Source organism: Oncorhynchus tshawytscha, linkage group LG08, assembly GCF_018296145.1.
Source record: "Oncorhynchus tshawytscha isolate Ot180627B linkage group LG08, Otsh_v2.0, whole genome shotgun sequence".
Taxonomy (NCBI): Eukaryota; Metazoa; Chordata; class Actinopteri; order Salmoniformes; family Salmonidae; genus Oncorhynchus; species Oncorhynchus tshawytscha.
Window position 1 is genome coordinate 52,939,681 of NC_056436.1, and position 56,739 is coordinate 52,996,419.

At 42.4% G+C, this 56,739-nt stretch overlaps 2 protein-coding genes across 2 annotated transcripts in view; one reads left to right on the forward strand and one right to left on the reverse strand.

The window, feature by feature from the left end:
• The window catches only part of egf (epidermal growth factor), a 23,721-nt gene extending 20,776 nt beyond the window's left edge, over positions 1–2,945 (forward strand). The window contains exons 22-24 of the mRNA XM_042325645.1: positions 1,546–1,648; positions 1,821–1,917; positions 2,113–2,945. Of these exons, the coding sequence (XP_042181579.1) occupies positions 1,546–1,648; positions 1,821–1,917; positions 2,113–2,294 (382 nt within the window). The 3' untranslated portion in view covers positions 2,295–2,945. The remainder of the gene's footprint in view (positions 1–1,545; positions 1,649–1,820; positions 1,918–2,112) is intronic.
• Positions 2,946–15,458: 12,513 nt separating this feature from the next.
• Positions 15,459–32,873, reverse strand: LOC112256329 (elongation of very long chain fatty acids protein 6). The gene is made up of 4 exons (XM_024429499.2): positions 32,636–32,873; positions 19,609–19,740; positions 18,592–18,743; positions 15,459–17,114 (listed from the first exon to the last, which is right to left on the reverse strand). The coding sequence occupies exons 1-4, from the start codon at positions 32,716–32,718 to the stop codon at positions 16,654–16,656; spliced, it is 828 nt and encodes a 275-aa protein (XP_024285267.1). The 5' UTR covers positions 32,719–32,873; the 3' UTR covers positions 15,459–16,653.
• Positions 32,874–56,739: the final 23,866 nt, after the last annotated feature.

Here is a 56,739-nt window from a genome sequence, read left to right on the forward strand (position 1 = left end):
TAGGCAGAGGCATCGGGAGCATAGGCCCAAAAGATTAAAGACGTGGGCCCTCCTTGGGGCTAACACCATGACAAGTATGCAATCCCCTTTGCAGAAACATAAAGAGGTGTCTATCAAACGCAGAGTGGCGTGGTCCGTGTAATATAGGTGACAGCACAACAGCAGGGGAGAAAATACAAAGTGAGCTAATCACATAGAACAAATGGCGGCGTGCGGACCCGCATTTTGCTGAGGTGCCATGAGCATACATAAACTCTATATTCCCGTCCTTTTGATTCCACACGCACACACACCCTCCCTTAACTGAGTTAAGTGGCTGATTCTCTTGACGGATGTTTTGGTGGCTTAGAGAGACACACGACGGTGTCTCTGTGGCTCTTTTGACTCACAAAGCAGGGCCTTTTACTCTTCCAGGGTCTCTTCCTTTGGCTTCCTGCTGAAAGAGGCATGCTTTCAATTACATGCTTGGTTTAGCTTGTTCTACAGCAATTGCACATCAAAATAGGTCATTTCTCTGCCCCAAGATGGACCCACTGAGCTATATCCCGGTTCAAACGCTACACTGGTGACAATAGGCAATAGCTCTTTCCCAAAATTGTCTTTCGCACTTGGCTGCAGGTGCAGATGTACCTTTGTGCAGTTTAGTTTTTGTAGCTGATGCACCCAACACACTTGAGCGTGCGGGGACACACGATGCACACTCACACTCTCTCGCCCTCTCTTGCTCGCTCTCTCTCTCTCTCTTCCTGCTGAAAATATAGTTACACACACACACACTTCTCCAGGTGAAAAGACAGGACACAGAGATCAAACATACACCACTGTAATAAAGTAATAGAGCCACTTACTCTATACGACTACAGTGGACTGTAAAATTGATGTTTCGCCTTCCTTTCCTTCATGACTCATGGCTCTTTGCATGTGATATTATCTAGAGGCATGCTGTAGGCCGTGGGGACATGCTTTACTGTGGAACTGATACGGCCTGTCAAAATGATACCACCAGGTCACCATTTACATAGATATGAGCATCCATATTTACTTGTCGGTATTGACACAGCTTACTCTCTATCAGTGTATTCTATATCCGGGGGTGACACTGGCATTGTAGTTGTCATGTGTAATGCACTGAAGACAACATAACCCCTATTCCCTCTAGATCTGTGAATGAGATACCCTATGGTTTCCATTATATTATATGAAGGGATGTGTCTTTTGTCATGCAATGCTTGCTAACAACGGCTCACGGTTGCTAACAACAGCCTGTATAAATGCATGTACACTTTAATAATGCATTATGGACAGATGCTTTGCATGTTACTGTATTGTCCACCGGAATGATTTGACATATATAAGTGACATTTTTACAGGTTAGCAGACACTCTTATCCAGAGCGACTTAAGTAGTGAGTGCATCCATTTTCATACTCGTCCCCAGTGGGAATCAAACCCACATCTCTGGCATTGCAAGTGCCATGCTCTATCAAGTGAGCCACACAAGACTATATGTTGACATATGACACAATGATACGCCATGTGATTGCAGGTCCAGGAGATTTGTTCGGAAACACCCCTCGGTGGATGACATGAGCGAGACAAGCACCAGTGATGACACCATGTCAGAGACCACCGTCCCCAAGACGCCACGGGTAAGTCTGAACCCAGTTAATGGTGACTTCCGTACAGAAAAACAATGACCACTCACAAAAGGCCTTGTGGGTCACATGCAGAGAATATTGTTTGAGCGGTGTCCCAAAACTACAAGTAGGCTACTGTATGTTACCTTACTGTGTTCCCCAACTGTTATCCCTTCTGTTTAAGTTCTATGTTGTTTTGGAACACGGTGGCGATGGAAAGGTCATTCACGTCATGGGCTGTCCAAGAAGAGCTGTTTGTCCCTCTTGCTCCTCCGAAACAGGTGCCATCACACATGCTTGTTTTAATGAATCCCAATCAAATAAAACATGTAATTTATAGGTTATTAGTATGTAGTTATGGCTTTACTATGTAATTCCATTGTAAGTACCTTCCAATAGCTGTATGGTGAAATAAAGCACAACCACATTGTATTGTTGGACCCTGGATTGAAGTGAGCTTTGCTTTGATTGGACAGGTGAAAGCTTTGTGTCAGAGGAGGCAGTGGCTATTCCCAAACTCAATAAAGGGTATGAGTGCTCTTTTGGATTGGCTACCATGGAGACCAACAAGACGGTCGCCAACCACCTCAAGTCCATCGACAACCTCATCTTCCTGGATGACCCTCAGCCTGCCTCTGCCATCCCTCAGTTCACCTGAGGCCATGCCCACTCATATACCCTTATGAAATGAACCCACCCCGAAATGAGAAACCAAAAACACACACTGGGACCTGGAGTTTGCTAGCCTGGAATCCACACTGAATATCGTCCTAGTAGACGGTCCAACTGCCCATCTATTGGAGCTTCTCCAGACTGAGTTCAGGAAACAATAGTGAAACAAAGTGATATTCAGTGTCGATTCCAGGCTAGGAGAACCCTTAGGTTGCTTAAGACGCTGTCTTTCCTTGATGTTTATAGCCCTGTTTTCTCTAGGGAGTGGGTGTATTGCCGGCTTCTCTGGATGCCTCTTCCCGATAGCTAAACAACAGCACCTTCTGTGCATGTGACACACTCGCAGAACACCTACACGCGCAGAAAGTTTGGCTGCCCAGTGGTGGAAGGCTGTGTATTGCATGATCACTGAGAAGCGAAATAACAGCTGTATCTTATTTATGGTTAAAATGCCGTTGCTTTGCCCCAATGCACTGTGGAGACAGGTCTAAGCTACATGGTACATGTTATGTTGTCATGCAGGCTAAATGCATTTGGTTTCACCCCACATTTAGGATAAGAATATTGTCTGTGTCCTCCTTATGTTTATGGAACTGCAAAATGCTTAGTTAGAACAGACAGAGAATTTTGTAGGCACACATGGATCACGTGTGTGTGTGGAGGGGGGATGTTCAAATCACCACAGGGTTTTTATTTCAGCTGTTCAGAACTAAAGTAAAGTAACACATGCACAAAAGGTAATACGGTTGTTTAGCTCTGGGGAAGAGGCGTCCCGGGGGGGCGAGACTGGGGCTGAACAGGCGGTCCAGTCTGGTCACACAGCCTCTGCCTAGTCTATATTTAGGTAGACCTATGTGGGGGGGGGGATTAATCTCTATCCGCAACATTTGCATATCCTTCATTTTTCTGGTGTTCCAACTAGGATATTTGTTTATAGTCACCTTTCCTTGCTAGCTGCTGTATAAGAGATGTGTTAATGTTTTATCAGACAAAACGTGCCATGCTATATCACATTTCAAGTGCACGTATTGAATCAAGGCTTGCTTTATTTAAAAAAAAGAAGAAAAAGATCATTGATTAAAAAGTTGCTTCTCCGAGTGTAAGGTTGCTCAGTGTAGATTTGTGCCTTCCAAAGATTGCGTTGCCATGATACATGTTCAAAAGTTTTCAAGAGGTGTTTCTTTCTATCAGCTTCAGTGTGATGATGTCAATGTGACCTATTCAAAGATTGCTTGCTTTGGTAATGATCAATGATCAACAACCGATTCGATTTGGACAGTAACCTGTGATGCACAGTGAATCATTGTATTGCGATCACACCTCTCAGAGGTATAGGCATACTCATTAATGGCAGCATAGTGAAATAGAGGGAAATGGAACAGAGTGAAGAAAGAACATACCAAAAATGGAGAGTTCAGGCAGAGCACCTGTGTATAAGCTTGGAGGAGGAGAGTGGAGGATAGTATCAACGTCAATGAACAAATGTATAGCTCTGTCAATTTTATGAATAACTCCAGTAAATATTTTACTTGTATTTGAGTACATTGTTTAGCCATCCTGTCATCTGCCAGCAAGTAGTTTGTGTGACCTTGATGGTATATTTATTTTTATACAGGCAAATATCGTTTTCATTCCTAGTCCTCCAATTTTCTGATATACACTACTGGTCAAATATTTTAGAATACCTACTCATTCAAGGGTTTTTCTAGATTTTCTACATAGTAGAATAACAGTGAAGACATCAAGACTATGGAATAACACATATGGAATCATGTAGTAACCAAAAAAAGTGTTAAACTAATCTAAATATTTTATATTTGCGATTGTTTAAATAACTACCCTTTGCATTGATGACAGCTTTGCACATTCTTGGCATTCTCTCAACCAGCATCACCGGGAATACTTTTTCAACAGTCTTGAAGGAGTTCCCACATACACGGAGCAATCATTGGCTGCTTCTCCTTCACTCTGCGGTCCGACTCATCCCAAACCATCTCAATTTGGTTGAAGTCGGGGGATTGTGGAGGTCAGGTCATCTGATGCAGCACTCCATCACTCCCCTTCTTGGACAAATAGCCCTTACACAACCTGGAGGTGTGTTGGGTCATTTTCCTGTTGAAAAAGAAATGATTGTCCCTCTAAGCCCAAACCAGATGGGATGGCATATCGCTGCTGAAGGTTGTGGTAGCCATGCTGGTTAAGTGTGCCTTGAATTCTAAACAAATCACAGACAGTGTCACCAGCAAAGCACCCCCACACCATAACACCTCCTCCTCCGTGCTTCACGGTGGGAACCACACATGCGGAGATCATCCGTTCACCCACACCGCATCTCACAAAGATACGGCAGTTGGAACCAAAAATCTCAAATTTGGACTCCAGACCAAAGGACACATTTCCACCAGTCTAATGTCAATTGCTCGTGTTTCTTGACCCAAGCAAGTCTCTTCTTATTATGGGTGTCCTTTAATAACGGTTTCTTTGCAGCAATTCAACCATGAAGGCCTGATTCACGCAGTCTCCTGTGTCTGTTACTTGAACTCTGCGAAGCATTTACTTGGGCTGTAATTTCTGAGGCTGGTAACTCTAATGAACTTATCCTCTGCAGCAGAGGTAACTCTGGGTCTTCCTTTCCTGTGGAGGTCCTCATGAGAGCCAGTTTCATCATAGCGCTTAATGTTTTTTGCAACTGCACAGTTCATGAAATGTTCCGTATTGAGTGATCTTCATGTCTTAAAGTAATGATGGACTGTCATTACTCTTTGCTTATTTGAGCTGTTCTTTCCATAATATGGACTTGGTGTCTTTTACCAAATAGGGCTATCTTCCGTATACCTTCCCTACCTTGCCCCCTACCTTGTCACAACACAACTGATTGGCTCAAATGCATTAAGAAGGAAATAAATTCCATAAATTAACTTAAGAAGGCACACCTGTCAATTAACATGCATTCCAGGTGACTACCTCACGAAACGGGTTGAGAAAATGCCAAGAGTTTGCAAAGCTGTCATCAAGGCAAAAGGTGGCTATTTGAAATAAACATTTAAAATACATTTATTTTGATTTGGTTACTTTTTTGGTTACTACATGATTCCATATGTGTTATTTCATAGTTTTGATGTCTTCACTATTATTCCACAATGTAGAAAATAGTAAAAATAAAGAAAAACCCTTGAATGAGTAGGTGTTCTAAAACTTTTGACCGACAGTGTAGACTAACTTTTCTTATTGATCGTGGAACAGATAAGATTGATGCTGGTTTTTAACTACATTGTTTTGTCTGGAAAAGGGAGTTTCCATTGGAGATGCTGGGGGTGTCTGAATAAAAGAAAAACAGAGAGAGACATGGGATGCATAGTGCACCGCTAAAAATGCATCCCAAATGGCACCCTATTCCCTACATAGTGTTCTACTTTTGAACGGAGCCCCTATGGGCCCTGTTCAAAAGGAGTGGACTACATATTGAATAGGGTGCCATTTGGGATGCATCCATACCTATACGCTATCTGTGAATACTTGTGCAAACCACATAAAGACTACTAATAGTAGAGAAGGAAAGTGGAGGCTTGTTATGGTACTGACTTCTGCTTTTTCTTTGTTTGCATGTGACCTTAACTATACTGTACCTGCTCAAGTTATTGACAGCGACTGTGATCTTCTTCAGGAACTTCATAACAACTGGTTTCCTTTTCTATTTGGTTTTGCTGTATTCTGTCGTTCAGCACACACATGCTCCATTTGACTGGATTGACCTGTTAAAACGTACATTTGTGTCAATGCTTGTATATCTTTGCTGGTAATAAAATCCTTATATTCACAACAACAAAAAACTGTCTGGTGGAAATAAGTATATTTTTTCAACAGTACTGTAAAACACCAAGTGGGATATGGGTTTGTCTCAGTGCAAAAAAAAAAAGTGGAAATTGATTACAAATCAATATTCAATAATCAATGGCGACAACAATACCACCTGGCCTTAATTATCTAAAAGGGAAAGCATGTACCACCATTATCTCAAGATCACGGCAAAAAAGCACGATGATTAAGTGTAAGAAAACTGGGAGAGAACTATAGGTCAAAAGCCCCGGGGCAAGATTAAATCAAATCAAATCAAATCAAATCGAATTTTATTTGTCACATACACATGGTTAGCAGATGTTAATGCGAGTGTAGCGAAATGCTTGTGCTTCTAGTTCCGACAATGCAGTAATAACCAACAAGTAATCTAACTAACAATTCCAAAACTGTCTTATACACAGTGTAAGGGGATAAAGAATATGTACATAAGGATATATGAATGAGTGATGGTACAGAGCAGCATAGGCAAGATACAGTAGATGGTATCGAGTACAGTATATACATATGAGATGAGTACGTAAACAAAGTGGCATAGTTAAAGTGGCTAGTGATACATGTATTACATAAGGATGCAGTCGATGATATAGAGTACAGTATATACGTATGCATATGAGATGAATAATGTAGGGTAAGTAACATTATATAAGGTAGCATTGTTTAAAGTGGCTAGTGATATATTTACATCATTTCCCATCAATTCCCATTATTAAAGTGGCTGGAGTTGAGTCAGTGTCAGTGTGTTGGCAGCAGCCACTCAATGTTAGTGGTGGCTGTTTAACAGTCTGATGGCATTGAGATAGAAGCTGTTTTTCAGACTCTCGGTCCCAGCTTTGATGCACCTGTACTGACCTCGCCTTCTGGATGATAGCGGGGTGAACAGGCAGTGGCTCAGGTGGTTGTTGTCCTTGATGATCTTTATGGCCTTCCTGTAACATCGGGTGGTGTAGGTGTCCTGGAGGGCAGGTAGTTTGCCCCCGGTGATGCGTTGTGCAGACCTCACTACCCTCTGGAGAGCCTTACGGTTGAGGGCGGAGCAGTTGCCGTACCAGGCGGTGATACAGCCCGCCAGGATGCTCTCGATTGTGCATCTGTAGAAGTTTGTGAGTGCTTTTGGTGACAAGCCGAATTTCTTCAGCCTCCTGAGGTTGAAGAGGCGCTGCTGCGTCTTCTTCACGATGCTGTCTGTGTGAGTGGACCAATTCAGTTTGTCTGTGATGTGTATGCCGAGGAACTTAAAACTTGCTACCATCTCCACTACTGTTCCATCGATGAGGATAGGGGGGTGTTCCCTCTGCTGTTTCCTGAAGTCCACAATCATCTCCTTAGTTTTGTTGACGTTGAGTGTGAGGTTATTTTCCTGACACCACACTCCGAGGGCCCTCACCTCCTCCCTGTAGGCCATCTCGTCGTTGTTGGTAATCAAGCCTACCACTGTTGTGTCGTCTGCAAACTTGATGATTGAGTTGGAGGCGTGCGTGGCCACGCAGTCGTGGGTGAACAGGGAGTACAGGAGAGGGCTCAGAATGGACCCTTGTGGGGCCCCAGTGTTGAGGATCAGCGGGGAGGAGATGTTGTTGCCTACCCTCACCACCTGGGGGCGGCCCGTCAGGAAGTCCAGTACCCAGTTGCACAGGGCGGGGTCGAGACCCAGGGTCTCGAGCTTGATGACGAGCTTGGAGGGTACTATGGTGTTGAATGCCGAGCTGTAGTCGATGAACAGCATTCTCACATAGGTATTCCTCTTGTCCAGATGGGTTAGGGCAGTGTGCAGTGTGGTTGAGATTGCATCGTCTGTGGACCTATTTGGGCGGTAAGCAAATTGGAGTGGGTCTAGGGTGTCAGGTAGGGTGGAGGTGATATGGTCCTTGACTAGTCTCTCAAAGCACTTCATGATGACGGAAGTGAGTGCTACGGGGCGGTAGTCGTTTAGCTCAGTTACCTTAGCTTTCTTGGGAACAGGAACAATGGTGGCCCTCTTGAAGCATGTGGGAACAGCAGACTGGTATAGGGATTGATTGAATATGTCCGTAAACACACCGGCCAGCTGGTCTGCGCATGCTCTGAGGGTGCGGCTGGGGATGCCATCTGGGCCTGCAGCCTTGCGAGGGTTAACACGTTTAAATGTCTTACTCACCTCGGCTGCAGTGAAGGAGAGACTGCATGTTTTCATTGCAGGCCGTGTCAGTGGCACTGTATTGTCCTCAAAGCGGGCAAAAAAGTTATTTAGTCTGCCTGGGAGCAAGACATCCTGGTCCGTGACTGGGCTGGATTTCTTCCTGGAGTCCGTGATTGACTGTAGACCCTGCCACATGCCTCTTGTGTCTGAGCCGTTTAATTGAGATTCTACTTTGTCTCTGTACTGACGCTTAGCTTGTTTGATAGCCTTGCGGAGGGAATAGCTGCACTGTTTGTATTCGGTCATGTTACCAGACACCTTGCCCTGATTAAAAGCAGTGGTTCGCGCTTTCAGTTTCACGCGAATGCTGCCATCAATCCACGGTTTCTGGTTAGGGAATGTTTTAATCGTTGCTATGGGAACGACATCTTCAACGCACGTTCTAATGAACTCGCACACCGAATCAGCGTATTCGTCAATGTTGTTGTCTGACGCAATACGAAACATATCCCAGTCCACGTGATGGAAGCAGTCTTGGAGTGTGGAGTCAGCTTGGTCGGACCAGCGTTGGACAGACCTCAGCGTGGGAGCCTCTTGTTTTAGTTTCTGTCTGTAGGCAGGGATCAACAAAATGGAGTCGTGGTCAGCTTTTCCGAAAGGGGGGCGGGGCAGGGCCTTATATGCATCGGGGAAGTTAGAGTAACAATGATCCAAGGTCTTTCCACCCCTGGTTGCGCAATCGATATGCTGATAAAATTTAGGGAGTCTTGTTTTCAGATTAGCCTTGTTAAAATCCCCAGCTACAATGAATGCAGCCTCCGGATAAATGGTTTCCAGTTTGCAAAGAGTTAAATAAAGTTCGTTCAGAGCCATCGATGTGTCTGCTTGGGGGGGGGGATATATACGGCTGTGATTATAATCAAAGAGAATTCTCTTGGTAGATAATGCGGCCTACATTTGATTGTGAGGAATTCTAAATCAGGTGAACAGAAGGATTTGAGTTCCTGTATGTTTCTTTCATCACACCATGTCTCGTTGGCCATAAGGCATACGCCCCCGCCCCTCTTCTTACCAGAAAGATGTTTGTTTCTGTCGGCGCGATGCGTGCAGATTACTCTCATTGTATGGATCCTCTCAATACAGCCTACTACCTAAACCCATAAGAAGAGCTAACAATGAGGAGAGTCAATCAACGGCAGTGAATTATTTGAGTATTCATTATGAAACTTCTACATATTCGAAGGAGGCTATTATTTCATTGAATCCTTCATGGATTGAGCCTCACTTCCTCTGGATGGAATTCAATAATTCTGTCCGTCCGTCTGTCCGCCTGCCTGCCCCCCCCCCCTCTCTCCCTCTCCATCCTTCTTTCTCTCTCTCTCTCTCCATCCTTCTTTCTCTCTTTGATCCTTCTTTTCTCTCTCTCCCATCATTCTTTCTCTCTCTCTCCATCATTCTGATCCTTCTTTCTCTCTCTCTCTCCATCCTTCTTTCTCTCTCTCTCTCTCCATCCTTCTTTCTCTCTCTCTCCATCCTTCTTTCTCTCTCTCTCCATCATTCTTTCTCTCTCTCTCCATCCTTCTTTCTCTCTCTCTCTCCATCATTCTTTCTCTCTCTCTCCATCCGTCTTTCTCTCTCTCTCTCTCTCCATCCTTCTTTCTCTCACTCTCTCTCTCTCTCTCCATCCTTCTTTCTCTCACTCTCTCTCTCTCTCTCTCTCCCCATCCTTCTCTCTCTCTCATCCTTCTTTCTTTCTCTCTTACTCACATGCTCACATACTACTGTTTAGTTCGAGCTGCGATGCATTCCCATTCAGGGACCAAATGGTTTTATTTGTAACGCTCTGGCAACGTTGGTGCCCAATGCGCCCGCCGCTCTCTCAAGCCTCACTGACGACAGTTAATGGAGGGCCGCTGTCACTCCTTTGTTTCATGCTGATAGGAGGAAAACAAAGCACTTTCCTTCAAAAACCATCATTGGCCACATCGATATTGATTTCCTGGCAAGGGAACACTTATCTATATATTGCCCTCAGTTATATAGCCATTGCCCTCTACTCTAAACAGTGGTAGATAGGCCCTGAAAAAAAGATGCAATTGGACCTGTGTCCATTTTTTTGTATTACTCCTCAATGGGGGCAATAGAGTCAATCGTAAGTAAAAAGCTTTTTCTTTCAAAATATTAACATTTGACCCATAGTCAGCCTCTAAACTTTTAGGAATTGTATTTGTTTGACCATGTGGTGACAGTTTTTATTTGGATAAAGAGATGTTGAGTTCACAGTTCCATAGCGATACATATTCTGTCATATGAATAAATGACCCGTGTTGAGGTACTACTGCTACCACAGAAACAACTGCATTCACTGTGTATGATACAGTATGCACAGTAGGACTGCGTTTTCAATAGCTAACTGTATTGCGTTGCCATTCACACTAAAACCACACTCATTTGCAAGACGCCTCAAAGCCAGAGTGAGTGGAGGCAAATGAAGATGTCTTACACTTCCATCTGCGCTCCTCAAGATGTACAGGACATATAAGCTGCACAACCCCTCCTCTTTCCTCTGATGGACAGCAAAAACTGGAGCATTTGGGTTTTGAGCTGTGTGTGCGTGTGTGTGTGTGTGTGTGTGTGTGTGTGTGTGCGTGCGTGCGTGCGTGCGTGCTTCTGTGTGTGCCACAGTCAAGTCCCATTTTCGCCTCAGCTGTTGGGAATTAAAAAGGAGGGATCAAGGGATGAGGGAGGTAATCCACCTGAAAGGGATAGAGCGAGAGAATGAGAGAGGGAGAGCAGGAAAAGAGAGAGAGAGCTAAAGAGAGAGGAAGAAAATAGAGAGGGCAGAAAAAGGAGAGAAAGTGGCGAGCGAAAGGGAGAGAGGGGGAAAAAGCGAAAGACAGGCAAAGACAGGCAATGATAGGCAATGACAGGCAGACAGACAGACAGACAGACAGACAGACAGACAGACAGACAGACAGACAGACAGACAGACAGACAGACAGACAGACAGACAGACAGACAGACACAGACAGACAGACAGACACCAAGTGACTTTAGAACTCCTTCATAGTAAGGTTCTCACTTGTAAGGGGGAGGGGGAGAGAGAGAGATGGAAAGAGACAACACCAATGCACACACCTTGCCTTCCCAGACAAAATTGTATCTTATTATTTTCCCCTTAATTTCCCAGTCAGATGATATATGGGAGCCGTTGGCCCAAGATGGCCGTTGTTTCTTCACTCTGCTAGGTCCACAGACGAGGGTGGCTAAACAGAGTATTAGCTTCCCACCCAAAGGCTTTACCCTTATCCTTCAGGTTACTAATTCGACCCCCTGGCATCTGACCTGGGCCCTTCAGGCCTGCTTTTCAAGGCTTTGGGGCAGATTTAGAAAGAATTGGGGATAATAATGTGTCTTTAGTGTATTTAGGCTTGAACACATGTGCCCAAAAGCTGGTGGTCTATCAAACAGTGAGTGAGTGAGAGCCCTTATGTCTTGGAGCTCCCTTGATGGAGTTGTCGAGGTGATAGAGGGGGTCAGAGGGATTGACGAGAGAAGGAGGTGTAGTGTGTTTACCCGTTTCGAGGGCTAAGCCATGGAAAGCTGGCACGCTGGTCATCTAGATCAGTGTGCCTGCAACGGTGTGTCTTCGAGTGGCAATTACGTAATGCAACGAAGCACACATAAAATATGTACATAAACACAAATAAATTAAATTCACACTAAACAGATGCAGAATCCGAGTAGGATATCGATCATTGAATTTGATAGGGATGGTGTAATAGAGACTGAAATGTCAGTGAAGTATGCACTTCTCAAGGCCAATGAAGCTGATTGTCACCTGAATCTGGGTTACAAGTGTATGTTGTCCAGAAGATGGCGATAGTGGACTACATAAACCTTTACAATAGTTCACTGTAGCACTGTAAAACTGTAGCATATACTATAGTAATTCATGTATTGTTTTTGCAGTTTGTAATATACTGTAGTATTTACTATAGTGTTTTTACAGACTGTAGTATTTACTGTAGTGTTTTTGGCAGACAACTGTAGTATTTACTATAGTGTTTTTGCTTTATTGCCTTTGACATAGAAGTGTAGGCTTTGTTCTTGAGGAAACTTACTGGAGAAGTACTAAAACAGCATGTGTTCCATATACTGTAGGTAGGTAGGTAGGTAGGACTGGGGTCTGAACAAATAGATCAGAGATTCTGCTCTCTTCAATAACCTGTAGGGAACACAAAATGGTCTATAATTGGCATGTAGGTTTCTTACTTATGGGTGGCACAAATTGTCATATGGGCGAGGGGAATATGCAGAGTATATGCTAATTAAATACTATAGTATTTACTATAGCTCAAAATGTGTAGTGCTTTTGCGGACTGAAGTGTTTTTGTAGACATTACTACAACAACCTACACAGTGTTTTTTTTGCGTATAACGCTGTTGTTTTTACAGTATACTACAACATTCTATAGTAAGTACTACACATTATCGAAGGATACTACAGTGAGTAGTATAGTATTCTACAGTATACTATATAATTCTATAGTAAGTACTGTAGTATTCTATAGTAAACTGTGGAAGTAAACACATGGAAGCTCTAAGGCTTCCCTGTTTCCCACAGTAAGTATCAGTACATTGGTCCATTTCTACTGTATCTCAGATCAAATGGTGAAATAATTGTAACTCAGTTCATACCTTGGTCAAGTGCCATTTCTTTCTGTCTCCCATGCTGTTTTTTTGTTGCCTAAATCTTCTCATTTAGATTTCCTAACTTAACTGGAATGGAAATACACCCCAATGGTTTGACCCCAATGGTGTAGATAGCCAGTCGTATGTAGTGCCAGTAGCATGGTAACATGTTAGACAAGTACTCACTATTTCACATAAATTCCATTATACTTCATTCATAGTCTTCATATCTTGTATAATTGTACATAGTCCTACTATGTTGGTACATACTGTATGCTACTGCCATGTTGAAGGAAATAGTTCATTTGAACCCTGAAGGGTAAGAGACCCAGTAGTAAATATGCAAACCTATTGTAGGCTTCTCTTTACATATGGTGTGTGCCGTGAGCGACAGCTACAAGCCAGCATCTCCTCCTTTGAATATGCATTTCCCATTATATGCTCGGATGGTCTTAAAACAGATCGATTCATCTCAAGAGAGATGTTTCAGCAGAGGTGCACGTTTGTGGATGCAAATTCATGGCGAATCTTCCTTTGATTATGCAAAGTGAGAGCCACCATACGCGCGTCTTTCGGGGAGGTGTTATACCAATGCGAATACGAAGGCCTGTTGCATTACATGGTAATTAAGAGTTGGTGTTGTCGGGCCACTCGGTTATCACCACTAGTGAATTGGCTTTGGAGCTTCATTGTGAATATTTAATGAGGGTATTGTGAAAGGGCTCATATTGGTTCTTGGTACACCATTGCTATCCCAGTCATGTGAACCGTCACCCTTTTATACTGTCGAATAGGTGCTGTTATTGGTGATGTGTATGTACGCCTTTGTATCTCCTTCCTGTTTTTAGGTGTGGTATAATGAAAGTTCAAGTTAAAAAGTAAAGATACTTTAAAGGTAAGGTATAAATAACATAATTCAGCATTGTACTAATCGGATGAATGTATTTTAGAATATAAAAACCCAAATGGCAGAGGGGACATTTCTATACATTTCTACTTCGTATATTTACGGCTGTGTAAGATGCTCTATCCCCATTGCAGGCAAGGTAATAAGCCAAATTCAACCTTTTTGTCATCCGGTATCAAGTCATTTTGCATTGATAATGGCGCAATATGCATATTGCGGATAGATTGCATATTGGATGGTCTTATTTAAAATCAGCTTCATGATGCGTATGAGCTTGAATCAATTGACATTGCGGAGCTTGGGAACATGCATTGGTACAACGTTTAACCATTTGTTAGACCAGCCTAAGTAAACATTTCAAAGACATGAACATAGATTGAACATACACTGACTTCATAGAATTCGTATAACTTCATATTCCTCATCGTAACGTGATCCTTCTCGCCAATTAAAATGAAGCCAATGTGAAGTAGGCTTATGCAGAGTAGGTCTATATAAGAAAAGGCTGTACTGTATGATACATACTACTAGCAGTGACAGAAATTAGCACTGTAAGCATACACACACACACACACACACACACACACAGCCTAATCTCAATTTTGACCAACTCTCTAAAATGGAGTGCCTATGGTAACGGAGATACGGCGGAATAGAAAGGATACTGAGTTTATCTGACAATAACTTGTTTATCTTTCGAAGCGCCTTCAAGTAGATAGCCATCGAATAACCTCTATGACGATAGTAGCCATAAGTGTTGCATGATTGCTTATCACCCACCTGGACTATAATTGAACCAATTGCAGGGTAGATACTCATGTGCGCCGACAAAGTTGACAATGTTATAGCATCTACTGAAAACCAGATTGCTGGGTTTGTGACACTTGTGCAGACAGATACGCGTGTTACTATCCATTGCAAGGGTGTTCTCTCTCTTTCGTCGTAATGAGCAATGACATCTTCTCGCTTAGGACATCATTCTAGTTTTACTTTTTACCAACATGTTATAGAATAACGTGCGGTGTCAATTATTTTCATTATAATTTGTGAGGTGCAGTTACTTCTGCAAGTGGTTTACAAAATTCCCCCGACCTCAGGTCATTTAATTGCCTTAGCTTTGATCGACCTCATTTGCGTCGTACCTACGAGGCACGTTTCAAATGATGTTCTTTGTGTAGTGTAGCTGTGTGCGAAGTATCCAACAGACACTAGAGACATGATCTACCATGATGTTGTTGTGGCTTCGGTTTCTCAGCCAAAACTAGCAGGTGGAATCTCTGCTATCTTTTGGCCAGACCATACCCCTGGTATGCAATTTAACCAGTTTAGTTTCTTTGTTAAGAAAAATAACAATATGCAAAATAGACGAGGTGCAAAAGGTCACTTCCTCACACACTCTCACACACGTGCGGCTCTCACACACATGTGCAAGCTGCTTACAGCTGTGGTAATACGGCTGTGGCATGATTTCCCCTTGATGTGTACTCTTTGCCTTCACTGACATACAACTAAACCACTAATGACTGATGCCAAGACAGTCGTTGCTGAGAATAAAATAAACAGACATGACACCGTTGGCAGCATAACACTCCTTTGTTTGCACTCTTGGTTCATACGTTAATATCCCAATAGCGTGACAGACACCATTAAAAGACACCGGTTACTTAACGTGTTATAACAGTGAATTTTGACAACTGCATGCTTTTTTCTTAAACAAAAAAATGTCTCGAGGCCTTTTTCCGAGACCCCTTTCTTTCGTTAAACTCTTTGGAAGTGTATGGCGTCTCACTTTCCAATGTGGTCGGTGACGTTGTGAGGTCATTGCAGGCAGGGGAACTGGTCACTGTCAGACTCCGTTTCCTAACATCCAGTGTGGTCACATGATTTATTTTCTCCAATGGGCCTTCAGATCAGATGTTTGACTCTAATTAAGCAGCCTTCCCCTTCGATGCCTTTTAGCATCTTTAAGCCCATATCTGATCTTGATCAAGATCTTTATCAAGATGACATGTATATTTTGTAAAAGAATAGAGAGGAACCTAAGACCTGAGAAAATGTTGTGTTGCAAAGATGGATACAGAAGTTACAGTGTCGTTCACTCCATCGGTACAAGTCGTCCACCGAACATACATCAGCCGTCTTACAAAAGTCTACCTCTCACACACTCCCAGTGTCTAAAACAATTCGACATAGCAAAACAGAAAAACAAAGAATGATGAAGAAAAGACATTGACAAAAAACACCTAGATGGTTTCAATCGTAAATTGAAGCCACCTCATTCTTCATAAGTACCAATACACTTCCTATGTATCAAGTAACACCTTTCAAGTAGATGTACTTCCTTGATCTGGTATAAATGTAACTGTCCCTTTTGATATTATTTTATATTTTTTATAATAAATATGGAGAATCAAGTGGGAGCCAAAGGAACATCAGGTGAAGGACACACTGACTGTTTGTCGCCTTGGTAGGTAGTGCTTCCTTCTACAGTGCAGCTCTCTAGAGATGGCACCTCCATCAAAGCAAAGGATTTGACATTTGCACGTTAGTAGTATTCTAAAGCACAAGCAGACAGCAGCCCGCCTTTTGTTCCTGCATGTTCCACACAAACCCAACCTACCCTCCCACTTTCATTCCTCCACCCATCCATCTATCCATCGCCCATACATCTCTCCATCCATTCCTGGATAATTCTCCCCATCTCCTCAGTCAATGTTTACCGCGACTCGAGTACATCCTCTTCTTTCTTTCTTTTCCTCCCAAACGCATCTACTGGGTCTTCCTCGAGGCTGCGGCGGCTTCTGCTTTAGCTGCGGCGGCCTTCTTGGTCTTGTCAATGTAGGCCTCGTGGAAGAACTGGCAGAAGAGCACAAAGTAGCTGAGGTACATGAGCGAGGACCACACAATGTTCTGCACGTGCGACGGGCACTCCTGACCCTGCTGCATCCACGAGTACACCAGGTAGTTCACCACGCAGCCCACCAGCATCTGGGTGATCTGCGTGAGCGTGATGAACATGGCGAATTTCCTTGAGACCTTGAAGCCGACCGCCCTCAGGGCGTAGTAGGAGTACATGACGGCGTGGACCAGGTAGTTCATGGTCATGAACCAGCCGCCGCCGGCCACCATGTCCTTGTAAGAATACCAGGAGTACAGCAGAACAGTCATGTGATGGTACCAGTGGAGAAAGATGAGCTTCTGCTTCCGCAGCACGATGAACAGGGTGTCACCTGCATGGTGGGTGTGGAGAGAGAGAGAGAGATGGAATATAGAGGGAAGGACAGAGAAAGTATACAAAAAGTGAGAGACAGAGACATTGAGAGAGAGAAAGAGTTAGAAAAGGGGAAGGAAATTGACATTTCACAGTTAGAAATTGAAAGGAACAAAAGCTCAGACCTTCCATTTCAGGTAACACTTATTACTAGCACTGAGTTCTACTTCGGTGTTATCTTCTAATACCCATGTTCTTGGCACATCAATGTTGTAAGATCATGATGAAAACATTTAGGCGTGATAAGACGAAGTGAGGACTCAAATAAATCTTTACTGTGCTCTACAACTTGGCTTTATATTTGTCTTTATAAGTGAATACTGTATCTCTGGTCCTGTTTAATACATCTAGGTCCGAATGTAATCACAGTGGGTTCACTCACAATCTTTATGCTGTAGGTGTACTTTCACGTCAACATATAATAACAATGTCTGCGAACAGAGCAGTCTCCAGGGTGTATCGGTTTTAAAGGTTTGGGGAAGAAAATTTTACTTTGCTCTGCAAAACGGGGCCCACCATACCTGACTAATTGGTGAACCCACTGCTTGAATGTGGAAAACTACCAGAGGATTCAGAGTTAGCTCTGTGCCCCCGTCTGTGTGTGTGAGAGTGTGTGTTTGTACAGCATCTCTCTCTCTCTCTGCTCTCTTTCTCTCTCTGCTCTTTCTCTCTCTCTCTGCTCTCTTTCTCTCTCTGCTCTTTCTCTCTCTCTCTCTGCTCTTTCTCTCTCTCTCTATCTCTCTGCCTCCCATATGCCTCTGTGACAGCAAGCAGTGCTTTGGCTAAGTGGCTGCTATGTTCCATTTGCAGGCCTCAATGTGCTGGTCACGGGCCAGCAGGTTTGGCTCCACCCAACCAAAGCTCTAGAACCAAGTTAAGGGTAGGGGCTTCTATCCCCCTCCCTGTGCCCCTGAGAGGGAGCTCCTGCTATGGGCTCGTACTCAGAGCTGACAGGGTGTGGAGCCCCAGTGACCGCAGGACTGGGCAAATACAAAAGGGCTACACAGAAAGAAAATGTATTCCCAGACAGTCTTTGGGGACGAGTGAAAGGTCATCCAAACATGCCCCTGTTGGGGTGAGAGGGCACGCCTGTCACGGAGGCAATTGAGGACAGAAAAGATCATCGAAGACGTCATTTGGTTCTTGTGCTACTGTGTGGGAAATGTCTGACATGGCAGCATTTTCATGCCTACAGATCCGTGTGCCGATCCTCGGGTGGGTTATTTCAGCCACATGGGGGCAGAGATATTTCATGTAAATTATGAACATATTTTCATATGTCTAATACCACAAAGTCTCATAAACCACAATGGACACAAAAAGGCATTCACATGTAAAACACTTTATTTCAGATAATGGTAGTAGTAGTAGTAGTATACTAGTAGTAGTAGTAGGATACTAGTAGTAGTAGTAGTAGTAGAAGTCAGTCATCTTACCCAATTCTGGTGCTTTACTGAGCACAAAGGCGTAGGCCCAGAACTTGCTGACCGGCCCGTTGTAGAAGCTCTGATCACACACTGACTGCTTGAGCCCTTTAGTCATCAGAATGTATGTCATGTAACTCCCAGTGCGGACAGCACCAAATATACTGGACAAGAGAGAGACAGACAGAGAAAACAGTTAGCAGAATACACTAAGTCAAGCCCAAGAACCCTGGAATACGGTCACTCCTGCCACAGCAAAGTTTGTACAGCATCGTTGTTTACACAACTACTGCCTATGCACACACGTGAACATTTTGCAGCACGAGGACTTCTACACAGTGAGTTCTTTACTCAAAACTATCCGGAACATAACTTTAAAATTGACCCGATAGTTATATATAGCTTTTTAATGCTATACAACATGCTTACAGCATGTGCATTGACTGTGTTACGTTCCCCAATAAGAAACCAAAAATCATCACTCAACAGAAATAGGGAACTAACAAATGACCCAACTGACAACCAGAACGAAACAGGTGAGGTTTTAAAATGGGTTCTAAAAGGCATCACTAGGGGTACTTACTGACTGGGTGCTTGCCAAGCCAACTCAAGTAAGGTCCTAACAAACACTCACCATGGACGTCCACTAGATTTGCCTGACCTCAGACAAACTAATGGAAAGGGAAGCCCACAACAACTTAGGTAAGGGAGTGCAAATAAACGTGGAGCAAACCAAACAGGGGAGACACGAGATAAAAACTTAAAGAGGAAGAGCTAAACAGCGGTGTCGCTCTTCCGACATCGCTCATGCCAAGTTGAGAACTCCGCCAGCCACTCTGCAAGCACAGGTGAAACTACCGACTAACTAATGAGGCGACAGGTGCAACACATCCTGACCAATGAGGACAATTCAAATCAGGGCAAGCCACACCCAAACAGAGCCAACCTCGAAATTGAAATCGAGCAACAACAAAAAAACGAGAGCCCATAACAACTGGACCGGTGTTGAAAATATCTGTTGCCTCTTACCTGAATACTGCGAGAGTGAGGGACCACAGTGCCAACGGTTTCCTCAGCTCAAACTTCTCCCTTCGTTTCATAACACGGCGACCGCCTAGTATGAAGGCAGCATAGAGGGCTGAGAAGAGGAACGACTTCTTCCTGTAAAGGATGGAGTTTTGTGAACATTACACATTCGGCACTCACTGCTACCTGTGGTAAATATTTTCATAACTCTATGTCTTGAACTGCATTGTTGGTTAAGGGCTTGTACAGTGCCTTGCGAAAGTATTCGGCCCCCTTGAACTTTGCGACCTTTTGCCACATTTCAGGCTTCAAACATAAAGATATAAAACTGTATTTTTTTTGTGAAGAATCAACAACAAGTGGGACACAATCATGAAGTGGAACGACATTTATTGGATATTTCAAACTTTTTTAACAAATCAAAAACTGAAAAATTGGGCGTGCAAAATTATTCAGCCCCTTTAGTTTCAGTGCAGCAAACTCTCTCCAGAAGTTCAGTGAGGATCTCTGAATGATCCAATGTTGACCTAAATGACTAATGATGATAAATACAATCCACCTGTGTGTAATCAAGTCTCCGTATAAATGCACCTGCACTGTGATAGTCTCAGAGGTCCGTTAAAAGCGCAGAGAGCATCATGAAGAACAAGGAACACACCAGGCAGGTCCGAGATACTGTTGTGAAGAAGTTTAAAGCCGGATTTGGATACAAAAAGATTTCCCAAGCTTTAAACATCCCAAGGAGCACTGTGCAAGCGATAATATTGAAATGGAAGGAGTATCAGACCACTGCAAATCTACCAAGACCTGGCCGTCCCTCTAAACTTTCAGCTCATACAAGGAGAAGACTGATCAGAGATGCAGCCAAGAGGCCCATGATCACTCTGGATGAACTGCAGAGATCTACAGCTGAGGTGGGAGACTCTGTCCATAGGACAACAATCAGTCGTATATTGCACAAATCTGGCCTTTATGGAAGAGTGGCAAGAAGAAAGCCATTTCTTAAAGATATCCATAAAAAGTGTCATTTAAAGTTTGCCACAAGCCACCTGGGAGACACACCAAACATGTGGAAGAAGGTGCTCTGGTCAGATGAAACCAAAATTGAACTTTTTGGCAACAATGCAAAACGTTATGTTTGGCGTAAAAGCAACACAGCTCATCACCCTGAACACACCATCCCCACTGTCAAACATGGTGGTGGCAGCATCATGGTTTGGGCCTGCTTTTCTTCAGCAGGGACAGGGAAGATGGTTAAAATTGATGGGAAGATGGATGGAGCCAAATACAGGACCATTCTGGAAGAGAACCTGATGGAGTCTGCAAAAGACCTGAGACTGGGACGGAGATTTGTCTTCCAAACAAGACAATGATCCAAAACATAAAGCAAAATCTACAATGGAATGGTTCAAAAATAAACATATCCAGGTGTTAGAATGGCCAAGTCAAAGTCCAGACCTGAATCCAATCGAGAATCTGTGGAAAGAACTGTAAACTGCTGTTCACAAATGCTCTCCATCCAACCTCACTGAGCTCGAGCCTGTTTTGGAGGAATGGGAAAAAATGTCAGTCTCTCGATGTGCAAAACTGATAGAGACATACCCCAAGCGACTTACAGCTGTAATCGCAGCAAAAGGTGGCGCTACAAAGTATTAACTTAAGGGGGCTGAATAATTTTGCACGCCCAATTTTTCAGTTTTTGATTTGTTAAAAAAGTTTGAAATATCCAATAAATGTCGTTCCACTTCATGATTGTGTCCCACTTGTTGTTGATTCTTCACATAAAAATACAGTTTTATATCTTTATGTTTGAAGCCTGAAATGTGGCAAAAGGTCGCAAAGTTCAAGGGGGCCGAATACTTTCGCAAGGCACTGTCAGTAAGCATTTCACGGTAAGGCCTACACCTGTTGTATTCGGTGAACGTGACGAATAAAATGTGATTTGATGAGATTTTTGGGGAAAAACCTTAGGCCTGGCAAAAAAACGTAAATGGCAATAACTCCCCTTCTCCATTCTGCACCATCAGCTTCATATGGTGGCAACAGCACTGTTTATTGCTCTTTTCAGCTGACGAGGTCTACAAGAACCAGGAGATAAGTGCACTATTTTGCGTAGCTTCCCTGTGAAAAATGGTTGAAGAGAAGAAAAAGGAGAAAGCTCATTTAGGGTAATTACGATCAAAGTTTAGATTGAGGAAGAAAATGTGGCTTGTCATTATGCTTGAGTTCTCTAACTATGATAGCAAAGGCGTCGCCTCTCAGCCTATCTGCCATCCCCCCAGGCAGATTGGAGTTGTTTTTGGAGTTGTCAATTCAATGCAGGAGAGATATGACCTAAAAAGTCCACTCGCACCACCTTCTTTGCTCTGCCCATTCTTATAACACAAGTTCAACACAAGTTCCCAGAACCAATTCCCAGAAGCATTATAACCACGAACATTATAAGCACGAACATTATAACCACGAACATCCTCTTTCCATGAACCAGATGTACATTTAGGAAGTAGATGGGAAGTTTACCTTTGCGCACTAGCTTTTATGGATTTATGGATAGATCCATTTGCTTTGAAGGGAAGGAAGAACTGTTTCCTGACCAACAAAAAAGGCTCTGTAAACAAAATAAACCTTTTTTTTTACCTAGGCAAGTCAGTTAAGAACAAATTCTTATTTTCAATGACAGCCTAGGAACAGTGGGTTAACTGCCTGTCCAGGGTCAGAATGACAGATTTGTACCTTGTCAGTTCAGGGATTTGAACTTGCAACATTTCCGTTACTAGTCCAACACTCTAACCACTAGGCTACCCTGCCGCCCCAACCTAACGCTATAGAAATGTAATAGATCCTAACTTCCTATAGGGACACTCCCTAACTAGCCTGTGTTGACCATGTGAATAATGTAATACTGACAGAATCACTGTAACACTTCTGAACAATCTTACATCAAAACAATATCCTGAAAGGACATTACTGTTATTGACGACATGTCACTCTTTGTGCAAAATGCAAAAAAATGAAAGCTTACAGGCTTGATAACTGATTGAACAAAGGACAAAGCAGTGCAGTTAAAGTCCAAAGGAATCTGCTTTCACACAATGAGCGCAGAATGTCTTCGTTGTTTCAATGTAAATAAACAAGGGTGAACAACGGAGCGACTCAGAGTAAGCACCCTACTTAAAGAGGCAGAGCCAATTCTAGATGAGCAACAATCGCCACATTCCTCACACTCTGTCTTCAGACTTTAAAAAAAGGTTAAAGGTCACAATGATAAATGGCCTTCAGTGTGATTCCTCATAACAGTACGAAGCTTCAGAGATGTGGATACTAGGAAGTAGAGGACCAAATACCCTTTTCACACTATCACACCAAACTCAAACCAAACTCTGCTGGTTCGGTTATTTCCTTCTCACATTGTCCAATCCAGCACAGTTCCAAGAAACCAGGTAACCAGGTCAGCTCAGTACAGCTTGGTTTGGTTCAGTTCGGTTTGTCTCAGTAGTGTGAAAAGCCCTACAGAGTACGGTCTGAATGAGGTACAATAACATAAAAGGAGGTATTGCTAATCGGAAAAACCCACGAATATCAGAGAAAACCTGAGGCATGGTCAAAGTCTACAAAGTCTCTCTCCTTGCTTGATCAGGTCAGCTGTGGCCAAGCTATGCCTCCAGGAATGGAAATTAATTTGAGATGTCCGTGTGAATTCACATCATGCCTCCACGACTCGTAGTAGCTGCAAGTGGCAAGGGCATTCAAGTCAGAGCTTCCATCAGGGCTGAATGTGTCTCTTGCTGCCTCTTTATACCTCGGTAAGAGTACATTGAAGATTCCCCGATATGCTTTTCACTGGTCAGTTTAGCATTTTCATCATGGTTAAGGTTATGATTGGGGGAGTATAAGCTGATCCTATATCTGTGCCTCTTAAGCAAATTAGAACAGAGCAGCTCTGTCAGGGGATATGCAAATGCTGTCAGGGATATGCAATCATCTCTGAATGACAACATCAGAGAAGGTGTACTAATCCATCTTCACCTGAAACAAGATTTATGCACTGCACTTCAAACAATTCCCCAAAAATGTGACTTTCTTGGCACTGAACTAATTTCTTCATGACTGATTTATTTGTACTCTACTCCTTTCTGACAATATTGAACCACAAAGCGACATGAGACAGGATATATTTAGATGAAAACTCGTAGAACAACAAAAAAGTGTCTGCTTAAATGTAAATGCAATGCTATTTGGAAATCCCAAATTACAGGAAACTGTACACCATAAATGCTGTTCCTGACTAATAGTGATGGAACAACCCACTGGGCAAAAATTGGTTGAATCAACGTTGTTTCCACATCATTTGAAAAATGTAAATGTTACGTAATGAAGCTGAATCGACGTGGAAAACTGATCCGATTTTTAAAAGTCATAAACGTAAGGGATTTTTTTTTTTTACATCCAACTTTTAACTTAAATCCAATGACATTGTGAAATGTTTTGTTCATTTCACATTGAATTTCCATTAGTTGACAACTCAACCAGTGGTAGACATTTTTCTTCATTAGTATATTGCATCTCTCACATCCCTGAGAGCTATCCAACAGAGCTTCTGTTTTTGCCAGTCATCATCAGAGTCCGTGGAGAGCCAGCCAGCTCCCATGCATTCCCTTATCGCTGGGTGAGACTTGCTGGGCGGTAGCCGAGTCTGTGTATCAAAGCCACTGCTGGAGCAAAGACAACATTAGGGGCTCATCTAATGCATTTCTGAAAGAGCAAGCAAAAGCAGTGGTGGGGATATCATAACGACAACCACATACTGCAACTCTGTGCATTTACTTGTGGGAGAATATGTCCACTGGTTTGGGGCTTTATTGAAAAATCGGTGCAATAATGATCTTGCTCTGCGAATATTTAAACAGTATAAGAGGCCTTTTTTCAGAGCGAGAGACTAGGGAAAGTGAACAGATTTCGAAACAAATCTTAACTGAAGACATATATCACACCTGAGCAAGATACTGCACAGTGACAGGAACTATTTGGATCAATTTCTGTAATACTAAGGAGTCTTTCAATTTTGCTAGCAAGATCTGCACACACCTTCCAAAGCAGTTCACAATAAGTGGCCCTTCCCCTCCCCCTAGCTGTGTTGGTCAAAGCTGCTAGCTAACCTGCTGTGTAACTTAGATCTGTATTAGCTGGAGCAGGAGATTTCTCCCCTTACGTAACACTGACTTTGCAGTGTGAGGATGTGTGTGTGTGTGTGTTCAGTCTTGGAGCTGTCCTCACAGTAAGGTGGCTAAGTTTAGGGTGAACTACCTTGTCCCCTGGCTATCTTTGATTGTTTGTAGGTTGGACAGTAGCAGAGGAATCAGTAGTGTTGTCAAGTCAGATCCCTGAGGTACACCAAACTTTTGGTTCCGTAAACAAACTGATACATAAGGCCAAGCAATAAATAAGTCCTGAATATTACAGATTCAGTATTTCTTGCATTGAATAAAACCGAACCTTGTCCCCAGGCTCAAATTTCTGGCCCATAGAGCCTGGTAACAGTGTTGGACTGTTTTGAACTTTGTGGGTGTGGATTTACTGAGTGACATGCTAATCAATTTGTATTCTGAGAAAATCACACGACTATGAGGTGTGGCTCTAAATCGAGGCGGGAGAGAGTCGTCATTAATCAACACAGACACAAAGTCATAAACCCTGCCTATTTCTACAATTTCTCTTCATAAAATCTGATTTTAAACCTAACCTTAACCACACTACTAACCTGATGCTTATACCTAAATTAAGCTTAAATTAACCCGTTTTAAATTTGTGGCTATGGAAGCTAGTGGAAACCGAGAGGGAGCGAGCCTCCGACAGTTGTATTAGATTATGAAAATCACATTAGCCATATTATTTTGGGTGAGCCCTATTGATTCTGAGTTCAGGCATATAATGTTGATATTGTATGTGAAATCTAATTCTAAGATGCGTACTTTCAGATTTTCCGAACTCACTTCCTTGCTTAAATTACTTGCACTACTTGTGCTTTGAAGTCTACAAAGTATGGGGAAGGTTCTAAAGGTTGCGCTAGATAGTGATAGACTGAGAGATCATCCAGTTGTTGCCATTCCTGCCATAGACTACCATTCAAGTTCCATTCTATGGCATTGTGAAACCAGACAGGTTGACAGAGAGAGAGCCATCTGTTGGATGAGATTATACAAAACCTAACACTAAAAAGTGTTACTTTATGTATACGGCAGTGTATTTAATGAAAATGGGAAGGAGAATGAGTTCCAAAATTATACGATTATTTAAAGTTGCACTACGCCGAAATCGCTCCGCTATAGTTCACCTAATTTCAGTTTATGTGACAAAATAAGATGGTACAATGATTCTCTACCTAAACTGCTGTGAAATAAATAATATACTCTACCATTCAAAAGTTTGGGGTCACTTAGAAATGTTGTGGTAGCTAATCCAAGTTTCTCATTTTAAAAGGGCTTTGCAGTGTGAGGATGGCCATTTTGAGCCTGTAACGAACCCACAAATGCTAATACTCCAGATACTAAAATAGTCTAAATAAGGCCAGTTTTATTTCTTTTTTAATCAGAACAACAGTTTTCAGCTGTGGTAACATAATTGCAAAAGGGTTTTCTAATGATCAATTAGCCTTTTAAAATGATAAATTTAGATTAGCTACCACAATGTGCCATTGGAACACAGGAGTGATGGTTCCTGATAATGGGCCTCTGAACGCCTATATAGATATTCCATTAAAATCTGACTTTTCCCGCTACAATGATCATTCACAACATTAACAATGTCTATACTGTATTTCTGATCAATTTCAATAAACAAAATTGTTGTTTCAGCTGTTTGAAGCTGGTGTACAAAATCGAAAATAAAAGCCGCAAAAACAAAACTTAAGAATGGGAAGCATAGAAATAGTGCACATAGAACAGATCTACCGCTTCTTAGACTTGCATTCAAGTAGAATGATAGATCGATAACTAACATTTCTATGTGAATTTGGTTAGGTTACCCCCAAAGGTTACATATTGCCACTTTAACATTTACACTGTTAGTTTCACTGCCTATTTCTGTTGAGCTGATAATAATTGTACAACAAGGCAAATTATTTACTTTGGCTCTGGCAAATAATAGTTTCAGCTTGTTAAGGGATTAAAGTGTAATGGTGAGTGACTGGTTTATTTATAGTAGGAAGAGAATGAAAGCTCTGCAAAGGTTTGAATTAGACCTATTCCCCCATTTTGCTTTGCAAACGTTTTAATGAGACCTATTGCCATTGTGCCAAATGTAGATCACTAGGGAATAGAAGGATGCATGGTAAGTGGTGCAAATTAGATGTACATTGCACCTCATGGCCACTTGCACAAATGCAAAAACACATTTAATGTGACACACTATAGGAATGAAAATGGCTATGTCTCTGCAAAAGCTGTTTGGTGAAATTGACTTGATGATGGAATGACTGCTCTTTCCTCTGTTAGCATCTTAACTCTCAGCTGGGACTGTGACGAGATGGCAGAGTCAAATTTGAGAGAGGGTTTTTCCCTTGAGAAACGTTCACAGGGAGTCACCCAATATCTTCATCTCTGTCTCCCCAATTCAGATGAGCTGCTGGGTGAATCAACATCAAGCCAGAGGTGTGCTCTGGGTCGACGCAGTCAGCAGCAATCATCATCTTTGCAGCCTGTCCTTCTGGGAAAAGCAGCATGCAAAACATTACTCCCAGGAGTCGATACCATAACTCATTGGAGACCAACTAGCTGGCCTAACCTTAGAGCAAGGTAAAATTCTAACCTTTGTCAGAGAGTCACAATCATTGATGATGTAGTATTAGCTACCGAGGGGAGAGGAGGCCGAATTAGCACATAATGTTCTGAAAACCATATGTTAGAGCTTGGTGAGAGAGTGGTAGTCCTGTAGTTATTTTGCATACAACCTTCCCACAACTTTCTGGGAATGGTGCAGGATAGTTGCTTAGCTTTGAAACATTCTCAGCACATTTAAGGAACTTCACAAAAATGTTCTAGGAACGTTCTAGGAACGTTCTCCAACTGGTTTGACATTGGGAATGTTCTCAAATTGTTCTAAGTCAAGAAACAATGATTTTCTGTTGGAATTTCAGTACTTCAGCATAACATTTCCTACAGGTTTCCTCATGGTTCTATTTAAAGTAATGTTCTCAAATTTTTCAGAGAACGTCAAGAAACAATGTTCTTCTGTGGGAATTTCAGTACTTCCACAGAACATTCCGTACAAGTTCCAATGTGGTTCGGATTAATGTCATATTTTTACTACATTCTGGGAATATTAAAACAATTGTCTGACTGAAGCACAGTTCTCAGAACATTCAGAGAATATATGGTTTCTCTTTAATGTCAGTTCCTGGCAATATTCTGAGAATGTTCTAAAAAATGTAAATCTACACATTATAACATCAATAAGCTTTATATTCCGTTCTCAGGACATGACGAAAACATTCCATAAAAAATCATAAGGAAACGTTAGCAACGTTCAGACCATGTTTCTAAGAATGGTTGTTTGAAAACATATAGTACATTACGTTCTCAGTGTCAACCAAACTCACTTTAGGTGTGTTGGCCATGCCCACCTATTGGCCACACCTGACCTTAATGAGTGCTTGTTTCCTTTGAAATAGGATCTGTTTGAATAGACTCAAATGAACAACGTTGTATGCGTAAAAAAACATGACATGCCAGTTCCATCCTGGAGTTGCAATGGACTAATTCCCGGGATAGAGAACAGAAGATCATACATTTTAATCTCACTGATGCCGAGTCACAATATATATGTTTATATATATGTATGTTCATTACTAATGCCAAAACAAATTCATGTCCATGTTGTCCTACTGTATCTGTGCTTGGAGTTCAGAAAAGTTAATCCCAAGTAAGATAGCAAATAACATTTAAATGTACTTCTTACAGTGTTAAGAAAACTTTAAATAATAACCATAACAAAACGATCACAACATTTAGAGAATGTTTTTAGAATGTTATTTAATAACCTTAAAATAACAGATCTCAGAGCTTTAATAAAACCTCACAGAAAAACTTTAAGGGATTCAGAGTGAAATGCTCTCAGAACCTCTCTGCGGACTAAAAATGTACATTCCCAGAACAGGCAACATTTTCACATCTGTTCAGTTTTACGTTCAGTTTTACCGGTCAGTAAACTTATGGCTTTGCTCCCACAACAAATGTGAAAACAAAAACACATGTTCCCACAACTTCCAAGGAACTAAATGTGCTAGCTGGGAGGTTCCTTAAGAAATGTGAATGTGATGGCAAGATTATACTGGGTAACTGAGGACCAAAGACTTCGGCTGAATTCCAAAAGGAAGCATTGCCTGTTCCCTCTAGGAACTCCTGTAGATCTGAAACAATTGGACAGATAAGCAATACGATGCAAATTCCATCCAGCCTATCAGAAGGCATGTAGACGCATATTGCTTACACCTACAGTTTCCAATCCCTTCAAATGTATAAGAGTTCCTAGGAGGTAGGGTTCCCTTTCTAATGAACCCATTGGGAGTGCATTTTCCACCCAGTGATTAGAGCTCTAGGAATCCATAACAAAAGGCTGCAAATGTTCTTGGCAGCTGAACAAAGATTTAATAAGCAGACAAGTTGGACTGGATCAGTAACATGAGTAACATGAGACTGCAGGGGGAACAGTAATCTTCCTAAGACCTACAAGTCTGTTTTCATTAATGGGCACATCCTCAACAGTACAGCATACAGACAATACCATTTGTCTTGCACATTTAAACCTCAACTAACTTTTAATCAGAGCAACAAATCTATCATCATAATGCTCTGACAGAACCATCCAATATTTGAACAAAGAGCACAATAAATACTGTATGTCCATGCAACAAGCTAACATAGTATCCCATCATGCTTTGTTGGGGTCTACAGCACTTCCTCCAGAATTGCACAAAACAACTGATTCTGCAATGACATGCAGTTACCCAAGAGGATGGTATCCAATTGCTTGGAAGCCCATTGAGGGTACACTACACAACTTAAGCAACCATCACTGACGCTGAGCAATTGGGACATCTGTGGGGAACTGAGTGAGAATGACTCAGCAGGTAAATGGAATATATGTGTATTTCAGTGGCAGGCAGCCACAGTGTGCTGGACATTGAGACCAGCCTTAATCTTAATTGCAGGTAGATAGCCAGCTGGGAGCTGATCTGTAAGGTTGTTGTTTGGACACTTGCTGGCACAGAGCCGTACACTCATGTTTACAATTATGCTTATCCTATTGCAATTGAACTGTGATCTCGTGAAAAAAATCTGTTTAATGTCATCATCTAAATGTCACAGTGCCAATTTGTTGGCTCACTGCAAGAGAAAACGTTCCTTAATCCATGAAATGTCTATATACTGTATTCCTGAGAAAGAATTATGCAAACAAAATATGACACCAGGGGCAGTTTACTTAGCCGGCCCAGAAGCCATTGCAGTGATGCAAGCCTGGATTGGCCAGACGCCATTTTCAGAAATGCTGAGTCAACCATTACTCTTCTCTCCTGTTTGTATAATTGAGCACCCCAATAGCTGAGAGGCAGCAGAGAACAACCCTTGATACAACATTGAGGCAAGGTTTGCATTAGCCTGATTGTTCGCAGTTGTTCACAAAAGAGCTTATCATCTGTCCTCACTTTCCCCAGGGGTTTTGTTCTCGCTGGACTCAGGTGCACTTTCCATAAGTCCATATTAGTACTGGCTGCTACAGAGTCCATCCCTGCAACCATTTCATCACACAGTAGTCAATAGCCAGCAACTACAGCAGCCTAGCAGCTTACCATTAAACATTTCCTCTTTCCCATTGGTGTTTGGTAGGCCTCAACATACCGTGGCCCATTCAAGAAATGTGATGCGAGAGAAGTTTTGTTTCCCACATAGTGAGAACACATTTCAATTACAGTGCCACAGAGTTGGAAAGTGTTGTTTTGAAGAGAACATGGATCAGAGCGTGTAATTAAGGTATTTGGTTTGATTGAATAGGGCCCCAAAGATTGATGGCAGTTCAAATGTGCCAAAAAGTCTATCACACATGAAGCAATGCATTGTTATTGTATCTGTATGGCAGCGAAAGAAACAGGTTGGTTAACATTAAATGCTTATTTTCCTCTCTATGAGTTTATGTTGAAGGGCTGCAACTATTTACAACTACTTTTCTTACTCTAAAATCTCTCTCAAACCATGTTACATGTTCATAAACCTATTGTAGGCCTCTTTCTATTTAATTTTATTTTGGGTGAATATGACTAACCACTCATGAATGATTATTTCCTCTTAGAACCATGCAATATGGTCTTGCCAGAGCAGACATCCCTGCTCCAAAGGCTTCCCAGAAGACTCGGCACAGATCAGCTGCGATGTGATTGGCTAGCACTTTGTCAGCAGACATCATTCTATTGGTCAGTTGGTAGTACCAACTCATGGACAGCTCCTGCACAAATGTTTCCACTATTGGTCAGTTGGTTGTACCAACTCATGGACAGCTCCTGCACAAATGTTTCCACAAGCTTGATTCTGACATGGATCACATTTGGACTCACCCAGGAACATTTCCATTTTAAATGAAGTGTCTTATTGCAACATAAATGTTTCTACTATAACAAATTACCACACTTATTTGAGCTACTTTATAGTTGTGTACCCTATCCATAAACCAGCATGTGGCATTAGTGTCGGTTGCTGCTGTTGCTACGTTACAACTTTGATTTCTCCCTGTCCATTGAAGGTTTTTCAAACGGTATAAATACTATGAGCATCTGTTTGAAAGTCAATTTATAACCCATGTTCGCCCATTAAACTCAACTCCACGATTTACGATGGAGTTGAACAACATAAAACACGACTGATTTCAGCACCCAAAGACCAGCAATTACACACAACATTGTTCTGTGTAATTGCGGGCTATTCTTTGGGTGCTGAAAAGGTTTTAATAAAACGCTCCAGTCCGCCCACACTAGTCGCCGCTCAACTCCATCATAAATTGTGGAGCTGAGTTTATTCGGCTAAACCAAAGCATGAGGTGTAACCTCTTACAGGATACAACACTGGTAAACTCAGTGGACGAATTGGACACTGGTGGCTATAAAAATTATCAATAAGCATAATGGGGATTTATTTCCTGAAGTCACTTACCAATATTAAGAGGGTGGTGTGATTGCAGATTGAGCATAACCTGCTTATAAGATAAGAGATAAGATCTTAAACCATTTTTGGTGAGCATATGTCCAGAACATGAACATATAGCCGATCCAAGCAGTGCCATTATGTTTCATGTTTGGCAATAATTTGATCACCTTTTTTTAGGAATGTGGTTGTAATGGTGAGCATCATAGACGTATCGCTCTGTTTCAAAGAATTAACACGTTTGTATAGTTATTCTGACCGTTTGGAGAAACGTGCCTACCGACTCCAAGCCGGAGCGCGACGGACTGTAGTCTAAATATAATAGTAATAAACTAACCGTCTACCTCTGTCAGTACCCCGCCTACCAATGTCGGGTTTCTTTCATTCATAGCCTGCCAGTTGTCACACGAGCTACAGTATTGGGCAGCAGTGAACGTAAGATGCCTAAAAGCCTCAAATAAACATACTACTTCTCTTCACTGACAAATCACTGAGAGTCACATCATAAGATGCTATGATCAGTCAGTTCACTGACACCAAGGGACCCTTCCTTGATTCATTGTAACTAATGCACAGCAGGCATATATGCATCATAGCAATGCTGTGAATATGGTAAACTACTGTGTGTGGACGATACTCTAACTTCATAAGAGCTTTTATTATAGGATAGCCTATAAGCAGACCATAAACTATTTGCAAACTTGAAGTTAGCAGCATCCAGAAACATAGGCTATATTATTCTTATTGATGAAATTCCTGTTTCTATTTATAAGATTATGAGGATATTATGCTACATATACACCAACAATCATTCCAACATCAATGTGATATTTCATATAGCCTACCAGTTTTCTTGCATCCATCGTATGGCTTCGTCCTCGTTGAACTGTTTCTCAAATTCGTACTCTTGCAGAGCCAACACCGACATGTTCTCTGTGAGCTTTCCTATAAACGGAGACAAATGTATATTCTGACGATGTGTTATATTCAACTGAATTCTCTCTATCTCAGCAACACCCCTTTTCTCGCATTGCGCTTGCCACTGCCAGAAACTCCCAACTTAATATAAATGTCCGGCTATATGCCTTCCACCTAGAGCCGGCATACGCCCTCTCCCACAAGGAGTTGGATTCAAGGTCCTAAAGCCCTTTGCTAGTTATCTTCTCCAAGTACAGTAGATCGTCACTGTAAGGCCTATATGGTCAGTCACTGAGACTGCACATCCTTTCTACAGCCTATTGGGAAATGTGCAGCAAAAACAAGTCTCCACATGAATCCAAGTTTCCATTCCTTCTAATAGTGCATCAACATTTGGTAACACTTCATATTCTGCATTAGAGCACATTCCTAATGCTTTATAAGCCATGCATAACAGGTGCTAATAACACTGCATATAAACGTACATTACAACATCCAAAGAGCATTATTGCCAGTAAATTATAACAGTATGCTTCATAAGGTATTACGCCTGGCCGTAAATGTGGATGTTATAATACCCTGAATGAAATGCTCCACAGGGGTGTAACGACATCAGAATGCACACATGAGTTCTGTATTTTTGCAAGGTCTACAACTTATAATGCCAGTTTTATACTGCCCTGTATGGAATGCTCCATAGGGATGTAACAACTTCACCAGTCCATGCAGGAACTCCGTATTCAGGTTCGGTCACCAAGGCAGAGTGTGGAAGAGACCTATACCACTTAACGAGCACATGCACATTATGCCATTATAAGTGGTACAGTCTCATTCCACCTTACAGACGCAACTCTGCCTTGAGGGCCAAACCTGAATAAGGAACTCCTGCATGGATTCCCAAGACGTTACACCCTTGTGGATAATTTCACACGGGGCATTTTAACACTCGCTTCATAAGGCATTATATACGTTGCCGGTTCTATTCTGCTCCTGGATGTCCCCTGAATTCGCTACATGAGTTGGAGTTATGTCCTATTAGCAGGGTGGTAGGCTGTGGAAAGAAGGCAGAAGGTTGCTGGAGTATCATTATGCATTGCTCCATCGGTTTGCACCTGCGTATGTTCGCAGTGGGCTGAACTTCTCTGAACTCGTGCAATCAAAGAGTGATGTTTCCCAAGACAAGAATTGGCAGATCACCGGAGAGCAGCCTAATCAGAGTGTACCCTGGCAGCTATTATCTTGCCAATAAGTGGGCATGATTCTTTGGCCGGACTGGGTTTAACCTTAGCCTGGAAATAGGCCTGTCGATGTATTATCCGTTCCTATTGTAATACAATGATACTCACTCTTGATTTTCTTTCTTGAAGTGTAGCTTCACCCTTCACCAACCATATGAAAAGAAACACACACACAGACAGAGGCACACATTCAGACATGAGGACTGAGCTTGAGTTGTCTACAGTACCTTTGACTTGACTGAATGTTTGCATTCGGACTTACCTCATCCAGTCATCCAATATGGAGTGGACTCCCACAACCTTGTCCTAGATTTGACAGGGGGAGGAAATATCACCTGATGTAGAAATAAATACTTTCATCATCAGTGTGTGATACAGAAGTACTATTTCTGTCTGCACATATTGCATTATCGTGTCTGTGTAACAGAGGTGGTTTCGTGAAACCAGCTCGCCTGATGAGTAACCTCACCTGAGACCTGAAGACTTGCATTAGCTTCCTGAGCTAATCCCTGGGCTTTAGTTCTGTGGGCTAACACAGTTTTGTGATCCGTATGATCCATACTATATTCTGGGATTCAGCGTGGTGTACTGATGCACCATCCCATAACTGTGAAAATTGTCATTGTAGGTTTGAAGGATAGATGCGACCACAGGTGGCAGAGCTAAACCATACTCTTTTAATCCTAACGTCAACTGAACAATACAGATCCTGGAGGGTAGGGTATAACATAACCCCAGGGTCAAACACTGTAACAATAACATAACTGTTCCACTGTACAGCAGGCTGTGGCAGAGGTGGCAGAGCCGCTGAGGTGTCCAGCCAGGTGGCTGGTAGTGCTGCGGGGTTGGGCTTGTTAACCCCTGGGCCGGGAGGTGTTTGCACTTTGTGAAGACTGCTAGCATGTCAGCGTGAACGTCTGAGAGATGGAATGTGACTGGTACAAGCTGCCGTCTCACCTGAACAGGGTTTGACCAGAAGGACTGGAGCTTGTTGATGAGGTTGGGCCATCTGATCCGGACCCAGTCAGAGGCGGCTATGACTGGTGGCCTAACCCACCGTGTTTTTGTCAAAACGGTCTTTCATCCACTGCTGGTGGATGAACAGCTCCTGATAGCAAGCGTTCACCCTTGTGCGAGGTGGGCCCTGATGCCATTCTTGAGCGTCTGGTTGAAGAGCTCTAACTGGGCAGCAGAGGCTGGATTTAGGATCTGGTGGATCGGTTCAGTGTTGGAGTGGAGTGGGGAAATGACCTTGACTGAGAGGCGAAATCCCACAAAGTCAATAGCGGGACGAAGAAGAAACACTTATCTCCATTGAGAGCGAGGTGGTGTTTTGTCAGTGCAGTGAACACACTGTGAAGGTGCTCATTATGGATCCTGGTAATGGGCCCGTGGACAACGATGCCATCTATTGTATGCAGTAATCATGCACCTATAAACCTGAGTTATATTGTTAGCACTGAGGCGGTTTGCCCTAGTAGGATGTTCACTGTGCACTTCAGCTCAAACATAAATATTACTGGCTACCTCTGTCTACCTTTGTCTACCTCTGTTACACCTCCCAGTAAAGCAATAGAAACAATCAAGAACCCAATAGCATTTTCTAAAAATAGCCCAAATGAATATATGGTTCATGAAATTGGTTCATGAAATTGATATCTTGCTAGTAACAGATAACATTCATATACTGACTATCTCTAAAACTCACTTAGATGATACCTTTGCTGATACAGTGGTAGCAATACATGGTTTCATCATCTTCAGAAGGGACTGCCGGTGATGAAAGTGTAAGCATTTATGTTCAGAGTCATATTTCTATAAATCTTATAGAGGATGTCACGTCAATTGCTGTGGAAGTAATATGGCTACAGGTTCACCTGCATCACCTTACGCCCATTCTTGTGGGAAACTGCTATAGACCACCAAGTGCTGACAGTCAGTATCTGGATAATATGTGTGAAATGCTTGATAATGTATGTGATATCAGTTAATTATGGTACCGGAGGGGAGGGCTGCCGTCTTATCGGCGCTCAACCAACCATTTAATTTTTTTGTTCATGTTGTTCGTAACTTGTTTTGTACATAATGTTGCTGCTACCGTCACTTATAACCAAAAAGAGCTTCTGGACATCAGAACTGCGATTGCTCACCTCATACTGGACTAAGAGTTCTTCTTCAATGAGTCGGACGGGAGGGATATACTACTACAGACACCCGACCAGGCCCAGATGATGATTCGCTGGAGAAGGAAACAGAGATTTTGTGGGAAAAGATCTGGGTGCCTTCTGAGGATCAGGCGACGAGTGGCTAATCTGCCCTTGCTTTCCGGCCTGCTAGCTAATGTTCAATCCCTGGAAAATAAATGGGACAAGCTGAAAGCACGTACATCCTACCAATGGGACATTAAAAACTGTAATATCTTATGTTTCACCGAGTCGTGGCTGAACGACGACATTTAGAACATACAGCTGGCAGGTTATACACTCCATCAGCAGGACAGAACAGCAAGCAGCCTCTGGTAAGACACGGGGCGGGGGCCTATGCATATATGTGAACAACAGCTGGTGCATGATATATAAGGAAGTCTCAAGGTTTTGCTCCCCTGAAGTAGAATATCTCACGATAAGCTGTAGACCACACTATCTGCTTAGAGAGTTTTCATCTATATTTTTTGTAGCTGTCTACATACCACCACAGACCGATTCTGGCACTAAAACCGCATTCAATGAGCTGTACTCAGCCATAAGCAAACAGGAAAACGCTCATCTAGAGGCGGTGCTCCTACTGGCTGGGACTTTAATGCAAGGAAACTTAAATCAGTTTTACCTAATTTCTATCAGCATGTTAAATGTGCAACCAGAGAAAAAAAATCTAGACACCTTTACTCCACACACAGAGATGCGTACAAAGCTCTCACGCGCCCTTCATTTGGCAAATCTGTCCATAATTCTATCCTCCTGATTCCTGCTTACAAGCAAAAATTAAAGCAGGAAGCACCAGTGACTCGGTCTATAAAAAAGTGGTCAGAAGAAGCAGATGCTAAAAAACAGGACTGCTTTGCTAGCACAGACTAGAACATGTTCTGGGATTCTTCCGATGGCATAGAGGAGTACACAACATCAGTCACTGGCTTTATCAATAAGTGCATTGAAGGACGTCGTCACCGCAATGACTGTACATACAGTACATACCTCAAACCAGAAGCAATGCATTACAGGCAACATCCACACTGAGCTAAATGCTAGAGCTGCCGCTTTCAAGGAGCGGGACACTAACCCGGAAGCTTATAAGAAATCCCGCTATGCCCTCCAATGAACCATCAAACAGGCAAAGTGTCAAAACAGGACTAAGATTGAATCGTACTTTACCAACTCCAACGCTTGTCGGATGTGGCAGGGCTTGCAAACTATTACCGACTAGAAAGGGAAGCACAGCCGAGAGCTGCCCAGTGACACAAGCCTATCAGACGAGCTAAATAACTCACTTCGAGGCAAGTAACACTGAAATATGCATGAGAGCATCAGCTGTTCCGGACAACTGTATGATCATGCTTTCTGCAGCCGATGTGAACAAGACTTTCAAAGAGCTCAACATTCACAAGGCTGCAGGGCCAGACGGATTACCAGGACCTGTACTCCGAGCATGTGCTAACCAACTGGCAAGTGTCTTCACTGACATTTTCAACCTCTCCCTGTCTGAGTCTGTAATAGCAACATGTTTCAAGCAGACCACCATAGTCTATGTGACCAAGAACACTAAGGTAACCTGCCTAAATGACTACTGACCCGTAGCACTCACATCTGTAGCCATGAAATGCTTTGAAAGGCTGGTCATGGCTCAAATCAACACCATTATCCCAGAAACACTAGACCCACTCCAATTTGCATACCGCACCAACAGATCCACAGCAATCTCTATTGCACTCCACACTGCCCTTTCCCACCTGGACAAAAGGAACACCTATGTGTGAAGGCTATTCTTTGACTACAGCTCAGCGTTCAACAGCATAGTGCCCTCAAAGCTCATCACTATGCTAAGGACCCTGGGACTAAACACCTCCCTCTGTAACTGGATCCTGAACTTCCTGATGGGCCGCACCCAGGTGGTACGAGTAGGTAACAACTCATCTGTCCCTCAGGGGTGCGTGCTTAGTCCCCTTCTGTACTCCCTGCTCACTCATGACTGCATAGCCAGGCACGACTCCTACACCATCATTAAGTTTGCTGATGACACAACACTGGTAGGCCTGATCACCGACAATGATGAGAGCCTATAGGGAGGAGGTCAGAGATCTGACCGTGTGGTTTAAGGACAACAACCTCTCCCTCAAAGTGATCAAGACAAAGGAGCTGATTGTGGACTACAGGAAAAGGAGGACCAAGCACGCCCCCATTCTCATCAATAGGGCTGTAGAGGCGCAGGTTGAAAGCTTCAAGTTCCTTGGCGTCCACATCACCAACAAACTAACATAGTCCATGCACACAGAGGAAGTTGTGAAGAGTGCACGACAAAACCTATTCCCCCTCAGGAGACTGAAAAGATTTGGCATTGGACCTCAGATCCTCAAAAGGTTTTACAGCTGCACCATCGAGAGCTTCCTGACAGGTTGCATCACTGCCTGGTATGGCAACTGCTCGGCCTTCGACCACAGGGCAATACAGAGGGTAGTGCGAACGGCCCACTACATCACCGCGGCCAAGCTTCCTGCCAGTGCACGTGACATTCAGTGCACGTGACAAATACAATTTGATTTGATTTTGATTTGATCGACATAGAGACATATTTTCTGAGTGATCTAAATGTCGATTGGCTTCATCAAACTGCACACTCAAGAAAAACTTCAAACTGTAACCATTACCTGTAACCATTAACCGTAACCATTACTATTATCAGTCGACCTACAAGGGTATTTTCAAACAGCACCGGAATGAAATCATCCAATTGTATTGATCACATCTTTACTAATGCTGCAGAAATCTGCTCTAAAGCAGTATCAAAATCCATCGGATGTAGTGATCATAACATAGTAACCATATCTAGGAAAACCAAAGTTCCAAAGGCTAGGCCTAATATAGTGTATAAGAGGTCGTATAAGAATTGTTGTCGTGATTCCCATGTTGAATATGTAACAATATTTGCTGGTTTGTTTTGTGTATTGAGTAGCAACCAGCCGCTGCACTTAACACATTTATGAAATTGCTTACTCCAGTTACTAATAAGCGTGCAACCATTGACTGTAAAAAACAGTTAAATCCCCTTTGATTGATGAAAATGTAACATTTTACTGTTTAGGGAGGAGGCAAAAGGAATGACAAATAAGTCTGGCTGCACAGCAAATTGGTAAACGTACTGTAAATTGAGAAATCATTTGACTAAACTGAAGACAAAGATAAATCATACAAAATTTGGGAAAGTAGGCAAACTCGGCTCCATCATTCATTGAATCAGATGGCTCATTCATCACAAAACCCACTGATATTGCCAACTACTTGAATGATTTTTTCATTGGGAAGATTAGCAAATTTAGGCATGACATGCCAACAACAAATTCTGTACCTACACGTCCATGCATACCTTACGAAATTATGCAAGATCAGCATTGTAATGTTGAATTCCATAAAGTGAGTGTGGAAGAGGTGAAATAATTATTGTTGTCTATCAACAATGACAAGTCACCTGAGTCTGACAACTCGGATAGAAAATTACTGAGGATGATAGCTGACGATATTGCCTCTCCTGTTTACCGTCTCATCAATATAAGCCTACAGGAAAGTGTGTGCCCTCAGGCCTGGAGCGAAGAAAAATGACAGTAGAAAATAATAGCAAAGCACCCTTTACTGGCTCAAGCAGCTGACCTGGGCTTGCTGTTGAGCTAGCTGTTGAGCGTAGTTTCCAGTCACAACTTGTGGACTTGTTTACGTGCTGCTATGCGGTTTGTTGCAAACGTTAATTTGCTACCTGCCAACTTTGCGGTTTTTACTTTTCAATTACCATTTTATTTTTTATTCCCTCGCTCAAATTTTTTCATTCAACTTTTTCACCCCGGACGCCTCATCTGGACATGGTTCTACAGGACCTCCACAAGCCGAAGCTAAGTAGTAACATTAACATTATGCCTTCTAATCGCAGTCACTGTGCTCATAATATACAGGAGAACGACCGCTTTATGGTGAGGATAGCCGTGCTGCAAGACCAGCTTCAGATGCAATCGTTAGGCAAGGGTAATTTAAGTGTAGGAAAGGACAAAACAGCGTCTGTGCCACCAATAAATACAGATAGTAGTATAAATCCCCTTGCACAGTTCGCCCACAATTTTCTCATGGCTTCTGGAAGGAAATGCTGTAGGAATGCTCAACCGGTGTCTCTCATTCAGCTGACAGAAACCTTCAACCGGTTCTCCCCATTAAGCAACGAGTCGGAGTCAGAGGCTGTGCCTTCTCTGCTCTCTCCTCCACCCGTTACGGGGTCTGAGACGCCGAAGCCTCCCACCATTAGCTCTGACAAATTGAAAACCCTAGTCATTGGCGACTCCATTACCTGCAGTATTAAACTTCAAACGAATCATCCAGCGATCATACACTGTTTACCAGGGGGCAGGGCTACCGATGTTAAGGCTCATCTGAAGATGGTGCTGGCTAAAGCTAAAACTGGCGAGTGTATAGAGATATTGTTATCCACGTCAGCACCAACGATGTTAGGATGAAACAGTCAGAGGTCACAAAGTGCAACATAGCTTCAGCGTGTAAATCATCTAGAAAAATGTGTCGCTTTCGAGTAATTGTCTCTGGCCCCCTCCCAGTTATGGGGAGTGATGAGCTCTACAGCAGAGTCTCACAACTCAATCGCTGGTTGAAAACTGTTTTCTGCCCCTCCCAAAAGATAGAATTTGTAGATAATTGGCCCTCTTTCTGGGACTCACCTACAAACAGGATAAGTCTGGCCTGCTGAGGAGTGATGGACTCCATCCTAGCTGGAGGGATGCTCTCATCTTATCTATGAACATAAACAGGGCTCTAACTTCTTGCTCCACAATGAGATGCAGGCCAGGCAGCAAGCTGTTAGCCAGTCTGAGAGCTTAGTGGAGTCTGAAACTAGCACTGTCAGTGTAGTCAGCTCAGCTATTCCCATTGAGACCGTGTCTGTGCCTCGATCTAGGTTGGGCAAAACTAAACATGGCGGTATTCGCCTTAGCAATCTCACTGGAATAATTCCAGTCATTATTTAAAGAGATTTTGATATCTCACATCTCAAAATAGGGCTACTTAATGTTTGATCCCTCACTTCCAAGGCAGTTATAGTCAATTAACTAATCACTGATCACAATCTTGATGTGATTGGCCTGACTGAAACATAGCTTAAGCCTGATGAATTTACTGTGTTAAATGAGGCCTCTGCTCCTGGTTACACTAGTGACCATATCCCCTGCGCATCCCACAAAAGCAGAGGTGTTGCTAGGCCTCCTGGGCCATATACAGCGTTCCTCACTGAGTTCCTATCAGATCTTGTAGTCATGGCAGATAATATTCACATTTTTGGCGACTTTAATATTCACATGGAAAAGTCCACAGACCCACTCCAAAAGGCTTTCGGAGCCATCATCATCATCACTTCAGCAGTGATAAATGCATGCAACTTATTTGACGAAAAGATCATGATAATTGGAAAGCAAATGACAGATTCCTCTTTAAATGTGAGTATTTGTCCAAAGCTCAGTTGTTCTGAGTCTGCACAACACTACCAGGACCTATGATCAAGGAAGACACTCAAGTTGTTTAAATCTATATCTCTTGACACACTGATGAAAATAGTCATGTCCTCTAAACCTTCAAGTTGCATACTAGACCCTATTCCAACTAAACTACTGAAAGAGCTGCTTCCTGTGCTTGGCCCTCCTATGTTGAACATAATAAATGACTCCCTATCCACCGGACGTGTACCAAACTCACTAAAAGTGGTCGTAATATAGCCTCTCTTGAAAAAGTCAAACCTTGACCCAGAAAATATAAAAAACTTTCAGCCTATATTGAATCTCCCATTCCTCTCAATAATTTCTGAAAAAGCTGTTGCTCAGAAACTCACTGCCTTCCTGAAGACAAAACAATCTATACGAAACACTTCAGTCTGGTTTTAGACCCCATCATAGCACTGAGACTGCACTCGTGAAGGTAGCAAATTACCTTTTAATGGCGTCATACCAAGGCTCTGCATCTGTCCTTATGCTCCTAGACCTTAGTGCTGCTTTTGATGACATCAATCACCACATTCTTTTGGAGAGATTGGAAACCCAAATTGGTCTACATTGACAAGTTCTGGCCTGGTTTAGATCTTATCTGTCGGAAAGATATCAGTTTGTCTCTGTGGATGGTTTGTCCTCTGACAAATCAACTGTAGATTTCGGTGTTCCTCAAGGTTCTGGTTTAGGACCACTATTGTTTTCACTATATATTTTACCTCTTGGTGATGTCATTCTGAAACATAATGATAACTTTCACTGCTATGCAGATGATACACAGCTGTACATTCTGATTAAACATGTTGAAGCCCCAAAAACTGCCCTCCCTGGAAGCTTGTGTTTCGGACATAAGGAAGTGGATGGCAACAATATTTTTAATTTTAAACTCTGACAAAACAGAGATGCCAGTTACAGGTCCTAAGAAACAAAGAGATCTTCTGTTGGATCTGACAATTAATCTTGATGGTTGTACAGTTGTCTCAAATAAAACTGTGAAGGACCTCGGCATTACTCTGGACCCTGATCTCTCTTTTTACGAACATGCAGTATCAAGACTGTTTCAAGGACAGCTTTTTTCCATCTATGTAACATTGCAAAAATCGGAAACTTTCTGTCCAGAAATGTTGCAGAAAAATGTATCCATGCTTTTGTCACTTCTAGATTAGACTACTGCAATGCTCTACTTTCCAGCTACCCGGATAAAGCACTAAATAAACTTCAGTTAGTGCTAAACACTGCTGCTATAATCTTGACTAGAACCAAAACATTTGATCATATCTGCCTATCCATGTGAAAGATGCAAACTCGGTCTCAACCTTTAAGTCTTTATTGAAGAGTCATCTCTTCAGTAGGTCATATAATTGAGTGTAGTCTGGCCCAGGAGTGGGAAGTGAACGGAAAGGCACTGGAACAACGAACCGCCATGCTGTCTTTGCCTGTCCAGATTCCCTCTCTCCACTTGGATTCTCTGCCTCTAACCCTATTACAGGGGCTGAGTCACTGGCTTGCTGGTGCTCTTCCATACTGTCCCTAGGAGGGGTGCATCACTTGAGTGGAGTGAGTCACTGACATGATCTTCCAGTCTGGGTTGGCGCACCCCTTGGGTTTGTGCCGTGTGGTAGATCTTCGTGGGCTATACTTGGCCTTGTCTCAGGGTAGTAAGTTGATGTTTGGAAGATATCCCTCTAGTGGTGTGGGGACCGTGCTTTGGCAAAGTGTGTGGGGTTATATCCTGCCTGGTTGGCCCTGTCCGGGGGTGTAAATAAATACATTTGTTTTCAAGCTTTAGTAAACCTTTGAAAAAAATAGTGTTTGACCAGATTCAATGTTATTGCACAGTAAACAAATTAACAACATATTTTCAGCACGCTTACAGGGAAGGGCATTCAACATGTACAGCACTAACTTCCGGCGCTGACAGAGATGGCCGCCTTGCTTCGCGTTCCTGGGAAACTATGCAGTTTTTTTTTTTTTACGTGTTAATTCTTACATTGGTACCCCAGGTCATCTTAGGTTTCATTACATACAGTCGGGAAGAACTACTGAATATAAGAGCAACGTCAACTCACCATCAGTACGACCAGGAATATGACTTTCCCGAAGCGGATCCTGTGTTCTGCCTTTCACCCAGGACAACGGAATGGATCCCAGCCTGCGACCCAAAACAAAGACGCCGTAAAAGAGGGAAACGAAGCGGTCTTCTGGTCAGGCTCCGGAGACGGGCACATCGCGCACCACTCCCTAGCATACTTCTCGCCAATGTCCAGTCTCTGGACAACAAGGTTGATGAAATCCGAGCAAGGGTAGCATTCCAGAGGGACATCAGAGACTGTAACGTTCTTTGCTTCACGGAAACATGGCTAACTCGAGAGACGCTAACGGAATCGGTGCAGCCAGCTGGTTTCTCCACGCAATGCACCGACAGAAACAAACATCTTTCTGGTAAGAAGAGGGGCGGGGGCGTATGCCTTATGGTTAATGAGACGTGGTGTGGTCACAACAACATACAGGAACTCAAGTCCTTCTGTTCACCTGATTTAGAATTCCTCACAATCAAATGTCGACCGCATTATCTACCAAGGGAATTCTCTTCGATTATAATCACAGCCGTATATATTCCCCCCCAAGCAGACACATCGATGGCTCTGAACAAACTTTATTTGACTCTTTGCAAACTGGAAACCACATATCCTGAGGGTGCATTCATTGTAGCTGGGGATTTTAACAAGGCTAATCTGAAAACAAGACTCCCTAAATTGTATCAGCATATCGATTGCGCAACCAGGGCTGGTAAAACCTTGGATCATTGCTATTCTAACTTCCGCGACGCATATAAGGCCCTCCCCCACCCTCCTTTTGGGAAAGCTGACCACGACTACATTTTGTTGCTCCCTGCCTACAGACAGAAGCTGAAACAAGAAGCTTCCGCGCTGAGGTCTGTTCAACGCTGGTCCGACCAATCTGACTCCACGCTCCAAGACTGCTTCCATCACGTGGACTGGGATATGTTCCGCATTGCGGCGAACAACAACATTGACGAATACGCTGATTCGGTGTGCGAGTTCATTAGAACGTGCATTGAAGATGTCGTTCCCATAGCAACGATTAAAACATTCCCAAACCACTAACCGTGGATTGATGGCAGCATTCGCGTGAAACTGAAAGTGCAATCCACTGCTTTTAATCAGGGCAAGGTGACCGGAAAAATGACCGAATACAAACAGTGTATATACAGTGTATATACTATTCCCTCCGCAAGGCAATCAAACAAGTTAAGTGTCAGTATAGAGACAAAGTACAGTCGCAATTCAACGGCTCAGACACAAGAGGTATGTGGCAGGGTCTACAGTCTATCACGGATTACAAAAAGAAAACCAGCCCCGTCACGGACCAGGATGTCTTGCTCCAAGGCAGACTAAATCAATTTTTTTGCCCGCTTTGAAGACAATACATTGCCCCTGACACGGCCCGCAACCAAAACATGCAGACTCTCCTTCACTGCAGTTGACGTGAGTAAAACATTTAAGCGTGTTAACCCTCGCAAGGCTGCAGGCCCAGACGGCATCCCCAGCCGCACCCTCAGAGCATGCGCAGACCAGCTGGCTGGTGTGTTTACGGACATATTCAATCAATCCTTATCCCAGTCTGCTGTTCCCACATGCTTCAAGAGGGCCACCATCATTCCTGTTCCCAAGAAAGCTAAGGTAACTGAGCTAAACGACTACCGCCCCGTAGCACTCACTTCCGTCATCATGAAGTGCTTTGAGAGACTAGTCATGGACCATATCACCTCCACCCTACCTGACACCCTAGACCCACTCCAATTTGCTTACCGCCCAAATAGGTCCACAGACGATGCAATCTCAACCACACTGCACACTGCCCTAACCCATCTGGACAAGAGGAATACCTATGTGAGAATGCTGTTCATCGACTACAGCTCGGCATTCAACACCATAGTACCCTCCAAGCTCGTCATCAAGCTCGAGACCCTGGGTCTCGACCCCGCCCTGTGCAACTGGTTACTGGACTTCCTGACGGGCCGCCCCCAGGTGGTGAGGGTAGGTAACAACATCTCCACCCCGCTGATCCTCAACACTGGGGCCCCACAAGGGTGTGTTCTGAGCCCTCTCCTGTACTCCCTGTTCACCCACGACTGCGTGGCCATGCATGCCTCCAACTCAATCATCAAGTTTGCGGACGACACTACAGTGGTAGGCTTGATTACCAACAACGACGAGACGGCCTACAGGGAGGAGGTGAGGGCCCTTGGAGTGTGGTGTCAGGAAAATAACCTCACACTCAACGTCAACAAAACTAAGGAGATGATTGTGGACTTCAGGAAACAGCAGAGGGAGCACCCCCCATCCAAAACGATGGGACAGTAGTGGAGAGGGTAGTAAGTTTTAAGTTCCTCGGCGTACACATCACAGACAAACTGAATTGGTCCACCCACACATACAGCATCGTGAAGAAGGCGCAACAGCGCCTCTTCAATCTCAGGAGGCTGAAGAAATCCTGCTTGTCACCAAAAACATACTTCTACAGATGCACAATCGAGAGCATCCTGTCGGGTTGTATCACCGCCTGGTACGGCAACTGCTCCGCCCACAACCATAAGGCTCTCCAGAGGGTAGTGAGGTCTGCACAATGCATCACCGGGGGCAAACTACCTGCCCTCCAGGACACCTACACCACCCGATGTTACAGGAAGGCCATAAAGATCATCAAGGACATCAACCACCCGAGCCACTGCCTGTTCACCCCGCTATCATCCAGAAGGCGAGGTCAGTACAGGTGCATCAAAGCTGGGACCGAGAGACTGAAAAACAGCTTCTATCTCAAGGCCATCAGACTGTTAAACAGCCACCACTAACATTGAGTGGCTGCTGCCAACACACTGACTCAACTCCAGCCACTTTAATAATGGGAATTGATGGAAATTGATGTAAAATATATCACTAGCCTTTTTAAACAATGCCACTTAATATAATGTTTACATACCCTACATTATTCATCTCATATGTATATACTGTACTCTATCATCTACTGCATCTTTATGTAATACATGTATCACTAGCCACTTTAAACTATGACACTTTGTTTACATACCCTACATTACTCTTCTCATATGTATATACTGTACTCGATACCATCTACTGCATCTTGCCTGTGCCGTTCTGTACCATCACGCATTCATATATCTTTATGGACATATTCATTATCCCTTTACACTTGTGTGTATAAGGTAGTTGTTTTGGAATTGTTAGGTTTGATTACTCGTTGGTTATTACTGCATTGTCGGAACTAGAAGCACAAGCATTTCGCTACACTCGCATTAACATCTGCTAACCATGTGTATGTGACAAATAAATTTGATTTGATTTGATTGGCTGAGCTAAATGTATAATAAAAATACTGTGGAAGCTGTTTTGTTAGAATTCAGTGTGGCTTTTGACATTATCGATCATAATCTCCTGCTGGAAAAATATATTTGTTATGGATTTACATCCTCTGCTATATTTTGGATGAAGAGTTACCTGTAAGGGATCACAGAGGGTGTTCTTTTATGGAAGCCTCTCTAACATAATCCAAGTAGAGTCAGGCATTCCCCCAAGCAGCTGTGTAGGCCCCTAACTTTTTAAAATCTTTACTAATGACCTACTACTGGCTCCGAGTAAAGCCTGTGTGTCTATGTATGCTGATAACTCAACACTATATATGTCAGATAACACAGCAACTGAAATCACTGCAACACTTAACACAAAGAGCTGCAGTCTATTTCAGAATGGGTGGCAAGAAATAAGTTAGTCCTAAGTATTTTATATTTTGGACAACTCATTCACTAAACCCTAAACCTCAACTAAATCTTGTAATGAATCATCTGGAAATTGAGCAAGTTAAGGAAACTAACCTGTTTGGAGTAACCCTGGATTGTAAACTGTCATGGTCAAAACATATAGATCAAACAGTAGCTAAGTTGGGGAGAAGTCTGTCCATAATAAAGTGTTACTCTGCCTTCGTAGCCCTTTCCTGCTGTCAATGACTAAAATCTCGTTGGCCATATAGGTGTAATGTTATGAATATTTGTCATAATTTCATAAATAAAATTTCATAAATAAAAAATCAATTTTTTTCTATGTCAAACAGCTTTTTTATATTTCAGTTTTCTGTGATGTATGTAAAGTGTAATATTGGAATGCACCCTCAAAATTGAATACATTTCCACACTATATCTGACATGCTACAGGTCTCTTCTTTTTTTGTTGTTGTTGCTGATAACCATGTGTGTGATGTGTATACTTTGTTTCAAAGTAGATTTGTTTAAGATTACCAGAATCACTCTGTGTGACCGTGATTTAGCTCACTACAGTAAAAACAACGCCATTAAGAAGACAGTTTTGTCTTACCTGGACTAATGTCCAGTCGTGTGGTCAGGTGCCACAATGTACACGGAGAGCTAACATTAATAATATGCATGTCAATATCTCCTGGCTCAAAGTAACTACTCGTATGTGTGAGAGGTATTGAATGCTGAATGCACGAGCTGTCAGTTTAATAAACTACTAGCACACAGCTCTGACACCCATGCATACCTCTCAAGACATTCCACCAGAGGTCTCTTCACAGTACCCAAGTCCAGAACAGACTATGGTCAGCAAACAGTACTACATAGAGCCATGACTACATGGAACTTTATTCCACATCAAGTTACTCATGCAAGCAGTAAAATCAGATTTGAAAGAAAACAGACACAGATATAACTTATGGAACAGCTGGTACTGTGAAGAGACACATACACAGGCGCAGACACACGCATACACACACATGATAACATACACACTATACACACAAGTACACATGGATTTTGTGTTGTAGATATGTTGGCAAAATTCTCAATAGAATGCAACTGTTCAAAAAAGGAAATTAAAGGCTGCCATCTCAAGAAAAAGGTATCAGTATAACCTCCCAAAATGTATTTTAAAAAATTCTAAGTGTAGAAAAGACATTAGATCCTTCATCTAGGCTGATACAGTGGGAGGTTTGCAGGATTTCATATTAAGCAAGATCTGCCAACGGCTATGAGGGTAACAATTGCTACAACGTCTGCTTTAATTTTAGTCAGACTAGGCAACAAAGATGGACCTCCTAAAGCTATCAAAGTACAAGGCTGCAGGTCAAGATCTAGAATTTTAGAGAGATTATGAAAAAAGGATGACCAATACTCAGAGAGCTTAGAACATGGATAAAACATATGAGTGTGGTTTGAACATCTACCACGTGTCATTTGTGTCTGGGAGGAATTGACAACGTTTTTCTTTGGTGTAGTGAATTCTGTGTACAAGATCTTAAACTGAATTAAACTTAACCTAGCACATGAGGATGTGGAGTTACCCCTAATAAGGGCCTCCTCCCACCAGTCATCTGTAAGGTCATCCACGGCAGGGACAAATCATTTTGCAACGTCTTGGGAGGTAGTTGAGGAAAGGTGAGAAAATGAGAGCGAACAAAGTTACGGGCCTGAAAATAGCAGGAAATATTAGAATGAGCCAGATTACATTTAGCTATGAGATCATTAAAACTGGCAAACTCCCCATCTAATAAAAAAATATTTGAAACATACCTAACCTCTCTCTCGCCACAAAACAAAAGCCTGGTTGAGTTTGGAGGGTAAAAATAGGTGGTTGTTAGAAAATTGGGCTTAGACGAGAAGGGGCAGAAAGTCTAAAATGTTGACGAAATTGTCTCCAAATCTTCAAAGTAGAGAGCACAATGGGGTTTACAGTATACTTTGAAGGACACAAGGAGAGTGGGGCACAAGTAAGAGCAGAAATAGAGGATGATTGGCGGGATATGTGCTTCTAATGAGCACCAGAGCATTACACCAGACCATAATACAGCAGTACATTTGGAAGTGCCAATCCTCCATCTTATCTCCTTCTTTAAAGTATTGCTCTACGTATCCTAGGTGATTGTGATTTGCCTGCCCAGATAAAATGACTGATGAGCCTATCCAACTTGGTAAAACAAAAAGGATTGCGGCAGAAAGATCAGAAGACATTGAAAAAGGTATATATATATCCACATTTAAGTTATCTAAAAAAGTGGCCCATAGTCGTATTATCTGATGGGGGTTCGGATTTGTAGAGGTTAGAATAAAATGACACAAAAGTTTGATTAATATTAGACTAATCACTTGTAAGATTACGGGAAGAGTCAAATACCTGAGAGATAAGGTGGTTTGGCCTTGTCACCATATTCATAGTACGTCCTCGTTGTTCATTGCAACAGAAACTCTGCTTTATCAGTGGAAAACAGATTAAATTGAGTTAAATTTCAGCTTCTCTTTATGTAATTCAGGGGATGGTGAAGTTGAATATTGGCGGTCTACTCTTACCTGGATTGAGTCCACCAGTTCTTGACGTTTCAGTTTAGTTTGACATAATGAGCAATGTAAGAAATTATTTGAAAGTCTCCCAAATAAGAGAGGGGGAGGTATTGTCATTTTTATTTATCTATGTTGGTTGAAATAAAGTCACAGAATTCGTTGTGACAATAGGTGTTAAATCTCCAATTCTACTATTTTTGCATTCAGAGTAAATGCTAATGTGGGGGGAATGGTCCGAAATTACCATAACACAATATTCTGTAGTTTTAACTGAGGGGAGAAGGGGTCTATCTAAAAAAAAAAGTAGTAGTCTATGTGTGAGTAGGCATGATGAACAAGAAAAAAGTAGGAGAATTCCTTTGTGACCGGGTGGAAGAAGCGCCATGGATCGACACAACCCGTTTGGGACATGAATGTAGAAAGAGCTTTTGACATCCCGGAAAGAGTAAGTGTTCTGGGATTAGACTGGTCGAGTCTTGGTTTAATAACACAGTTAAAGTCCCGCTGAAGATGAGGCGGTGGGTGTCAAGATTAGGGAGAGAGGCTAAAAAAGATATCATAAATCTAGTGTCATCCCAGTTAGGGGCGTAAACATTCGCAAGTGCTACAGGGGTCTGGAAAAGGGTGCCACTAACTATTGCATAAACGTCCTCCAGGATCTAAAATGAACTGGTGAAAACTATACTTGTTTGTGAATCACTACTGTTGTTCCCCTGGCTTTTCCATTACAATTAGAATGAAAACCTGTCCAACCCATGCTCTTTGCGATCTAGTATGGTCGTTAGCACGTACTGTAGGTGCGTTTCTTGAAGAAATGCGAAATCAGTATTTAGGCTCTACAGATGTGAAAGTACTCTGGCGCCCTTAATTTGTCACAACCGCGAATGTTCCATGTCGCCAGTCTGACTGGAAGCCCCAAAATACCATCCTGTCTTGTTGTTGCACAATACATGAATACTTATAAAAGGAGAAGTCAAATGAAGAAGTAAGAGGAAAAGAGAGATTGGGCGCAACGAGTGCGCTGAGAGTCGGGAAGCAAGTTCAGGGAGCGAGTGTTTTAATAAATGAAATCAACTAAATACAAAACAAGAAACACAGACATGACACTGGAACAGAATCAATAACGCCTGGGGGAAGGAACCGAAGGGAATGACATATATATCAAATAAAAAATGTATTTGTCACATGCAACAACAACCTTACAGTGAAATGCTTACTTGCAAGCCCTTAACCAACGATGCAGTTTTAAGAAAATAACAACAAAACAATGTTGCAGAAAAAAACAAGAGATAAGAAAAGCAAATAATGAAAGAGCAGCATTGAATAACAATAGCAGGGCTTTATACGGGGAAGGTAATCAGAGAGGTGATGGAGTCCAGGTGAGTCGGATGATGCACAGGTGCGCGTAACGATGGTGACATGTGTGCGCCATAGCGAGCAGCCTGGTGACCTAGAGAGGGAGAGGGAGCACACGTGACATTGAGAGAGGATCAGCATGAAGAAAAAGAACATCTTAATAAAATATCAAATCCCTTAGAGAAACAGACACAGAGCACACGAGTCTTTTGATAATGCCGACATAACCCCAACCCCCCCCAACATACTCAAAAATGTAATACAAGTGATAGTACAATACCATTCAAAGAAAACAAAAGGAAACGAGACGAGCAGCAGGAATTCTCTCTTACTCAGCATCAGTTTATTACCATAAACATGTGCAGGGTAATAAACGGATCTAGGAAAGAAGTTACATACACCCTTGAAATTAAAAAATAAAATATGGCAGTAGGCAAGTGTACATTTTGGGTTTCGGTCACACTTTAAACAAAGAGCATAAACCTTCAGCTTCAGTTATTTAAAAATGTTAACAGCGATCTGTCATTTCAATGGATGTAATATGAATGTAGTCCACAGGCCTGAGTAATGAAAAACGTTTGAAATTAACCAGCAGGCAATGAAAGGGGTTAGCCCCTGTCTTGGTAAATTGTTACAGACGTCCTTAGGGGGCTCTATCAGTGACCAACATCACCAATTAAGGCCAATGTAAACCACGGTAGTTCAGAATGTCCATACAAAAAGGAGAATAAATAAATGGTATACATCAAGCAGACCCCCAATGAAAAATATATGTATATATATACACATATAGGAGGCTGTATCGATATATATGTATACAGTTAAATTCGGAAGTTTACTTACACCTTAGCCAAATACATTTAAACTCAGTTTTTCACAATTCCTGACATTTAATCCTACTAAAAATTCCCTGTCTTAGGTCAGTTAGGATCACCACTTTATATTTAGAATCTGAAATATCAGGAATAATAGTAGAAAGAATTATTTATTTCAGCGTTTATTTCTTTCATCACATTTCCAGTGGGTCAGAAGTTTACATACAATCAATTAGGATTTGGTAGCATTGACTTTAAATTGTTTAACTTGGGTCAAATGTTTCGGGTAGCCTTCCACAAGCTTCCCACAATAAGTTGGGTGAATTTTGGACCAATCCTCCTGACAGAGCTGGTGTAACTGAGTCAGGTTTCTAGGCCTCCTTGCTCACACATGCTTTTTCAGTTCTGCCCACAAATCTTCTATAGTAATGAGGTAAGGGCTTTGTGATGCCACTCCAATACTTTGACTTTGTTGTTCTTAAGCCATTATGCCACAACTTTGGAAGTCTGATTGGGGTGATGGTCCATTTGGAAGACGCATTTGCTACCAAGCTTTAACTTGGTGAGGTCTTGAGATGTTGCTTCAATATATGCACATAATTTTTCATCCTCATGATGCCATCTATTTTGTGAAGTGCACCAATCCCTCCAGCAGCAAAGCACCCTCACAACATGATGCTGCCACCCCCGTTCTTCACAGTTGTGATGGTGTTCTTCAGCTTGCAAGCTTCTCCCTTTTTCCTCCAAACATAACGATGGTCATTATGGCCAAACAGTTATATTTTTGTTTCATCAGAACAGATGAAAGTATGATCTTTGTCCCCATCTGCAGTTGTAAACCATAGTCAGTTTTTTTATGGTGTGTTTGTGGCAGTGGCTTCTTCCTTGCTGAGCGGCCTTTCAGGTTATGTCGATATAGGACTCGTTTTACTGTGGATATAGATACATTTGTACCTGTTTCCTCCAGTATCTTCACAAGGTCCTTTGCTGTTGTTCTGAGATTGATTTGCACTTTTTGCACCTAAGAATGCATCTCCTTCCTGAGCGGTAATATGGCTGCGTGGTCCCATGGTGTTTATACTTGCGTACTGTTGTTTGTACAGATGAACGTGGTACCTTCAGGTGTTTGGAAATTGTTTAAAGGCACAGTCAACTTAGTGTATGTAAACTTCTGACCAACTGGAATTGTGATACAGTGAATATAAGTGAAATAATCTGTCTGTAAACAGTTGTTGGAAAAATGACTGATGTCATGCACAAAGTAGATGTCCTTAACCAACTTGCCAAAACTATAGTTTGTTAAGAAGAAATTTATGGAGTGGTTGAAAAACGAGTTTTAATGACTCCAACCTAAAGTGTATGTAAACATCCGACTTCAACTGTTTATATATATCAGCAAAGTGTGTCATTGTCAACAACACAAACTAGTCATGTGCTGCCTCAAACATACCTACTGTAGCCAGCAAGATTTAAAATAGGATTAATTCACTAGAAATGCATGTAGCCCAGTGTCCACACGGTCGCTAGGACTAACGTTACTCACATAATTACAGGCAGGTCAAAAATCATCCCAATCCAGGCATTCAATATACTGTTGAAGTCAGAAGTTTACATACACTTAGGTTGGAGTCATTAAAACTCGCTTTTCAACCACTCCATAAGGACGAGCTCCTTTTCTTTGTATCGATGGAACCACGCTATGATGGAATGGCCGCCTGGCTGAGATTTTGGTGGGCTCTATCGAGTTCAGGAAGATTGGGAAAAGCCTCATCGCCCAAATCCTCCTTGAACAGCTCCGCCATGAACAGGGTTGGAGATCCTGTCTCAGATCCCTCTTGGCAGTCCAATCACGTGGAAATTCTGGCATTTTGAACATGAAATCAAGTCTTCCACTTGTAGCTGCAGCGACTTGTTGGCGGCGGCCACATTGTAAATTCTGGTTTCCAGCGTTGTGCGTTGGTTGCTGTGGCCCGACAGCCCGATCTCAACTTCAGGCCGGTGTGGTAGTGTGAGACGCCATAGAAGTACAGATGGTTCTCATGGTTGCCTGAATGGAAGCCAGAGCAGCCGCCAGTGAGTTATTCAGCAATTCGGTGAGTTCTTCTGCCAAACATTCACGTGATTTGTTATCGCCCGAATTGGCTTTTGAAGCCTTCAATGAAGGTGGCATGGGAGCCATTTTAGCTGAAGTTGGTTTGGTTGAGTTTTAAAAAATTTCCGTCGATATTCCAAAGCGTGTGACTGGTAATATAAATTAATTGTGCAAATGTTTATTTTTTTACTTTAGTTTATGTAGTAAATATTTTCTTAACTCTATTTCTTGAACTGCATTGTTGGTTACGGGCTTGTAAGTAATGTCACGTCCTGACCTTAGTTCCTTTTGTATGTCTCTGTTTTAGGTTGGTCAGGGCGTGAGTTGGGGTGGGCATTCTATGTTTTGTGTTCTATGTTTTCTGTCGTGTGTCTGCACCAGCCAGAACTGTTTCGGTCATTCTCTTTGTTATTTTGTTATTTCTTGTTCATTTAATAAATATGGACACATACCAAGCTGCACCTTGGTCCTCTCCTTCCAACAGCCGTTACAAGTAAGCGTTTCACGGTAAGGCTATATTCGCCGCATGTGACAAATACATTTTTATTTTATTTTATTTCAATGTCACTATCTTCATGGTGATGTATCCTGAGTAGGTTCACAAATGTAATATCCTCCTTTGCATGTGTTGGTGTTATTCTACACACTGGCTATTATTTTAATGAGCTACACCCCCAAACACGACCACATTTGGAAAAAATAAATAAAAAATGTGTATGTGCCTTAATTTAAAAAATATATAGACTCTTACCTTTCATTTGACACCAAATTTGATGTGCTCCTATGAACTTCACATGTTAAGGGGCCTTTCCATGGAAATGCCTGTAACCATATCATCAGACCACGGCCTTAAGAATAATCATGACCTAGCCTGCAACCTATATGACCCTCTGCCTGAGCTCATTACATTAAGGACCATGCAAAACTTGTTCTACGTGGTTTGTGTTTATTCTTTCCTTCGGGATAATATAAGTGCAAAGCACTCTTTTGCTTCAAGTGATCCTTAAAATGCTTTGAAAAAAAAGAACAAGCTTAAGGGTCAACTCAAATGGGGAGAATCAAAAAGGCATTAAGTTGTGTTCATTTTGCTAGAGTCCAGGGGAGGATGAACTGATATGGTCTGCAGTGTGTGTGTGTGTGTGTGTGTGTGTGTGTGTGTGTGTGTGTGTGTGTGTGGCCCTTGCCTCGGGTGAGTAGCCAGCTACTCTAGTTAGACATGCCAGGCATCTAAGACTTTTTCTGTTCAGCTGGGATGGGGGAACCCTCAAAGTTACTCTGGGGATAAGGAATTCATCAGGGTGAGAGAGAGGAGCTGTAGAAGGAAACAGCTAACACAAATGTATTCAGTTATTTTCTGATATCAAGAGAGAGAGAGAGAGGGTCAGGAGTGGATGGGGATGACATGAAAGAGAGAGGGGGAGAGAAAAAGGGAAAGATAAACGGAGAGAGAAAGGTCCCTTGATTTTCCAGCAAAAAGCGAGGGAAGGAAAAACTAAATAATGTGAGGTAGTATTACACTTGATGTGTTGCTCTTTCCCGCTCTGCTCGTGACCTGAACCATGATGGATGCTCAAGTGGACCATAGGGGAATCTACATACAGTGTTTCCTTTATGCACTTGCCTTTGTTTGTACTGAGCACCTCTTTGTGGATACTTGAGGTGGCACTAAGATGGAATTGTACAGAGATCGTGCAGAACCGAAGATGTCATACACTAAATGAGGTATAGGTTGAAAATTAGAGATTCAAGATTACACATTACTCAAACGTGGAGAGTCAGAGAGAATTACTGTGATTGGTGTTATCTAATTTTAGAATCTTCTCCTGGATGTACAGAATATTGTTACTTAGCAGAATGATTCAAGTGCTGCCTCGAACACCCTCATAGCAACATTATTTACTTACTCCCCTCCAAAATATGTACTTAGGGTTAAGATGAGTCTTATTTTAATTGAATTTAGTATTTACTTTTTTGTGCCTTAATGTGTGGCCTTCAGGAGAAAAAAAGAAACTAGCTATAAATCAGCCTAGGTAGTGATTAGACATTATGGGCTTGTTTCTCAGACACAGACCAAGCATCCAGTTCTTGAAGCGCTTTCAATGGACATTCTCTTTTGAATTCTTATAACAAATCTATGACACTCTACTATAGCACGCGTTTGTGTTGAATTTTTGTTAGAGGAAAACAAACCAGAACAGGAAATAAACCTTGACACGATGTGGATCCAAATCAGATTGAAACTCAAATGTAATATCTGCCTCCATCTAGCCTCCATCTAGCACCCTTTAAAGAAAAAGTTAAAACACTCCAAAACCTTCTGCGGTCCACATGAACTATGCCTGGGCGGATAGATGGGGTAGCACTTAACTAGCTCAGCGAGGTTGCTTTTGGAAATTCTGCAGTCGTGTG

Excerpts from the sequence above, each read along its gene's own strand:
- LOC112256329 (XM_024429499.2), bottom strand. The coding sequence starts at position 32,718 with ATGTCGGTGTTGGCTCTGCAAGAGTACGAATTTGAGAAACAGTTCAAC. Across the intron at positions 18,744-19,608 it reads CTCACTCTCGCAGTATTCAG|TATATTTGGTGCTGTCCGCA; the intron begins GTAAGAGGCAAC and ends TCTCTTGTCCAG. Across the intron at positions 17,115-18,591 it reads CAGTAAAGCACCAGAATTGG|GTGACACCCTGTTCATCGTG; the intron begins GTAAGATGACTG and ends CCCACCATGCAG.